The sequence below is a fragment of the Adiantum capillus-veneris genome, chromosome 8 (assembly GCF_014529385.1).
Source record: "Adiantum capillus-veneris isolate H3 chromosome 8, ASM1452938v2, whole genome shotgun sequence".
NCBI classification, from domain to species: domain Eukaryota; kingdom Viridiplantae; phylum Streptophyta; class Polypodiopsida; order Polypodiales; family Pteridaceae; genus Adiantum; species Adiantum capillus-veneris.
The window spans coordinates 52,229,924-52,302,012 of record NC_140938.1 but is presented as its reverse complement, the minus strand read 5'-3'; the positions used below and the strand labels follow the sequence as shown (position 1 = coordinate 52,302,012).

The following is a 72,089-nucleotide window of genomic DNA, read 5'->3' as shown; positions in this document are numbered from 1 at the left end:
CAAGAACCAACTATTGAAGACCCACCGGAGATCGAGGACCAAGAGGAGGTGCTGCAGCCCAAGTCCATTCTCCGACATGAAGACAAGGTACTAAGAGGCGGTAAGACTATCCGACGATATCTTATTAAGTTTAAGAATTATCCTTTTGAAGATGCTAGATGGATGCAAGGCATACAATTAAAGGATAACCTAAACCTTGTCAATGCTTACAATGCTTCCCAAGAGTAAGAAAATGTACAAAAAGTTAAAAATGAACAAAGTTTTTGTCTTATAAGACTCTCTTTTTCTTTATTGTGCACAAAAATGAAGTAGTATGCATGCTTAGATCAAGTTTGCGGAGACGTCATCTCCCAAACACCAAGTAGAGCTTGTCACTCTACCATGGGAGATTGATAGGACTAATGTGCACGCATGCTTGCGGCAACCTTAGGCTCTCAAGCACCAAATGGACTAGTCATGCATTGTGGAATGATGTCGTAGGGTAACATACGGATCCTCTACCCGCTAAGAAAAGGACTCATGAATATGCTTTATCTTCTCTACACCATAGTCGAGGACGACTATGATTTCCAGAGAGAGGTAATGTCATAATAATCAATATCTAATTCTCCTAAATGATTTTCTCATGTTAAACTGATCATTTAATATGGGGAAGTGCCAGAGGAGAAAAAGCTAGAATATTGGTTAAGCTAGCAGACCGGCCACAGTAGGGATCCAAAGGGGGGGCCATCTGCAAAAGAGCCATGTCCAACAATGGACTAAAAAGACCCTAAGGTTCAGCCCATTAAGACTTCCAAAATGCTAAGGTTCCAAAATTCAAAGGTTGTGTCCAAAGGTCAACCATAGGGGAATTGGATGCTTTGTGTGTGTACAAAAAAGTCTTTACAATCCCTACTTAGGAGGGGGCGATCCTTGCATGTAGGGGATGAGAGAGAAAGCCACACACACACACACACACACACACAAGCTCCCTTTACACAAAGGGAATGAGGGACACATGTCAGCTCCCTAGGCCAGATGCCCACAAGGTGTACCCAATTCCTATTGGATGGCCTTGGAGGTGGACCAATGAGAATTAGGCTAGAGTAAATCTAGTTTAATTAATTTAAAAACACTTAATAAAAGAACCAATAAGAATTAAGCTCTCTAGAAGACTATTGGACAGTCTCCTAAGGGGTCCAATGAGCATTCAGCAGCCCAATGGCTTGCCTGATTTCTTTTGGCCAGGAGGCAAAGGGGTCCAATGAGAGTTTAGTTGAATTATTAAATTACCTAAAGCTCTCACAAAAGGGGAAAGGGGGACACATGCCAGAAGGCTATCACTTATGCTGCTTAATTACCATTGGTCCAATGGGAGGACACCAAGAGAAAATAGCAAGGGGGCTCGCCCAAGAGAGAGATGGGGCTGATTTTTGCAAGGCATTATCACACACACACTCACACAATCTCATGTGTGAAGTAAAGAAGACTCTCTCTCCTTCTCAAGCTTTAATGTAAATCTTACCACCTACTCCAAGCTTGTGAGAAGGGAGGCCTACACCAACAACTCTTGGCTTTGTGATGCAAATCCAACCAAGAGCCAAGCTTCAATGCATGCTCATCTCCTCTACCATGCTAATTACTAAGCTAAGCTATGCTAATATGAGTGATTATGTGAGGAGATGTACATCTTTCTTGTAAGATACTCCTTCTTCCTCTCAATCTACTCTCATACCGTGCTAGCTCTCACCATCTTTGAAGGTGTGTGAGGTCTTGGGTCTGAGACCGGGGATAATTGATGTTGTGTTTGCTAAGTGTTTTGCTTAGTACATGAAGCTTTCATCTTCATTGCACTAGCTAGTCTTGAAGGAACACAAAGAATTGTATTGTACAATGTCTCTCTTGATGGGAGAAACCATAATACAAAGCCTTTTGGAGGGGGGACCGGATCCATGCAAATCCGGTCCTCAACTGTTGTCAATAGCTTAATTTCTCTCTCTTTTGAAAGTATTGTTCATGCTATCTAACTAGATGTTATGCGTTTTGTTGCTCTCTCTCCACCCAAGCACTCTTGTAATTCTCATTAGGAATCTATTCTAATGAAATGCCCACTATGTTCATGCTAATTTCCGCTACACACAAGTTTTTAGGCCATTAAATGTTACAGGGAGAACCCCACAAACATGAAAAGACAAAGGAGGAGGTTGTAGCAAACATCATTTTTGGTGTAATATCAATGGCATTTTGAAATGCCACATTTCAGCTCTACTTTCCAGCCCATGGCTATTGCTACACTTTGCATTATGTAGGCTTGGCACCAGTGCATTTTGAGACACTCTCATTTGAACCGCTACGTTTTATAGTGTGTTTTGAAACACTTGCATTGAGGGTCCCACAATTCACCAATGTTTCAAAACACAAGGGAGAAGAGCCCCAATGTCTTGAAATGCTCCTTGATAGAAGGTTTCAAAGGTGGTCTTTTTGTCGGTTTTCTGAAAAGCTCTACCCATCAGCCTCTATAGCCAAGCGCATGCAGGTGGACCTTTCTGCTTCTATGACGACCAGTTTTGACCAGCACAACTATGAAAAGTGACTTGTCTAGTACTCAGTAAGTTGCCTTTGGACTCTCAAAGTCCCTCAAAGCAGAAGAGTCTCTTTTCGTCTTGGGATTGTAAAACCAAAAGCAATTGCAAAAGCTCACAAAAGGATGGAGGCAAAGGCAAGCTTGATGAGGATGGTAGGGACAATCATTCCACCAAGGAAATTAGCATGGCACACGTGGTGGTAGCCATAATAGGCCTTCATTCCAAATTTCTAGCCAGGTGGTTGTTTTTGAAACATGCTTCAACAAGAGTGAGGCATGTGAGTGGCAAAGAGGGGCCAAAGGATCTCCTTATACAGGATTTGGACCCATGTGTCGGAGTTCAAGTTAACGGTGTTTGAACTTGTGTGTCAAAGTTCATGGCACATGCATCTGGCAAGGAACCAACACAGCATATACAAAACACTATGGATGTGCATGCAATTCATTGTTGTTGGCTTAATTCTGGATAGGTTGTGTTCCAAAAGTTCATTGTTTTGGAATGTTGGACATCATGTGTTAAAGTTTACGAATGCAGATTTTTGACATAGTGTGGACTACATTCATTTTTGTATGAGGCAATTGGTGCTCAAGATGGCATTCTTCTCAGGTGACAAGTTGGTGATGCAAATTCAAAGTGTATCAAGTATCTTGACCGGTACTGGGGTGTCCATGGTAGCTTCTTCATCGACTTGGTCTTTTTACATATTTCCACTATGAGCTACAAAGAGGGTGTTAAAGTTAAAGCATCTCAAGTGAACAACCCGAGGTGTTCCTAGTTAATTATTTGTCTTTAGGTATTTACTTGACATATTTGACTTGATTCTGAGTACGAAAAATTGTTGATGGGGATACATAAGCCCTCAAGTTAGTATATAAGTGTACCATGAGTCCCCATTGTATTATCATAAACACATTGCCCAATTGGTTGGTTCAAGAAGCTCTCTCTCTCTCTCTCTCTCTCTCTCTCTCTCTCTCTCTCTCTCTCTCTCTCTCTCTCTCTCTCTCTCTCTCTAACTCTACGCTTCTGTATCATTGACTTTGACAATACCGCACGATACAAATTTGCGACGTAGGCTTGACTCGTGTAGAGCGCCTTATTAGAAACCATTGCTATTGCCATTTTCATTGCCATGGCACCATAACACAATGCATGTGAAACCTAAACTTTGAGCTCAAATGGGAGGGAAAAGAGAGGTCACGGCTAGGGTTGATTTTTTATCGGGTACCCATGCCTTTCAAATTTTCAAGATTTGATGAATTTCTTGACCATGGTAGTGTATTTTTTGAAGAGGCGCTCACATTTTCACCTGTAACAAATGGGCAAATAATTCCACACAGGTAAATTGTGAGGCATAAAGAAATTGTGGTCCGATGCACCGGCACTTACCCTTTTGTTTGCAGAACATCGGCTAGATATGTGCCCCATCATTTATTTTAGGGAAAATTACCAAAATACCCCCCTCTAATTTGAGGAAATTCCCAAAATACCCCTCAAATTTCAAAAATCCCAAAATACCCCCGATATTTTGTCATAAATTCCCAAAATGCCCTTCAAATTTTCCAAAATTCCCAAAATACCCCTGGTTGTGAGAGTAAATTTATCGAAAAATAAAAATTTTTGTGGGTCTTCACAAGAAGAGTGATTGTCTATCGTACAAGATGCTAAAACTACAATTTGAGTTGGTTACGTAGGCTTTGGAGATGAATTGCTTCATTATTTTGAAACATCATTGCCTTTTTTGCGATGGTAACCGGTGACAAATTACATGTGAGCACTCAAAAATGGATCTCAATTGTCAAAAACGAATGAAGATTAGAAAATCTTGAATAATCCAACCAAAAGAGATACAAGGGTATTTTGGGAATTTTTGAAATTTGAGGGGTATTTTGGTAATTTTCCCTTGACTTTAACGGGAAAGGTTGTCATTTTGTGTGAGAAGAAATGAAGATGGAGATTTAATGAAGTCAAAGAAAGAAAAGAGTCATAGGGACCTTAAACTGACGAGAAAGGCTGCCATTTTGTGTGAGAAGAAATGTACGATGGAAAAAAGAGTGCACGAGAAGCAGAAATTTACAGGTAGGCCGTGTCGCCTAAGAGATTCAAACTTTCGCAAGGAAACCCAATTTACTTAGTAGACACACGCCTTAACCACTCAGCCAAAGCGACCTGCGGATGTCAATGCATGCACAAAAACTTTGTACAAAGGCTAAACAAACCCAACTAGCGACAAAAATTTTAAGGGCAGACACAGAGAAACGAAAGGCCAATGCATGTGCGTCAGAGCCACTCAAGGCAGTGCCACTCTTTGCCTCTCATCACAAAGGATTTTTTCATGAGCACATTCTCCTCCTTCCTTTGGTAGAAGCCAACATTCCTTCTCCCTCCACATAGCCCATCAATCCGTGTGTGTGCTCTTCGCATTTGAAACTCTTGTGGTACTTTATAATTAGCCTTTTCTTCAATTTGCATTAGGAGAGAAACGAAAGGCCAATGTGTGTGCGTCAGAGCCACTCAACACAGTGCCACACTTTGCCTCGCATCCCAAAGGAGTTTTTTATGAACACATTCTCCTCCTACCTTTGGTAGAAGCTAGCATTCCTCCTCCCTCCACATAGCCCATCAATCCATGTGTGTGCTCTTTGCAGTTGAATCTCTTGTGGTACTTTATAATTAGCCTTTTCTTCAATTTGCATTAGGAAAAATATGAACTTTGCATGGACCTTAAAAGAATCCCTAATTTTAAAATATTAAGGCTAATTTTGTGTAGACTTTGGGGGACAAGTACATTCAATAGGTTACTTTCGAGTAGGATTCTCTAGGCTTTTTTTTAGGGCCATGTAGGCTATGATTCTCCTAGAAGTTCCTTTCTCTCTCTAGCTCTTTGAAAGAAAGTGAAGGGAAAAACGTGTTGTGGCATTAGCTACCTACTTCCATCCCTTTCTCATGCCACATAACCAAAAACATGCATAAACCAAGATAAAAATTGATTTTTTTTCAAAAATCCCATTTTCATATATTTTCTACTTAAAAGTTACCCTCAACCTATATACGTATCAAAAAAAAGCATTTTTTGACCTTTTTTTACTTACACTCACTAGAAAGTCAATTTTTTTATTTTTCTTTTCCCTCCAAAAATAGTAACACTCTTCCTCTCCTCTCTCCTCTCTCCTCCCCTACCTCTCCCTCTCTCTCTCTCTCTCCTCTTCCTCTTCCCCTCCCTCTCCCCTACCTCCCTCTTCTCCCTTCCATTGCCTTCCACCATTATTGCATCCTGAAGTTTAGCAACCATAGTGCTCAACAATTTCAAAAACCATGTACATTGCACACCACAAGTGTGTATATTTTCTTGCCCATAAAGTTTGCATCAAAAGTGTCACACGTGGGTGACCAAAGGTCATGACAACAATGTCGTGCTATAGATTGTCACCAATGTCAACCATTGAGTGGATAACATTTGTACCCATGCAACCTCCACTCCCATCCTGCTGCTTTAAGAATTATCTCGAAGTTTTTTCAATACGTTGGGAGATGGAAGCCATGCCTCATGAGATTACGTAAGCAATAGCCTATACATGCTAATTTGCTTTCTATTGCTTTTAACCATTTTTCATCAAACGCTCCTTTGTGTATGTGTATGTGTATGTATATATGTATACCCAACACACACACACACACACACATTGTAGTACTTTAGAACTCCTAGCTTATTTTTTAACTCCTTAAGCTTCACTTCAAAAAAAGTCCACACCATGGGACTTAGCCTATCTTAAGGGACTTGTTGGGGTAGGGGTTTTTTCTGCCCGGGTTGAGTATCACACACACACACTTTAAACAACTCCCTATTAAGAAATCCCGAGCTTAATTAACTCTTGGGATTCTACTAAAACTTACCGCCTATGGTCTTCACCATGGGGCATGGCCCTTGTAATAACTTGAGTGCTACATTGTGGTACTACCTCGGGCTAACCCAACCGTGAAAGCACTTGGGTTGCCTCTTCATTACACCTTGCAGGTGGCCTCACCATCTCAGTTGGAGATCTCTCCACTCATGGGAATCTGCGCGCTATGCAGTTATGGCGACCTCCCTCCTTCCTCTATTTAAAGGGTGAGGGCGCATCTATGCCCCTCACTTAGCTTTGTTTGTGCTCTGTTTTTTGCATAAAGAAAGTGACTGCATGTCTATATCTCTACTGCATGGAGGCATGGAGCTCTCAACTCAAGTAACATAGGCCGGCAACTTTTTCATGGGTTTTTTCGCACCTACTTTATGGCATTATGTTTGTGCCGCGTCAGCAGAGGGCATGACACCTTGAGGGGATTTTTACACAATGGGTTATTTTTCTTGCAAGGATTTAATCCCAATATTGGGGTTTTGATCTGTGTTGCGATTATTTTTTTAGAGGATGTCGTATTGGTGGTTCTTTTTGGTATAGCTTACTTACTACTATCGTTGTTTAACCCTGGTTTCTCTATCATAATAGAAACCTTCCTACTAACTATTGTTCAATAGTCTGTCCATTGGTTTGGTTAAGGCTTTTTCTTTGGTAACCGGTACAAACAGACTTTTTTTATGCTTACTAATTTGATTGCAGGTTGGGTGGCTAACTAATGCCTTGTTGCATGGGTTATTGCTCTATGACTGGTTAAACCATAGTTTTTTATTAATGGAGAACTTGAAATGGGAGGGGTGTTGTTCCACCCTCTGCACACTGGGTAATGAATATTTTTTTGGGCCATGTGGCACACTATTGCCATTTCTGAACATATCTTTATAGCCAAGGTAAAGGGCAATACTCTACGTTTTCTAATCAACCACTAGCAGTTGTTGTTTTCTTTGGTACTTGGTATTTGTCTTGGGCTACTACTAACTGCTGCTTAGGTTGGTTTTTTTGAACAGAAAGGGGTTTTATCATTGCACAATGTTGTTTGACATCACTATGGTATGGGAAGTTGCCATGACTGCATTATTACATCTTTTTGTGACGGTTTCCAAATTCTGGTGGATTTACTGCCTTTCGGTATTTACATGGGCATTATCATTTTGTGATTACGATGAAAATAGGGCTTGACCCTACTACATACGGGTGTTAGATGGTTCTTTTTTCCCCTACTTCTTTTGGTTGAATGGCTAAAAATATCATGATAAAAGTACTACAAGGATCTCCTTCTTTCATTCACATAAGGAATTGGTTACTGTATAGTATAAATCTTTTTTTAAACTCATGTTCTTGACTTGAATCAGCAAGGGCTTCTTGCCACCTGGGTTGGCCATAAGAATGTATAAGGTAGGTGACTTGCAAACTGGTGAGTTTGGATAACATGGTGGGCCTAAACTTTACCCAACTTAAAACAAACATTGAACTAGCCTATTGCTGGATCGGAACTATTAAAGGAATTCTTTTATATATACTAAAGAAAACCTATTGCATAAACTTCATATGATGGTGCTTTCATCAATCTAGAAAGATAAACTGTGGTAATAAAAGGGGGGGATTCTGACACTTGGATTAGAAGGGGTGATGGCCTTCTAATTAGAATGATGTAAAATTCTTCTCTAAATTAGAAATTTTTGGGTTCTTTTTTGAAAAAATATTTACTATGGACTTAGCTTGTAAAAGGTTTTAAAAAAAGTTTGTAAGATGGACATGGATAACAACCGGTATAGTCCATTGATACCTGTAAAACACATCCAAGGCTAACATATATATTGTTTTGTTTGGATGGATTCAGGTAAGGACTCTATCTTATCTTGGAAGGTTTTTTTTTACTTTGGCAAGCTGTCCTACATTGGATTACACACTCACTTACTATTCGGGAAGTTCATCTGCTATTTGTGTACTGAAATGAGACCTCATTCTTACAAACATTGTACAAAAATAATTCTAAGACTGAGTTGTTTTTGTACTTATCTTTTTGTTATTCTAAAGCCAAGTGTCTTTTGAATGTAAAAGTTCAATTATGTCTTATTATTTATGGTAAAACAGCTACACACACACACACATGCACTTACTCGCTCATCTCCTTGGATTTCATTGTAATCTTTGCATAAGCTTCTTTTCTTTGATATACTAGAGATTAAACACCATATTCCTCTAAAACAACCTTCTTTGTTATATCTTGTAGGTAGGTTCTTCAAATCCATGCTTGTTGGAGGTGGGTAGTCTCATCATACTGTATATTTTAGCATTGTTTAGTGCAAGTAAATACTTGCAAATTTGTACAGATATACTTAGAAAGTGTGTTTATTATACAACTTGCAAATATAAAACTCATGTGTTTTTTTTCTTTGAGTAGGTCTCTAAACCGTCATTGTACAAGGTGACCTCTTGTCACCTCTTACTATGTTAGTTGAGTGGTGGTCTTTATTACAATGGATCAATCTGTTGGCATAACATGGCTCACTTCCAGCGACACAAAGCTCTCCTCAAGAAATTTTATTGTAAAATTGAATGCAGGTCCAACCACAACAACCATTATGCTAACATGGAGGGATCCTTAGCAGGGAAACAGGAAAGATTTTCTTGAGTACAACATTATTTCCTAATAAGAAACACCCCCACCAAAGATAATTTTATGTAATAGGTTACAATCAATACAATATGTTATGAAATGGATGCAATAACTATGACTACACAACCCCTTGTATAGTCTTCATAACCATATCTTGATCAAGATGAATAAGAAGCAATTTGGTCTCTATTGTTTTTGTTGTTGTGCAAGAGTACCCTATCTCTACCATAGTTTGAGTTTGTCAGTAAACTAAATTAGATTTGTAACATTTTAAGTATAGATTGCTTCTTGCTTTGACTATTGTGTACATAAAAAGGTATAATAGAGCAGAGTCAAATCTCTAAATGACATCTCGTGAAGAAACCTTGGCAGAATCCCCACCATGCAATTGTGCCATCCAAAACTTAACATATATTAATATAATTGTGTTGCTTGAATACAGATCAAGGAGAATTTCCTTGTGTTAGTACTTGATTCCTTTTTAGAGAGCGAGAGAGAGAGAGAGAGAGAGAGAGAGAGAGAGAGAGAGAGATTCAAAGAGAGATCTACAAGCTGGTCTTTATATTGTAGTCTCTTACAAGTTGGTGGACTCTAATAGAATTGAGATTTGGCACATAGGAAGATAGAATGAATTAGAAGCTTTAATGAACTAGTCTTCTCAAAAGTAACCTTGAGGTGAAGCTCTACCCACTTATGTACTCTTTGAAAAAAAGAAGCAAAAACTTGTGCTATGATAAGGTAAGATTCAATCTTTTGATAAGTAATCCGTAAATTTATCATTCTTGGGTGTTTTCAAAGACCTTAGGGGTGACTTGAATTAGTATTCCAATCTTGTGTATGTTGAGTTTTCAAGCTCTTCTAGCATAGACTTCTCGAGGTATGATTTTCAAATCTTCTTCATAAAGGACAAATCTGGATTCAAGTGTTCATTGATTTTGTCCATGAATTCTAGAAAAAAAAAAGAGTCCTAAAACCATGTTAGGGCCCTAGGGACCCTCAAAAATAGTGGCCACAAGGGCGCGCAAAACTGCCAAACAGGACCCCCTATTTGGCAATTTTTGTGTCCTTGTGGCCACTCTTTTTTAGGGTCCCTAGGGCCCTAGTATGGTCTTAGGACTCTTTTTTTAAAATCCAGAAACTTGGCTACCATATCTATCATGAACTTATTGTGGAAAAGAAGTTTTCTTTTTGCTGCGATATTGTAATCTCTTACAGGTTTGTGAATGGTTCTTGAATTGGTTCATGGTGGTTAAAGAAGAATTTTTGTGCTAAAGAATAAAAAAGTGGCCCTAGGAACATGCTAGGGCCCTAGGGACCCTCAAAAAGCGTGGCCACAAGGGCATGCAAAACTACCAAACAGGACTCCCTATTTGGTAGTTTCGCATGCCCTTGTGGCCACTCTCTTGGAGGGTCCCTAAGGCCCTAGCATGGTCCTAAGTCCCTTTTTTTTAAAGCCATGGAAATGGCTCTCCTATCTATCATGAATTTATTGTGTGAAAGAAGATTTTCTTTTTATTGCTATACTATAATATCTTACAAGTTCGTAAATGGTTCTTGAATTGATCCATGGTGGTTAAAGAAGAATTCTTTGTGCTAAAGAAGAAAGCTATGTTCATAGAGATATCTTGCTAAATTAGAGTGCTTTATTTTTACCACAGACTCAATGTGTGTCAATCCTTCATACAGAAGTGAGTATCAAGACACTCCTAATCATATGGTATAGTAGCATCTGCATGAGGAATCAATTGTCCCCCTAGCATTTCAACACCACATTGCCACTTTTTGCATGGTCAAAACTACGAAAAACATCAATTTGCACATTTTTTTCTCCTTATGGCACATGGATAGCCTTTTGTCTTTGTTTTATGAACGGGTGGCATAATGTAACCTTCTGCATCTCAATCACTTTGTTGGGAGGATTCTTATGCAATTTCTGTTCATTGAATATCACATTGCTGCACTACTAATAACCTTATGAGAGACTAGATAGATCCACAAGCGATAACCCATTTCACTACTTTCTCCTTAGCCAATCAATGACTTTGGCTCTAAATTATGGTTAAGCCCCTTGGGTACATACATACAAATTCCTCACAACAAAGACTCGCAAATGATCATATGATGATTTTCTTCCACCCCATGCTTCTTTTAGAATGCCACCATCAAGAGTTTTATTCGTTGATCGATTGATCAAAAGAACTGTAACCTTAAGAGTGTCGTCCCAAAAGTCATCAAACACTTAGCCCTAATAACATGATGTGAATTCTAGGATTGGAATTTGTGATTCCTTCTCTCAGCAACTGCATTATTGTTAGGTGTATGAGGAGAAATAAGCTCTCTCCTTAAGCAATTTGTATCACATGATGCTGAAAATCATTGGAAACATACTCTCTACCATTATCAATCCATGAGTACTTAAGCTTCTTATGTGACTAATTTTGAACAAATGAAATCCAATTTGAATGATACAAAGTGCATCATCTTTATGATTTAACGGATATACCCCAACCTTTTGAGTTGCATCATCTATAAGAGTAAGAAAGTATGTCGCGCTCCCTAGTGATTTGGTAGGCATAGGCCCACACACATATGAATTCATTAGATTGAACTTCTCACGATTTTTCTTATTTAATAAACTAGAATGGGTTGATCTAATGTGTTTTCAAACACACAATGCTCACATGATTTAAAATCTAAAAATTTGAGAACAAGCAAATACCCCAAACGAAACAGAGCATTCGTTCCATTTGGGCTCAAATGGCCTAACCGACTATGCCCGAAAGAATTATTTGGCTACTTGATTGTATTTATGCCATGATTGTGGATTGTGCACATATAATCAGTAAAGAATCCCACACTTGTCTCCTCTAGCCAAAGTCAAACATTCTGTCTAAATCTTCCATGTGACATTGCTAAAGCGTGTATGATAACTATAATCATCTAACAAGCCATTGGAAATTAAACTCTCGGTGAGAGTAGAAACATCTCACATTCTTAAGTACAAATGGAGAAACTTTGACAAGCCTCAAACGTATGTCTTATGCACCAATCATATTACAAACAAAGTTTTCCAAATCTTCTCATTCATGTGAGCTATCATCATAGATATTGAACCCTTTTCTACTAGGAGTAACATAAAAGGGTGCATAGCAATTCTAGATCGTATGCGGTACACATATTGAAAATTAAATGTTGTTGAGAATCTGTACCGCATACTAAAATTACATGTTGTTGAGAATCTTATAAGATTCTCTCTCTCTCATGAGAGATAAAATGATAAAAAAATATGTAAGATTCTCTCTCTCTCTCTCTCTCTCTCTCTCTCTCTCTCTCTCTCTCTCTCTCTCATAATAGGTCTTGAGTTCAACTCTGCTCGTCGGATAGATTTTTAAGGTCTCTTGGGATAGTTTCCTACGACGTTAAAATTCTCTTCTTCTTCCTGCGAGGCGTTGCCTCGAAGAGGCATGCGTTTCTTGCATAATTTCTTGCCTCATCATGGCTAACGAGGCCTTGCCTTCAAAAGAAGCGCCACGCATCCCTTCTCTCTCTCTCTCTCTCTCTCTCTCTCTCTCTCTCTCTCTATATATATATATATATATATATATATATATATATATATATATATATATATATATCTGTGTGTGTGTGTGTTTGCAAGGCCCTAGGTACCAAAGAAGACAGCTTCTTGTGTCGCGCTCTGTCTCTCGTCTTACTACTTGTGTTTCCTGGATCCAAGCGACACTGCGTCTCGCTCTATCTCTATTGTGGCCTTTTGTAATTGTTGATTGATGCCCTGCGCTATGCACCGTCCATCGCTCGATCTCTCCCAAAACCCAAATACTTAGTAACGTTAAGAATCTTTTAGTAAATCAAAGATTTGTTTAATGCTACCAGTATGTATTATATCAAATCTTGGGTGAATGAAGCATCTTTGCTTGCCAAGAAACATGTAGACAAAGAACATAAAAATAGTATATCTCCATCGCAAGTAGGTTTCTAACCTCCATCCCTCATCATGAATAGCAACCTCAAATTGTTGAACTAATCAACCAAACCCGACTGGTTTTGTGCGGAACCTTTTTTTTTTTTAGGAAATAAACTCGTGTTTTGGCCTACGCTCCTCTGCACAACCCTACACTGCATTCAATCGTTTCGGAACCTTGCCTGGAGCCCACCCTTGTCTTGCGATCAGTTGTGTCGGTGATGTCGCTACGATGCAGGCGCTCATTCAACAAACACCCTTTCCTTTTTTGCAACTTCACAATTGGGACCTGTTGAAGATTTGCTTTGTACTTTGTTTTTTGAAAAACGTTGGCACATACTATCAATGATTTTCTTGATCTTATCCTTTGCCTTTATCCTTGTTCTTGCCATCCTCCTGCTAATATTTCTTGTTCTCTTCTTTCCACTTCTCGCAGTTTTTCTTGATGTGATCCTTCTTTCAATAGAAGCATACAATTTCCTTTTTATCTCAAGACTTACTGCAATTTCCACAATACTTGCCAAGCTCACAGGATTTCTCCCTAAAATTAAAGGAAAATGCCTTTTGCTAATACTAAACCAAAGGAAACTTAAAACAATGGATGAAACAGTGGGAGGAAGCTCCTACACTCTTTAAGATCATCAACCTTACAAAATTAGTATGTCATACATTAGAGGCTTGACTTGAGGGACACAGGAGATGAACAACCTTTCATACTTCTTCCATATGGCTTGTTTCTACAAGCCAAGAAAAAACACTCGCGTTCGACCATTCACTACACACATTCTTCCTCGGCAACTCCATCCATCATATCCCATCAACCTTCGCCTGCTACATGCAACCTCGGATTTAGCTTTTAAATCCGAGGTTGCATGTAGCAGGCGAAGGTTGATGGGATATGATGGATGGAGTTGCCGAGGAAGAATGTGTGTAGTGATGGTCAGAGAGAGAGAGAGAGAGAGAGAGAGAGAGAGAGAGAGAGAGAGAGAGAGAGAGAGAGAAGCCATTAATCTATTCAGCTGAATTACTCAATTGCATCCACTAAGGCCCTGAATTATATGCAGTCTAACATCCAAAAGCAGTTGTGTGTGCGTGCTTGCAAAGACACACTTATGTTTGCGTTTGGGGAGAGAGAGAGTTGTAGTGGCATTTTTTGTTCTTCTAATCTAACTGGCTATAAGACTAAGATGTTTGTCTAGACTTGAAAAAAAAGCTTCTCCGAAACTGATTCCAAGGAAAACAAGGCGAATTCTAATAGCAATCGATGCTTTCAACCCATATAGCACAAGTTTCACAGCACAGAAAATGCATCGATGCTACCATTCCAGTTCTTCACATCAAACTCATTACTCCTTGCTATTACATCGAATTCACGACAACCATCAATGGTCCTGGCACGTGCTCAAATCTTGATATTGCAAAGAGTTGACCTTACTCATCATCTTCATCAAACAAGGAAGCCATCCGTAGAGCTAAATTTGCTGCCATCTCTCTCCGCTGAGAATCCGACATCAAGCGAGCACTTTCGCGCACACGAGCCATTTCCATCATTAACTGCTCAAAGTCCTTCACCTCTGCATCCTGGTGGCTTCTATGGACCCTTTCAGAGTCCTCTTCACTTGAAGCAGCATGTCCATTTCCACATCCACCATTTGAAGCAGGCGTATTTGATGATGAAATTGGCATGTGCTGCTCTGCAACCACCCCATTCAGTGGTGCGGAAGCTATTTCTGTCGTAAAATTCAGTGAATCAGACATTGGAGTTGCCTCTCTATGTGATGATGCATCTTCTTGCTGCGAGGACGACTCTATCCCATCTTGTAATGGCTGCTGGCTAGTTGACGTGGACCCTGCCGATGCTCCTTGCTCTCCAGATGAAACAGGTGCACTCTCGTAAAAGGTCCATGGTCCTTCATCACCATCCCAAGGCTCTGTAGAGCCATTGGAAAGGCGCTCATAGTCAATCGAGATCTCAGACTCCTCATCTGTGTCCCTGCCTACAAGAGAAAGAAGCAAGAAAACCATCATATGCCACTAACAGAGCTCTACTATATAAACTACTGAAGTAAAGCAGCACCTTCATCATCTAAGAGACCCAAATTGTCATTAAGCCCTTTCTCCACCTTCAGCCTCAGCCCAGGCCACATGTGCGCAGAAAGAGCACCCAAAATCCGATTCACACCTTGGGAGTCCCCATCAATAGATATACCTGTCATAGCTCAAGGTCCTAGCTTCAGGAATAAAAACATCTTTAGCAATCAGCTAGAGAGTGTAAAATATGCAAGCAAAAAAAGCCTGCAGCTCTTACATTGATCGAATGCACGGTCCAGAGCACATGCCTCTAGGTACTCAATTCCATGTTCAGCGCACCAATCCGCACAAAGACTTCTAAGCCGGTCAGCAGATTCCTCTCTCTCTCCAAGAAGACTGCTACCATCTGTTGGTTGAATACCGAAGTCCCAGAACTCTGGATGCGGATCACTACCGAATTCTCCGCGCTTCTGCAACCTTTTGCGGTACTCCCTATGTGCAAAATGATCTGGCAGTCGATCGGCCTTGTTCCCCACGCACAGCAATATCTCCAGTCGCTGGAGATCCAAGGTTGCAACCCACTCCCGTACTGTGTCAAAGGTTGAAAACTGCAAAGAGAAACAGATTAAGTTGTCTCCTGGGCTTCAAAACTTGAAAAAGAAATGACTTTCAAACAACAAAGCCACCTCTTCGTCAGCTTGCTTAAGGACATTGGGTTTTGACTTTTGCTGACACGCTCGCTACTGCTGCTCGACCCCCCTTGCTGCGCCATCGCTCTCCTCCCCCCCCCCCCCCCCCCCCCCCTCCGCGCTGCCCCCCGCCCCCGCCAGCCCCTGCACGCTGCCACACAGCCCACCCGCTGCCCCCCCTGTTTTCGCGCTGCCCCACAGGCCACCCGCTGCCTCCCTTTCGAGTTGCCATCCCCCCCCCCCCCCCCCCTCCCCCATCTCCCCGCTCGCTGCCGCTTGTGCACCCGCACATTTCCCGACTGTTCCCCCCCCCTTCCTTTTTTCCCCGAAGCCTTCTGCATATTGGCTCGTGCAGCACTGTCTTTTTAGGCAGTGCTCGGCGCTCATCTGTAGATTCTCTCCACCGCCCGTTTTTTCGCCACAGCAGTAGACACATGGAGGCTCCAGCTCCGCCTCAAAGGGACTCGTCCGAAGCCCCCTCGTCCGCCCCGCTGAGCTCACCATTCGACTTGCTCTTTCGCCAATAGAGCAAGCGAGCCTTGCCGCAGAGGTAGAGCGATTGCAGGCGACTTCTGTCATCTACAAGATTCTCGGTACCCGACCTAGCAAAGGAGAGCTGCGTGACCTTCTCCAGGCCCACCTTCTCGCAGAGGTGGGCAAGATCTTGGACGTACAGATACTCAGACAAGGGTACTATCAGATCAAGTTTGAGACCTCCGAGATGGCGTCCAAGGTCATCGCCATGAGTCGACTGACCATCCGAGCAGCACGTGCCCACTTTCGATAGTGGAGACATGGTTTCGACCCTGCTTCGGATGTTCTAGTAGAGGAGGCAGACATCCCCATCTTTGTTTGCTTTCCGGGTTTGCGGAGGGAGTACTTACCACTTTTGTCCAAGATCGGCTCAGCCATTGGGCCTGTCCTGGAGACACCTCGCACGGTAGCCTCAGTAGCTGCCAAGGCGGCCGGCATTCCCTCAGTTCGCGTTTTGGTCAAAGACACTCACACGCTCCCGAAGGTTATTCTTCTGCCTCGGGTGAGTGGGGGTTGGTTTAGACAGAGTATGGAGTATTCGGGCCTCCCGAACCAGTGCTTCATTTGTTGACAGATGGGCCATCTAGCGAAGGCCTATCCACAGAGGAGGCCTCGACCTACACCCCAGCCTCAGCCCCAGCCTGCAAGGGTTGGCCAGCAAACACAGACAAAGACACAGCGCACACATGCAGAGCCACCCTCTGAGCCTGAGGCTCCAGCGGAGGAGGGATGGCAACAGGCCCGTGGTAGACGACGACAGGGGCCACAGCGTCAGCCTGGCACTCAGAGTGGTCCTCAAGCACCTACTCAGCAGTAGTGGATTCCCACGTGAAACTGATTTGGTCCTCTTGAGCAGGATGAGGTCCCTGCTCCAGCCCCCACCCCAACTTCACCCTCGACAGCCCCTCCTCCCCCCACAGAGTTCCCCCCCTCTTCCTCATCCGCCCCCCCGCCTCCTGCTCCCGCCGCCTCTCCCCCCCGCCCCTATACCTCTGCCGCTCCCTCCCGCCCCTCTTCTCCACCGCTCCCCCCAGCTCCTTCTCCCCCCCCCTCCTGCTTCAGTTCCACAGTCGACCCAGGGGGCAGGGCCTTCTCCGACGGCTAGGAGATCTCTTGGCAACGCCTTTGCCACGAGTTGCTTAGCAAGAGAGGGACAGCTTTTCTTGCGACCCCCTTTGCAGGTACAGACATCTTCCCTTGCAGCTATCCCTCGTGGTCTGACGAGCATTGACATCCGGCACCGATGGGACTTCTTCGACTACGACGTCACTCGTTTTCTCGGCGACCCCTCACCAGACCATGAGGCAGCCTGCTTCAGGGTCCATGTTTCTGTTCCTTGCTGCTAGGGGGACAGAGGCCTTGGACTCATCAATTGGCTTCTCCTTCCCCCTTTGCGGCAAGGACCAGAAAGAGTGGACTCTCGACTCAGTGTTGGGATGGTTGCACACACAGGTCCTAGAGTTCTCTCACCACATGGGAGAACTAGGAGTTACCGACATGCTCCAGACTTTGTGGCCATTGGCCAAGTTTGCAGTGACACCTCCAGACTCACCAAGATGTAGACCAGAGTTACTCGGAACGCGAAACGGGAACGGCGACGGGTACCCTCGCAGAACGGGGGAACGGCCAGGGGTCCGGAACGGGAACGGTGCGGAACGGGAGGCATAAAGAACACCCAAATAATGCTTGAGAAGGGAATGGGTGTGAGGGGGTGCATTTTAATTTTTGAGTCCTTGCACACTTAAAAAAACACCTAATGTTCACTACAAATTTGCAAAAAAATGCCTATTTCTCCCCATTTTTGAGACTTGGCCGTTTCGAGCCGTTCCGAGGCCGTTCCGGACCGTTCCGCTCCGTTCTGGAGCCGTTCCGGTATCAAGTGGTCACCCGGAACGGAAAAACGTTCCGGGACATTCCGGCTTGGCAGAGGGGTAGGGAACGGCGTTCCGGCATTCCAAGGCCTATGAAACGCGTTCCCCGGTAACTATGATGTAGACACATTGTAGTTTACTTCTTTGCCGATACACAGTGCTTGCCATGCTATGTATACATTCATGAGGACTCTTGGACAGAGGAGGTTGCTTTACGTACGGCTCGCTCTGCTTGGGCTTGGGCCAGGCACCCGTTGCAGTCACGCCTATCTAGAGGACGCTCGGATGCGGATTACTCCCCATCCAAGCCAGCCTCGAAGATAGCCCGTCTAGCTGCTGCGGCAGCATCTGTTCTCTCGCTCCCCATGAGGATCGTCTCATGGAACGTGCAGGGACTAGGTGGGCCCCAGTTTCAGCGTCGGCGGGGCCGACTGCGTCAGGAGCTTCAGCGCTTCCTTGTGAGAGGAGAGATTGGTCTCCTTATGCTTCAGGAGCACCATCTGTGTGAGAGCCGCATTAGACGTTGTGGTCAGCTCTTGCATGGACGATATGATACTTTTTGGTCAGTTGCTTTTGGACCTGGAGGCATCCAGGGTGGGGTATGTATGACTACTGTGGACTCTTTGCACAGCAGGCCATTGTGGGCAGAGGGATTATTGTGACAGGCAGGGCTCAGTGGATTACTATGCAGGTTCAGGGTGGCCTAGTGGGTTTCCTGAACATCTATGCGCCCAATGTGGCGAGTGCTCGTGCAGAGTTTTGGTCTCAGATAGTTGAGTCTCTGCCGCAGGCAGAACACTGGTGCATAGGAGGGGACTTCAACATGTTGGAGGACCCTTCTGACAGGATTGGTGGTAGCCATGCTACAGTGCATGGAGTTGAGCTGGCAGCTTGGGAGAGGTGTTGTATGACTCTGAGGGTTTCGGATGTTTGGCAGCACTCTGGTTTTGTGAGGCCCCCAGACAGCCTTGCCTTCTCTTGGTCGGACCGCAGAGTGGGAGGAGTGAATCTATCGCGGATAGATCGCTTCTACACTAGTGACTTGGGAGGGATAGTGGGCAGTGGGCATTCTGGCAAGGACCTCCTTCTCGGACCATGCACCAGTGATCCTCACAGTGGCAGACAGGTAGAGGAGTGGGAGCACGATGCTTCGCATCCCAGAGAGGGTCTTGTTGGACTCAGCACTCAGAGAGCGGGTAGAGGCTCTCTGGACAGAGAGCATGGACAGGCAGGATTCTCCTGCTGACAGAGTGGCCTCACGCCTAGCCCAGATTAGCCGCTTTTTTCTCCGGGAGTCTCTGGCTCGCCGGGCTGCAGCAAGAGAGAAGAAGCAGCGTCTCAGACGGGGCATTGCTTCGTTACAGAGGATGCAGGAGCAGCATCCAGACAGTCCTTGCTTGGAGGAGCGGTTACAGCAGACTCGACAAGAGCTTGCTAGCACAGAGGAGAGGCGACATGAGTTTGCTTTTCACCGACAAGCATCTTAGTGGACCCAGGTGGGCGACAGAGTGACTGGTGCTTTCTTTGAGGCAGTGGGACCTCGGCACTCGCATGCCAAGGTCAGTCAGTTGAGGAGGCCAGACGGGTCAGTTGCTTCTGAGCCCGAGGATATGCGTGCAGTTGCTACTGACTTTTACCGCGAGTTACTGTCTACAAAGTCCCAGTCAGAGCGTCGGGATGCATGCAGGCAGCAGGTTTGGGCACAGATGCCTTGTGTTGTGACTGAGGAGATGCGTCAGAGGCTTGAGCTGCCACTTCAGCTTGAGGAGCTGCACACAGCTCTTAGGGCCCTCCCCCGTGGTAGTTGTCCAGGTGAGGATGGGTTGACTCCCAGTTTTTTCTTGGAGTACTTGGACCTGCTTAGCCCAGATCTCTGTAGTGATTTTCAGTACATTTTGCACACAGGAGTGATGCTTGACAGCATGAGTGAGGGCCTGATCTACCTCATTCCCAAGGAGGGTGGCTCCTTGGATGAGATTCGATAGTGGCGCCCCATCACCATCCTCAACTCAGCCTACAGAATTCTTGCCAAGGCTCTGAGTTTGAGGATTCAACCACTTCTAGAGAGCCTTATACATGGGACTCAGACAGGTTTTGTCAAGGAACGCAGTACCCTTGACAACATCTTTACTTTTTGGGAGGCTTCTGCCCTAGCACGGCTCCGTGGTGAGGACCTCGTGATCCTTCTTCTCGATTTTGAGAAGGCATACGACAGAGTTGACTGGGACTTTCTAGAGGGCACTCTATGCAGGATGGGCTTCTCAGATGCTTGGATCAAAGGGGTGTCAGCTCTGTACAGACAGGCTCATAGTCAGGTACTCTTGGCAGGAGGTAGAGGTGATCGCTTCATGCTTACACGCTCGGTCAGACAGGGCTGTCCTCTTTCTCCCTTCCTCTTTCTGTTCTATGCGGAGGCGATGAGCAGGTTTTTGGTGTCGCAACAGGTTGGTCTACGAGGCTTAGCACTCCCTATTCGGGGAGATGAGCTATTGGACGCTGAGTTTGCCGACGACTCAGCCTTGTACTTAGATGGCAAGGAGGCCCACCTTCACAGGTGTGAGCAAGCTCTGGAGACCTGTTGTGCATCGGGCGCACTGATCAACTGGAGAAAGACAGTGGCTTTCTCGGTTGGTAGTGCTCCTGTGCCCGATTGGATGCCAGGAGAGGGTTTTAGGTGGATTCCCCCAGGGACTGCAGTTCGGTACTTGGGTTGTCAGGTGGGTTTGGACTTGTCTCCCAAGCCGCAGATTGCTCCCCTTCTCCTGTCTATCAGGAGAAAGTTGTTACATTGGAGCTCAGCACGACTTTCTTTGGCTGGCAGATTAGTAGTTGCCAACCAGGTGTTGTTGGCGACTATGTGGTACATCACTTCTTGCTGGATCTTCTCGAGTTCTTGTATGAGCCAGGTAGAGAGGCTAATCAGGAACTTCCTTTGGTCAAGACGTGACACTCAGATAGCCCGAGCCAAAGTGGCTTGGCAGGTCATCACTCTTCCTTGTTCACAGGGAGGACTTGGGATCATTGATCCAGCATAGCAGAGCAGAGCCCTCCTTGGGAAGTTCAACATCAGAGGACTTCTTCCAGGTGAGGAGCCCTGGAAGGAGTTCTTGCTACAGCGGCTTCGTGCTAGGGTGCCTCAGGCAGGAGGCCCTTGGCAACCTTCGACCAGATGGATCTTTACAGAGATGCGCAGAGTTGGTTTGAGCAGGAGACTCGAGGACCGCTTTGCTGTGAGCTTGCTTCGATCTTGGGAGCTCTTACGGCGTGGCCTGGATCAGAGACAGCCTACGTGCACGGAGGAGCGCCTACGGCAACCCCTCGTCTGGAACCCCATGGTTAGCACTCAGAGAGGCCACTTGGTTGGTAGTCGGCCTCATGTTTCCTGGGGTCCCATGGCAACGGGTCCAGCGCGCTCTTTAGGTGACTGGCTAGAGTTCACAGGTTTGTCAGAGGAGGTGCAGGGTCTCCAGCTACAGGGCATGAGAGGGGTGCAGAGCATGTGCCAACAATCTCAGAGTCAGTTCCAGCTAAGTGGCTCACGCCTCTCGAGCCAGTAGCACCCCGGTGGAAGGGAGCCTTCACACGATTGGAGGTTCTCATCTCAGTCAGGGCCTGCTCAAAGACTGTTCCATCCCTTTTCTTCGAGCTCCAGGGTGGGGGACGCCTTCAGCGAGTTGCAGTAGAGGCCCCGCAGGTGGCAGAGTGCTGTTTTCAGAGGATCCGAGTAGTGGGCATTTGTGGGAGGACTTGTGTCATAGATCCTGACCCAGCAGCTCTTGAGACTGGACACTGGAGGCTGTGGGCTTGGGAGTGTTGTCCACTGGCACGAGTACAGTGGGATCCTAGTGAGTGGCTATGGAGGGATCCCTTCTCTTCTGCAGACCATCCAGGAGTCCCGTTCTTTCAGTACACTGTTCGTCTGGGACGTCATATACTAGCAGCACGGAGAGAGGCCCGCCCCGCTGCAGCACCTCATTGGCAGGAGGAGGGTCTCACGACTGAGTTCTTGACAGCATTTTGGGAGAGGTTGTGGGACTCCAGACAGCCGAGGCGAGTCACCTTGTTTCAGTGGCTGGTCGCACATAGAGCTACAGCAATTGGGAGCTGGCTAGTGCACAGTGGTCTCTCGGCCGCATGTGCAGCTTGTGACCATCTTGTGGAGAGTCAGCGTCATTGTCTTTGGGATTGTCCCTCGGCCCAGCAGGTGTGGCTACGAGTTCTTCGGCTGATGCCTACTCTCTCCACAGCTCGACAGTACACTTGGGGAGCAACGGCTTGGTCCACCCTCACGGGCCCACCCTCACGGAGTGTTGGGAGCAGCGGCTTGGTGCACCCTCACGGAGTGTTGGGAGCTCATCAGTGGCTTGACACTTTGGTTCATCTGGCGGGCCCGTTGTTTCCGCATCTTTGAGGCTCGCCCTGTGCCACCAGCAGAGACTGTACGCGATTTTTGGCTAGAGCTGATCCACGCTCTCAGAGGACAGCTTGAGGGACTACAGGGCAGCTCCGACCGCATGCGGGAGCGCAGAGAGGCTTTCCTACCACTCTGGCGTCCTGGGCCTTTCTACATCATGGTCCAGGGTGTACTCCGATGGCACTACCGACCACCTGTGTGGCTTTTCCCTCCCCCCATTTCTTGATTTAGCCCCATTGTACATATGCTGGTTTTTTCATTGGGAGAGTCTCCCACCATGGTTGTTGTAGCCCTCTCTTGAAGAGGTGGTTGTAGCCCTATGGGCAGTTTCAGTAACTAATAGAAGGATCTTTTTCTCGGAAAAAAAACAACGAAGCCACCAGAAACTTTGAAAGGGGTGGGGCCCTCCAACAAGTTCAGCCACCTGATATAGATAACAAGGTGAGGTTTCACAACGCCCCGACTCAAAAGATGAAACATACATGAACAATAAACAGATTACGAGACATAGAAGATGCTAAAAATAAATATTTTCAAAAAAAGAGACGATATACTCTGACACTCCAACAAATTAACATTAAGCAAACATAAGAATTCAGATCAGATGAAACGCTTACATTGCTCAGGTCAAAAATCAAGATGAGAGCTTGGCATTGATTTGATAATGCATAAGCTTCAGCATTTTCTCTAGCCTCCATGTCTATTAAAGATGCAGTTGAAATGCACAAATCAGCCGTATAGTATTTCGTATCAATCGTCCAGCTGCTTATAAGAGCATGTAAGTTAAGGTTTACGTGATCAAAAAGCAAACTAAATTGAGAGATAAGAAGCCTCAGAGAATGACATCAGAAGGTAGTGATCCATTACCCATGACTTAGTATTCCTGAAGTAGAAAATGGTGACCCTTTGGCTGTTCCCATTGAAAGCAATCCTGTCAATCACACAAATGATGACAAAACTTCAAAAATTTGCGAACTGTCAATCACACACAAATGCGAAAACTTCAAAACTTTAAAAACTTCTATGTATCTAAGGCCATAGATCTACATTAACCTCATTTATGAGTACCCTGTGGCAGGAGTTTGCTGCACATATGGCCCCATGCCCGGCTATTTAATATGAATGTCTCATGGACCTTGTATAGCCCATTATCCCAGCAACCGCATAGCTGGCAGAGTTTTCCGCAATCTTGAGGCCCATATCTGCAGTTTTACCACGCATCCAAAGGGGGAACCCCCAACCCCCCGGGACACAGTTTTAAGGGAAAAACTTGCGAATCTACGAATCTATATTAAGCGGCCCCGGAGAAGTTTATTGGATAGGAATTTCCAATTCTGGAGCCCTCTTGCATAACTAGTTTGTACACACGTTACAGTTTGGTGGGTATCTAACAAGACGAGCATGTAGATTAAGTCTTGGGGAACGTCCATAGGTCATATTTGAAGTCCAAGGACAATAATGAATCTCTCTCTCTCTCTCTCTCTCTCTCTCTCTCTCTCTCTCTCTCTCTCTCTCTCTCTCTCTCTCTCTCTGTGTGTGTGTGTGTGTGTGTGTGTGTGTGTGTGTGTGTGTGGCTTCAGCTATGCTTTATGATACCTTGGTAGCTTCAACTATACTCTATGAGGTTCCGGTTTGGGGACCCTCTGTGCGTCAAGATGTACTATCAATTGGGGTCGATAACTACAAATGAAGCCTTGGCCTCCTTTTATAAAAGTAACTAGCCACACTGGTAGAGTTCACACTACATCCACCGGGACATTGGACACCCATCCCAACAGTGTCATAGACTAGATCCCTTCTCCAGCATACTTTCCCCCTTAAGAACCATTGATGTCATCATCAATGAAGTGGGGATACTGAGCTTTCAAAGCTCTAATTGATTCCCAAGTAGCAAACTTTTCATATTGACCCTTCCATTTGATCAAGTACCCATCATAAGCACATCGACACGAATGACGGGTACGGTGATCTAAAACGGCCTCTCGTTCTCGAGGAATATCTTCCCATACATTTTCCTCGATAGGCACAACAATGTCAACTTCACCTAGTTTTCTTTAAGGCGGCTGAATGTAACACTGGATGTACACTAACATCCGAAGAAAGAGCCAATTTATAGGCAACTTGGCCAATTTTCTTTGTGATCAAGAATGGACAACAAAATCTAGTTGAAAGCTTATAATGCTTTCCAGTTTGCATGGTCTTGGAAATCTTGGGTATCTTCAGATAGACCCATTGTCCCACATTTAGGGTCCTTGGAGATCTCCTTTGATTAATGTAAGTAGTAACTCGATCATGAGCTGTCCTTATACTATCCTTAGCCAGTTCGAGCATTTCTTGCATATCATACAAGAAATCGGGAGCTTGGCGATCTTTGACTTTCTCTAAGCCAATAGCAATAGGGGATTTAGGCATAAATCCATACATCAACATGAATGGGCTAAATCCAATAGCATAATGCTTGCTACTATTATAGAAAACTCTAATTGTGGAAGGTACTGTTTCCAATCAAATTGCATGTGAGAAACATAAGCTCTCAACATGTCCTCCAACGTTTGATCCATCCTCTCAATTTGTCCGTCGGACTCGAGATGATCGAGGACGACATACTCAACTTTGCTCGAAGGTGAGCAAACACATCTCGCCAAAATCGCCCAGTGAACTTGATATCTCCATCACTAATCATATCCTTAGCCAATTTGAGCATTTCTTGCATATCATACAAGAAATCACGAGCTTGGCGATCCTTGACTTTCTCTAAGCCAATAGCAATAGGGGATTTAGGCAGAAATCCATACATCAACATGAATGGGCTAAATCCAGTAGCATAATGCTTGCTACTATTATAGCAAACTCTAATTGTGGAAGGTACCGTTCTCAATCAAATTGCATATGAGAGACATAAGCTCTCAACATGTCCTCCAACGTTTGATTCATCCTCTCAATTTGTCCATCGGACTCGAGATGATCAGAGAACGACATACTCAACTTCGTTCGAAGGTGAGCAAACACATCTGGCCAAAATCGCCCAGTGAACTTGATATCTCGATCATTGACCATCTCCTCTAGCAAACCATATAGCTTGTAAAGTTGGTCAACAAATAAAACTACCAACTCATAGCTTTCTACTGTCGACTTCATTGGTATAAATTTTGCCATTTTCGTAAGTCAATGGACCACAACCCAAATGGCATCATTGCCACGACTAGTATTTAGCAAACAAACAATAAAATCTGTAGAAATACTCTGCCACTTGGCATCAGAGATTTTCCATGGATGCAGCGGGCTAGCTTTCCTACGGCGCTCCGCCTTGTTGACCCAACACTGAATGCATCTCTTCACATAGCTCTCTATGCAAGAGCGCATCCTTGGCCAATGCTAAAGTTCTTGGATGCCTAGGTGCGCATTCGAACAAAATCCGTTATCGAACCTTATCGATTTCTAGCACACATAACTTTTTTATTTCTAAATAATAGTCCAGCTTTTTAATGGAATATTGTTTCTGTCTCATCTCTCCAGCACGACTCACTTGGGTCTCCGGATCACCCAAACCTGTATGCGAGTCACACCCTACCTCAACCTCGTTCCATATCTTGCCAAAATGGTTATCGGAACGACATAGCCCTCAGGGAGAGAGAGAAATCCGTCAAGATTTCAGCCATAGACAAGACATTAACCTCAGAAACTCGCTCGAGTGCGTCAGCAATCAAGTTGCTGGATCGTTTCCTACAACGAATCTCAAAGTCAAACTCTTGCATAAGTTCAAGCGATCTAGCCTTCTGGCCTCTAAGATCACCCTGATCACAAATATAGCGCAAATAGTGATGATTTGTCCATGCTGTCACAACCCAATCACATGGCAGCCCGTGTACACACACACCTTCCCGTTTGGCATGGATAGTCCCTGGGAAAACAAGATGAAATGATGATGTGGCACTGTTGTACAGTCAACACCCACAAATTGCGGCGGAAATTACGGACAACCACGTGGCAGGCAACGTACAAAAAGCAACAGCGTACGGCAGCTTTTGGGCTTGCTTTATTCTACGCAAGCTTGAGAAAGAGAAAGGGGCTTTATTTTTAAAGTTGCTTTAATTTGTAAGCTTATTTTTGGGGCAGCTTTTGGGGCTATGCTTTTGGCATCCCTTGTAACTCTTTATAAGTGTGGCTTGGGCTCCCACTTCTCAGAGCATTTGGACACAAAGCCTAAGAGTGAGATCCAACCACTCCGTGTACTTTGTGCAACAGATTAATCCAAAAAGAAATACCGAAAGGGGCGCCAATCTTTGGGGCTAATATCTCTAGGCACAGAATTCCGCCGGGCCGTGTCGAATCAATTGTGAACTGTGAATTGTTTTGAAGTGAAATTCCTGTCGTGTCGCGGTAGAATCTTGACTTGGAGTGTCCAAGTTTGTTACAGTGGTATCAGAGTGCGGCCGATTTCTCTTCTACCGGGAAATCCGATCCTTTTTAAGCAGCACTTTTGGATTCAGACAGAGATCAATCGACTTGCTCTGCATCGGAGATGCGAGAAGAGATCACGAAGAAGATTCACGCGAGTACGGCCCGCCTCTGCCTACTCAAGCGGAGCTTGAAGAGATGGATCGTCGATGATTGATTGACGATGCAGCAAAGATGATGTTAAATTTTGCGAAGGACCCGAAATTTGCAAAATTTATGACCCAAACCTCCTTCCACGAGGTGCACGCACAATGGCGGCAAACCATAGAAACACCCCTCAAACCGGCACTCAAGAAACCTCCTACTCCAAGGATGTTTACTGAGCAAGAATTAGAAGAGGTGGTTGATACACTGATTTCTCAGCCTTTTGACGCGCAGAACAAAGTTGAAAAGCACGACAAAAAGCAAAAGAAAGGAACTCACTTCTCGGGTTATTTGGGTCCTCAATCTGCTTTTGCCTCGGCAAGAAAGCAAAAAAAGCATGTCAGATTTGAAGGAGTATTCAGTTCTTCTTCTTCTTCTTCTTCTAACAGTTCTTCCAGCTCTTTTGACTCGAGCGAAGAAGACAAGAAAGGGAAAAAGCGAAGCAAAAAGCAAAGCCGCGGAAAGGGCAAGAAAAAGGCAAAGAAGCCTAGATCTCGCCCAGTTTCTGGTAGAGAAAACTGGACTCGTCTTCGGATAGTTCGGACTCCGATGACAACAGATTTTATGCAAGGAAGAAGAATTTTTACAAAGCCAACCAGTATGACTTTCTGGAAGATAAAAGCAAGAAAGTCCGAGAGTTTAAAGAAGGTGGACAGTCAATTAAATTTGACACGTTTTCTAAATTTCGAGATGCTTCGAAGGCTTTGGCCTTCATACAACAGTTTGACATAGCTTTCTCTAGAGGACATTACTCATAGCACTTCAAGATTCGTAGGGCTGCCTCTTACTTCAAGGGAAATGCTCGAACTTGGTGGTCCACGATTCTATTGAACAAGAAAGCGCCACTTAAATGGCTGAAATTTGAAAGGCTTTTTATTACTTCCTAGTTGACTCGAAAGTACGAACATGACATACAAACTACTTGGAACCATCTTCAGATGACAAAGAAAGATTCATTGGACGCATATTGCGAGAGATTCTGGAGCTCTTTTCTACCAGCCTCTTCATTTAAGAAGATCTCATTCAAAGAACAGATTGAGCGGTTTACCTTGGGACTTCCTACAGAGAATCGAGATCACTGCTTAGAGAAAAAGTCAGATTTTATTTAGGAATAGATGAGTCATGCGAAACGGGGGACGCATATTGCGAGAGATTCTGGAGCTCTTTTCTACCAGCCTCTTCATTTAAGAAGATCTCATTCAAAGAACAAATTGAGCGGTTTACCTTGGGACTTCCTACAGAGAATCGAGATCACTGCTTAGAGAAAAAGTCAGATTTTATTTAGGAATTGATGAGTCATGCGAAACGGGGTTTTGCATTCAATCACGCAGTTTGACCTACCCCACATATGAAATCATGACGCAAAGGACCGAACAGACTTCGAACAATGAAAGTAGAAAGAAGAAGAGCAACCAAGAAAAGAAAGAAAAGGATGCACGACCCAAGCTCACTCTTCGAGAGAGGGCTAACTACATCAAAGAGGGGAAGTGCTTTGGATGCGGGGAAACTAGGCATATCTCCGCGAAGTGCGGTAAAAAGGCACCGAAAGGACAAAACAACAAAGATGACGACAAGCCTGAGGGTTCGAAAGCAGCAAAGGAACGTGGACGAAAATGCAAGATGAAAGCAGGACTGGTTCCAGATTGCATGGGGGTGTGTGAAGCCAGTAGTAGCCTCTGCCAGTCCAGCGTTCAACTCGCCAGTGGAAGGTCCTCTCTTTCTATCAACGCCAGCTTGTATCTTTCGACAGGCTTTCTTTTGGCAGTGCTTTGTTCAGTGTCTGAAATCTCTTTTTCGATACCTTGTGTTTATCAGTAGGTTCTCTCCAAGATTTCTCAGTGCAGGTTTCTGTAGAGTCTTCTGTTGAAGCAAGGACAGATTGTATGTGGTTTTTGCACAGTGATAAAATTTGATAAAACAAAAAAAAAGAAGTGAGTACTCGGCTAGTGTCCTTCAAGCAGTAGACTAGCAGAGGCAGAAGGTGCTGGTTGGTTAATGATGGTAGAAGAAGCTTTATACAAGCGTAGGAAACAGGTCGATCTCTCCTCAATGGATGCTGCAAACATCATCAAAGAGTGTCTGTCGGAGGATTTTTTGGATGCCCGAAATGCCTGGGAGGGTCACCAATCTGAAGTGGTTATTCCGGTTTAGCAGCCTATGGATCTAGTTGCGTAATATGCGTTGAATGCGGTTATTTTGTTTTTCCCTAGCAAGATGCCCTCGACGCAAGACGTGGGTCAATGGGTTGACTTTTTGTTGAAAAGACAAGCAGTTCGAGGGATATATTTTGGTGCCCGTGGCTGTTATGAGGTGTTGTTGGCGGACATGGATGCTCGTATGCAACTATTGGAAATGTCGCCATTGTTCTTCAATATGCAAATGACACATGTATTGCCATAGGCGCTTACTAAAGACTATCAGAGTTTGATAAGACATACGTGTCAAGTTTGGGTGGAAATAGTTGAATTTCCACAGACTTGGAAGCATTTCTTGCCTCTCTTAGCTGCTCAGTTGGGTAAAGTGATATGTCCCCCAAACTTGGATACTAATTCCAATTGATTTTGTGTGTTGTGGGATACGGATCAACCGACGCCTTCAAGAATCACTGTTGATGTTTTACCTGTGGTAAATTTGGCCATATGCAATCTGAATGTCAAGAACATTTGTTGAAATTGCCACTTTCTGTTGTTCTTACATCTGGAACTCATACTGCCTCTCCCTCCTCTTTGTCTATGAAGACAAAGTTGGGGGATTCTAATGGAAACATGCATGCCCAACAAGATAAAGATAAAAGCAAGAATTTGGCTAATGTGCATCTTAGTGCAAAGGTTGATACAAAAGGTAAAGCCAAATTGGGAGATTCCGCTGATGGTTGGCAAACTCCAAAGAAGACTGCTAAGCCTCGTGTTTCACCTGTCTCTAGAAATTATGTACCTCCTTCGGATAGGAGAAGTGGTGCAACTTTCGCATCCATATCTCATGATCATAAGTCGTTGGCTGAAGCATGGGATAGAGTGGTTCACTCATATAAAGATGCTCTGCTTGGTTCCATATCTGTGCTTGAAGCACGTAAAAACTTCCAACTTTGCCTTAAGCCGATACACCCATGCATGCCTGCCTGTGCCATAAAAACTTCGGACTTCGCCTTAAGCGGATACACCCATGCATGATCATAAGTCGTTGGTTGAAGCGTGGGATAGAGTGGTTCACTCATATAAATATGCTCTGCTTGGTTCCACATCTGTGCTTGAAGCACATAAAAACTTCGGACTTTGCCTTAAGCGGATACACCCATGCATGCATGCCTGTGCCTAAAATTCACCCTCGAGGCACGCAGGGAGTCTGCTTTGTTGATTGTTAGTATGGAGGCAGATGTGCCTATGGGCAACTCTTCCTGATGAGTGGGCCCTGTGATTCTCTTGTAAATACTATACAGATGCATTCTCCTCTTAGATGTCTTACGTGTAATGTGCGCGGGTTTGTGCAACCACGATAAGTGGAAGCTAATATGGCATTATGTACATACACATAAAGTAGATATAGTAATATTACAGGAGCATAATCAGTACGAGTTCATTCACTGGTCAATCTTCGTTTTATGCGAGAGTTTGGATTGCTTATGCTGGTACTAGATCTTTTTTGGGGGTTTTAATGATTATGCGACATGAATTGCAGCCGGTTTTAGCCCCAATGACCCGAGGGGGCGTTGGATGGTTGTTCAATGTCTGGTACAAGGAAACATTCTTGGTGTTTATGCTTATACTGCCTCGGCACAAAGAAGTCACCTTTGGAAAGAGTTAGTCAAATATCCCTGGCGTTCACATGCTTTTTGGTGTGGGCTTTTTAATAATACACCTGCAAACACGGACAATACATCTGGTCATTCGCATATGTTGAGTGCTGGGCGTTCTTCTTGGGATGCTATAGTCAGTAATACCAATGCTTTGGATTTGTGGGCCTTTACCCACCCTTCAGAGCGGGGTTATACTTTCACTCGTGATGCTCACTCTAGATATATGGCTCGATTAGATCGTTGGTATGTGTTGGGCACTTTGTAATATGACATGTTTGCATGTGATATGAGGATTGATCGTTCCTTCATCTTATCTGATCATTTTCCTCTTGGCTCTTGGTCCATTTTGAGGCATTGGCTGCAAATTCTCCGCTTCCCCGCAAGCGGTTGTTGCATATTAATAATGCATATCTTTCACTCTAACAAACTGCTGACGTGTCAAAGCCTAAAGAATGGAGCCAACTTGCAGATGCTGGCCGAGGGGCCTAAACCCTAAGAAGAGCAAGTAGCAGAAGAAGAAGTCCTACCAACTTATGGGGACCCCGTCCGATGGGGCCCCAAGTGACATAAAGGATTAAAATAAAGCAAGACCTACACACACACACACACAAACTGATGACGTGGCAGGTTTCCAAAAATTGTGTTGACATGATGACGTGGTAGGCTGTACGGATTTCCGTGTTTTGCGCTGGCTCATGACGTGGCAAGCTGTACGGATTTTCGTAAATTACGCTGCCAGCTTTCTGGCTTTGTTTTTGGACTAGATGCTTTGAGTTTGAAGGCTTTTTACTGTAAATTGCTTTTGGGGCCTTGGGCCTTTAAATATATGCTAAGGGCCCCTTCTCTGGCATGCTTCCTGGAGAAGGTGTAGAGTCTGGAGTACCGGTAAGCTTGTACTGTGTTGATGCAATATAAAGAAATACCGAAAGGGGCGCCAAGGTTTGGGGCCAATACTCTCTGAGATGGAATTCTGCCACTCCGTGTCGCGTGTCGTCTCTCTCTTTCAATTCAATTGTTATTGAAGTGCTAAAAGTCTGTTCACTCTGTTCTTTTCTATTGGCACGTGGTGCCCGCCTTGTGACAGTGGTATCAGAGCATCAGGCGTGTGCTTTTCTGAAAGCATACCGGTCCTACAAAAGAGCAGACAAAGCTATTGAAAGTTTACTTGAGGTATCTTCGCCCTCCAAAGCATACCGGTCCTACAAAAGAGCGAACAGAGCTATTGGAAGTTTACTTGAGGTATCTTCACCCTCCAAGCATACCGGTTCTACAAAAGAGCAGATAGAGCTATTCGAAGTTTACTTGAGGTATCTTCGCCCTCCAAGCATACCGGTCCTACAAAAGAGCAGACAGAGCTATTGGAAGTTTACTTGAGGTATCTTCGCCCTCCAACCTGGACTTATTTGAGTCACCCCCACCCTTACTTCATCGCGCATCGAGCGCCCTCCCGTCTTCACCGCTCATGTCTTATAGGGCATAAGCCATTAAGATCACTTGCAAGAGAAGGATCCAAGATTTGTTTCGAGCTGCTGTTTTTCTCAGAGACCATGCAAATATCTATAGCTACCAAGCCGCACGCTTCCAAGGACTTGGCAAGCTTTCAAGAAAAAAATTTGCCCGAAGTTATATGGTTTCTGACATCTTCCTTCGGAGTGTAACTTTTGGCAGAGTGGGGTATCCTGAAATGCTTGCCATGGAAACCCTAGCAGATTATAACTTGAAATTTCTCAATAGATGTCTCTTCACGAGCAGATGACCTTGGAGATCCAGTGCGATTGCTATCTTGGGACTACCATCGCCGCCAACAAACACTCTGTCCAAGAGCTGATGGACCATGCTGTGCTCGGCTACGACCTCATGGAAGGAACCTAACCCTAATTTTTGGTGCAGATTTTAGGATGGAAAGTCAGCCAACTTTTCGAGCTCGGTTGATGTCGAGATTGCTTTTTAAGTTTGAGTTCTATTTGATCTTGTTTGGTGATCCTGTTTGGAATTTGTTTGAAATGGATGGTATCTGTTTTGAACCTATTTTGGTGCCGATTTGAATTGTTTGACTCTCGTTTGATACTGGTTTCAATGATTGGTGATTTTACTCCCAAGTAGAGAAGTGAGAAATACTGTTTTGGGTATTGTTTGAACCTCGAAACGACGCAGGCCGATGCCTGGGGAGCGTTTCGTTGTATGTTTGAAAACCTCGGAACGACGCAAGCCGATGCTTGGGGAGCGTTCCATTGTATGCTAGAAAACCTTGGAACGACGCAAGCCGATGCCTGGGGAGCGTTTGGTTGTATGCTTGAACCTCCAAGCGAGCAGACTACGGTCTGGGGAGCGTTTGGTTGTACAGTCCTCTGAGCTCATGGCCCGGACCTTTTTAGGTTATTTGCGGGGGGAGTGACGAGGTAGTCGTTGAGTAGCTTCATACCGTAGACCGTTTGTCTCGGGGGAGTGCTCAGCGGCACTGTTTGTTGTGTCTTGTAACATGCATATGTAAGCATTTGTGTTGCATTGTGATGTGCCAATTACTAAATATTCCTAATTGGATGAGATTGCCTGATGAGATTGCCTGGGTATGTAATTTTAGTGCATCAAGACACCCGTGGAAGATCAGTATAGTCTGGGTGTGATGTGTAACAGACTTGGACACTCCAAGTCAAGAATCTACCACGACAGCACCAAATAACCACTTCAAAACAATTCACAGTTCACAATTTAATTCGACATTGGCCGGGCAGAGTTCCGTGCCTAGAGATATTGGCCCTAAAGACTGACGCCCCTTTCGGTATTTCTTTTTGTATTAATATGAGTTCAAAGTACAAGAGTGCGGGTAGGCGCTCACACTTCGACTCTGCGTCTAGATGCTCCGAGTTGTGAGAGGCCTACCCGTGTATTTAAAGGTTAAAAGGGTTGCCAAAAGCAGAGCCCCAAAAGCTGAAAATCAAAAGCTAAAGCAAAAGCTTTCTCTCTCTCTGATAATCTCTCTCTCTCTTGAGAGGCAAATAAAGCAAACAAAGCTTTTCTTTCTCTTGCTTGTAAACATAAAGCAAAAAAGGTTCTCATTCTCTCTTTCAATTAGCGTAGAAAAAGCATGTCAAAAAGCTGCCGTAAACAGCCAGCGCAAATTCCGACGCAGATTTCGGGCGTCCGTACTACTGCCACGTGTCATGCCAAAATTAGGGTTAGGGTTTCTGGCAATAGAATTAGGGTTTCAGCAGTAGGGTTTCTAGCAACAGAATTAGGGTTTCAGCAGTTAGGGTTTCGGGCAGCCACGTCATCACTCTGTGACATACCCCCCTCTTGAAAGCATTGTAATCGCCCTCGTTACGCCTGCAAAACAGACAGAGGCCATAAACTGCCTTAGCAGACATTGACTGTTAGTACCTATGCACTAGGAAGTTACACACATCTAGCACATGTACCAATCGACAATCACATCACAGGACATTACTCGACATCACACGACATCACATGACACTCAATATTCATTCGTATCTTAGACCATGATTTATCGGCAATGTAGCTAGCAATCACATCTAGATCCAGTCGGGACCTCATCGATGCCCGATTGACTAACCCCTATGAACCATGTCTATTCGAGATCAATTAGACCAAAGTGCTGCAATCATTTCGTCTATCAGTTCCTGCACTTACAAACAAGTCAAGAACAAATCAGTTTCATATTCAGGAATTCCATTTCTTAAAGTCATACAGCAGAATACTGTCAGCTCTTAGTATCCCTGAAGCTCAAAGAGACATCAGTGACTAGTATCAAAATCGAGGCATCTGTTGACAAAGGAGCGTAATAACTCCCCTCTTGTGCATCCCACTGCACCAGATCTCCGGCCAAGCTGAATTTTGGGTTCCATTGGAGTAGACTATGCTAAACCAAAAGCTTCGAGGTAAAGTTTCACAATCTGAGAAGTATCTGCTAGGTCCTCCTCCTCCATCCATTTCGCATCCCATGCAAGATAGTTCTTGAATTTAACCAAGAATCGCCTTCGGACTTTGCCTTTATTCTTCGTGTCCTTATGTGCCAAAATCTATTCAGAAACAAAGATCTCCTTGTTCTCTTCCACTTCGGGTTGCTCATCAGGCTCCCCATCATCAGGCACATCACCTTTAAAAGGTTTCAAGGGACTCACATGGAATGCATTGTGAATCCTCCAAGTGTCACGCAGTTTCAGTCGGAAGGAGACGTCATTAATCTTTTCGGATATCTTGAAAGGTCCATAGTATCACATACTAAGCTTTGGAAAAAGCCTCTCCTTTCCCTTTTTCTCTCTCAGGCGTGCCTTCTCAAAACGTAAGAGCACCCAATCATCCTCCTTCAATTTCAAATCGCGACGATGGCGATCCGCTGCCTTTTTCTGTCGTTCTTGAGATTTCTGCAAAGCCTCGTGGACCTTGGCAAAAGCCGTGTCTAAGTTGCGCGTATACTCATCTGCTTCAAAAAGCTTATCTTTCGTGCTTAGGAAGGGAGGAACCTTCGCAGCACCTTCAACAATCTACAAAATGGCGCCTTCTCCGTCGAAGAGTGTATCATGTTATTGTAGGCAAATTCCACCAAAGGTAGGTACTTTTCCCATTGAGTCTTCGGATCTGAGATGTAAGACTTCAATAAATCTAGAACCACTGAATTGGCAATCTCAGATTGTCCGTCGGTCTGCGAGTGGAAAGATGACGAGAACTGCAACCTCGTGCCAATGTTCTCCCAAATTGCCTTCCAAAACAAACTCATAAATCTGGGGTCCCTGTCGGAAACAATCGTCTCAAGCATGCCATATAATCTGAAAATCTGGGCCACAAACAGTCTTGCTAAGTGATCTGGCTTGACTGTTTTCTTCGTTGGAATGAAATGCAGCCTGTTTGCTAAATCTGTCAATAACAGTCCATATACCATCGTGACCACTCTATATTCTCGGGAGATCAAAAATGAAATCCATTGCAATACTTTCCCAGGGGCAGGTGGGTATGGGCAAAGGCTGTAACAATCCCTGTGCTTTATGCCTCTCAAACTTGACCTGTAACAAACTTGGACACTCCAAGTCAAGAATCAACCGCGACAGCACCAAAAAACCACTTCAAAACAATTCACAGATCACAATAGATTTGCACTGGCCCAGCAGAGTTCCGTGCCTAGAGATATTGGCCCCAAAGACTGGCGCCCCTTTCGGTATTTCTTTTTGTATTAATCAATCATCAAAGTACAAGAGAGCGGTTAGGGTTTCACTCTCAAACTCTGCGTCCAGATGCTCTGAGAAGTGAGGCCCTCACCACTAATTTAAAGGTTACAAGGGATGCCCAAAAGCAGAGCCCCAAAAGCTTCAAATCAAAAGCAATTGCTCTCTCTCTCACAGAGAGTCAAAACATGAAAGCAAAAGCATTCTCTCTCTCTTTCTCATTTAAGTAGAGAAAAAGCGAAATTTGCGTCGCTCATCATTTTCCAAAAAATAATAATAATAATAATAATCCGCCTCCGCGATTTCCGGAAATTAGGGTTTTTGGCAGAAATTAGGGTTTGCAAGAATTTTAGGGTTTCTGCTGTCCGCCACGTCATCACTTTGTGACATACCCCCCTCTTGAAAGCATTGTAATCGACCGCGATTACGCCTGCAAAATCGACAAAAGCCATAAACCGTCTTAGCAGACACTAACTGTCAGTACCTACGTACTAGGAACACACATCTAGCACATGTACAAAATCGACAGTCACATCACACGACATCACAGGACATCACCAGACATCACAGGACATCACATGACATTCAACATTCATTCGGATCTTAGACCATGATTTATCGGCAATGTAGCTAGCAATCACATCTAGGTCCAATCGGGACCTCATCGATGTCCGATTGACTAACCCCTATTGCAACCATGTCTATTCGAGATCAAGTAGACCAAAATGCTGCAATCATTTCGTCTACCAGTTCCTGCACTCACAAGAAGTCAAGAACAAATCAGTATCATAATCAGGAATTCCATTTCATAAAGTCATCTAGCAGAATACTGTCAGCTCTCAGTATCCCTGAAGCTCAAAGAGACATCAGTGACTTTAGTATCAAAATCGAGGCATCTGTTGACAAAGGAGCGGAGTAACTCCCCTCTTGTGCATCCCACTGCACCAGATCTTCGGCCAAGCTGAGTTTCTGGGTTCCGTTTGGAGTAGACTATGCTAAACCAAAACATCGAGGTAAAGTTTCACAATCCGAGGAGTATCTGCTAGGTCCTCCTCCTCCATCCACTTCGCATCAAATGCAGGAAAGTTCTTGAACTTAACCAAGAACCACCTTCGGACTTTACCTTTCTTCGTATCATTATGTGCCAAAATCTGTTCAGGAACAAGGATCTCCTCGTTTTCTTCCACTTTGGGTTGCTCATCAGGCTCCCCATCATCAGGCACATCACCCTTAACAGGGTTCAAGAGACTCACATGCAATGCATTGTGAATCCTCCTAGTATCTGGCAGTTTCAATCGGAAGGAGACATCATTTATCTTGTCAGTAATCTGGAAAGGTCCGTAGTATCACATACTAAGCTTTGGAAAAAGCCTCTCCTTTCCCTTTTTCTTTCTTAGGCGTGCCTTCTCAAAAGTAAGAGCACCCAATCATCCTCCTTCAGTTTCCAGTCGCGACGATGGCGATCTGCTGCCTTTTTCTGTCGTTCTTGAGACTCCTGCAAAGTCTCGCGAACCTTGGCAAAAGCCGTATCCAAATCTCGCGAATATTCATCCGCTTCAAATTTCTAATCTTTCGTGCTCAGGAAGGATGGAACCTTCGCAGCAGTTTCAACAATCTCACATGGCATCTTCCCCGTCGAAGAGTGTATCGCGTTATTGTAGGCAAATTCCACCAAAGGTAAGTTCTTTTCCCATTGAGTCTTCTGATGCGAGATACAAGACTTCAATAAATCTAAAATCACTGAATTGGCAATCTCAGATTGCCCGTCAGTCTGCAAGTGGAACGATGACGAGAACTGCAACCACGTGCCAATGTTCTCCCAAATTGCCTTCCAAAACAAACTCATAAATCTGGGGTCTCTGTCGGAGACAATCGTCTCAGGCGTGCCATGTAATCGGAAAATCATCGTGATCATTCTGTATTCTCCGGAGATCAAAAAAAATGAAATCCATTTCAATATTTTTCCAGGGGCGGGTGGGTATGGGTAAAGGCTGTAACAATCCCTGTGCTTTATGCCTGTTAAACTTGACCTTCTGGCATACCAAGTAACTGCGCACAAACTCTTCCACATCTTTCTTGAGTCTCGGCCAAAAGAAATATCTCTCTACCCCTTTCATGGTGGTAGCAATGCCGCGGTGACCCGTAAAAGGTGGACAATGGCATTCAATCATAACCTTTTCCCTCAACGGCTGTGTAACGCACAACATAGTCTTTTTCATCAAGTAGCCTTCCCGAAGGGAGTATCCAGCTACTGTCTCCCCATCCCATATCCGTGTGAAAATATCTGCAAAATCTGTATCTGTGGCACACTGATCGACCATATCCTCGAAGCTCCTATGATGTATCGCGGAAATAGCCAGAACCAACGGTTTCCGAGACAAAGCATCTGCCACCACATTCTTCTGTCCCTGCACATGGACAATCTGGAAGTGGAACTGTGACAAGATGTTCGCCCACCGCATCTGTTTTTCCGAAAGCTGCTTCTGTGACAAGAAGTAGCGCAAACTCTGATGGTCTGTAAAGACAGTAAAATCCGCTCCGAGTAGGTAATGCCGCCACTGAGTAAGAGCATGGATAACCGCCAAAAGCTCTTTCTCATAGATCTGTGCTGTCATCTCTGGCCTAGAGAACAAACGGCTCTCGTAAGCTATGACATGGCCTTCTTGCATCAAGACCGCACCCAGACTACGACCACAAGCATCACAAAATACTTCAAATGACTTCTGCAAGTCCGACAAAGTCAAATCTGGTCCTGTAGTGAATTTCTCTTTCAATGTCCGAAAGGCAGTCACCTTTGTGGGTCCCCACGAAAAAGGTACTCCTTTTTGTGTCAAGGTATGCAAAGGGAAAGCAACCTCTGCAAACTTTCGTATGAACCGCCTGTAGTACGAACACAGTCCCAAGAAGCTTCTAACTTCATGGACATTCCTCAAATCGGGCCAATCACAGATAGTCTCTATCTTGGCCGGGTCCATTTGCACTCCTGCTGTGCTGCTGACACAATGTGTCCCAAAAAGTGTATCTCTGGTAGGAAAATTTCACTTTTCTTAGCATTAATCACTAATGTGTGATCTCGTAATGCCTGAAAGACTTGAAGCAGATGATCTCTGTGTTCTGCCTCATTCTTGGAGAAAACAATGATGTCGTCAAAGAAAGTGCCAACAAATAGCCTGTACTCTCGAAAAATCCTATCCATCATCCGGTTAAATGTCGCAGGAGCATTGGTTAAGCCAAAAGGCATCACCAAAAACTCAAATAACCGAAAAGTCGTCCGAAAAGCTGTCTTGTAGACATCTCCTGGTCCTATCTTGATCTGATGATATCCACTCTTCAAGTCAATCCTGCTAAAGCACGAGGATCCCTGTAACCTGTCAAGTATATCATCGATCCTAGGAATCGGAAATCTGTTCTTGATGGTGATTTCGTTGAGAGTGCTATAATCGATGCACATTCTCCAAGATCCGTCTTTCTTCAAAACCAACAACACTGGAGAGCAATACGGTGAAGTACTAGGCTGGACAAGACCCTTTTCCAAGAGGTCTTTCACTGAGTTCATAATCTTTTCATTCTGTACTCGGCTCACACGATAAGGTGGCCGATTCGGTGGCGTGCTTCCAAGTATCAGATCAATGGTTTGATCTTCAAGCCCTCTGAAAAGCAATCGGCATCAGTGTGGAGAAAAATCTTGGCGTTCTTTTGATCAGGTCAAAACATATTCAACCTTTATCCATCGTTCAGTTCTCCCAAAAGAATGAGTAAGAAAACTGAAGTTCATCAAGTACAATCTCTAAGCCCTTCATTTATCAAAGTCGCTTTCTCGGCCCGGTAGTCAACCACGGCGTAGTTCTTGTGGTACCAAGGGATCCCGAGTAGAACGTCACTCACGTGCCCTCAACACCCCTGTCATTGCAAACGAAGTTTGCCAATGCTCGGTGTAATGGCAACATCCCATCCGGGTGCCAGTCGAACTACCTCCGCCTGTGGCGTCAGTCTGTCGGGCGTAGTTCCAAATCGAGCCGCCAATTCCAAGTGAAAAGAAGTTGGCCTTGGCTCCTTCAAAAGAGCTTCCTGATCCTTCACTTTGCCCCAAAAAAAAGCGGCAAAGTTTGTACTTTCATTCATTTGATTCGGTGCAAGTCCCACGCCATGTGGTACCAGTTCTGCTTTTCTATCTGCCTTTTCTGCCACATTCCTCAGTTGCTCTCGAACTCTCAGACCTGTCGTCGTCTTTATCATTCTGTTCTTTCTGTGCCTTATCAGGGCACTTCGCGGAGATATGTCCATGTTCCCCGCATCCAAAGCACTTCCCCTCCCTGATGTAGCGAGTCCGCTCTTGAGGAGTAAGTCTGGGTCGTGCATCCTTTTTCTCTGGGTTGCTCTTTCTTTTTCTACTTTCATTCCCAGAAGTCTGTCCGGTTCGTTGTGTCGTGACCTCGTCTGTGGGGTAGGTCAGACTGCCAGAGTGAATTGCAAAGCCCCGCTTCGCATGACTCATCAACTCCTGAATAGAAGCTGACTTCTGTTCCAAGCAGTGGTCTCGGATCTCTGTAGGTAGACCCAATGTAAACCGCTCAATCTGTTCTCTGAACGAGATCTTCTTGAATGAAGAGGCAGGTAGAAAAGAGTTCCAAAATCTTTCACAGTAAGAATTCACTGTATCGCTCTTGGTCATCCGGAGATGGTTCCAAGCAGCTCGTATATCTCGCTCAAACTCTTGAGTCAACCAAGAAGAAATAAAAAGCCTCTTGAATTTCAGCCATGTAATTGGCGCAGTCTTGTTTAAAAGAAGCGTGGACCACCAAGTACGAGCATTCCCCTTAAGGTAAGAGGTAGCTCTCCGAATCTTGGAGTGCTCTGAATAGCGTCCTCCCGAGAAAGCGATGTCAAACTGCTGTATAAAAGACCAAGCCTTCGAAGCATCTAAGTATCCTGAAAAGTATCAAACTTGATCGAGTGGCCACCTTCCTTAAACTCTCGGACTTTCTTGCTTTTATCTTCGAGAAAGTCATACTGGTTGGCTTTGTAAAAATTCTTCTTGTTCGCATAAAACTTTCCGTCATCGGAATCTGAGCTGTCTGTAGACGAGTCCTCAGTAGAACTGTCAGTCTTTGGGCAAGATGTAGCCTTCTTTGCCTTTTTCTTGCCCGTTCCGAAGCTTTGTGTCTTGCTTCGCTTTTTGCTTTTCGTGTCTTCTTCGCTCGAGTCCGAGGAGCTAGAAGAACTATCAGAAGAAGAAGAAGAAGAAGAACTGGGTAGGTCTTCAAACTTGACGCGCTTCTTCAATTTCTTTGCCTTGTCAAATGTCGACCGACGACCTAAATATCCCGGGAAGTCAGTGCCTTTCTTCTGCTTTTTGCCGTGCTTTTTGCCTTTCTTTTGCACGTCGAAAAGCTGAGCAATCCGTGCATCAACCACGTTCTCTAGTTCCTTCTCCGTATATTTCTTGGAGGCAGAAGGTTTCTTGAGAGCGGGTTTCGGGAGTGGTGTTGTGGTTCTCTGCCACTCCCTCTGTACCTCTTTCAAAGAGGTCTTGTTCATATATTTTGCCATCTTCGGGTCCTTGGCAAAATTGAGCATCATCTTTGTTGCATCGCCGATCAATTGAAGACGCGTCATCTCTCTTTGCTCCACTTGAGTAGGCCAAGGCGGGCCATACTCTCTGCCAGAATCTTCGTTGTGATCCCAGTCCGCATCTCTAGATGCAGAGGGAGTCGACTGATCATTGCCTGAAGCCATAGGTGCCGCGGAAACAAATTTCGGGGATCGGATTCCCCGTAGAAGAGAAATCGGCCGTGCTCTGATACCACTGTAACAAACTTGGACACTCCAAGTCAAGAATCAACCGCGACAGCACCAAAAAACCACTTCAAAACAATTCACAGATCACAATAGATTTGCACTGGCCCAACGGAGTTCCGTGCCTAGAGATATTGGCCCCAAAGACTGGCGCCCCTTTCGGTATTTCTTTTTGTATTAATCAATCATCAAAGTACAAGAGAGCGGTTAGGGTTTCACTCTCAGACTCTGCGTCCAGATGCTCTGAGAAGTGAGGCCCTCACCACTAATTTAAAGGTTATACAAGGGATGCCCAAAAGCAGAGCCCCAAAAGCTTCAAATCAAAAGCAATTGCTCTCTCTCTCTCACAGAGAGTCAAAACATGAAAGCAAAAGCATTCTCTCTCTCTTTCTCATTTAAGTAGAGAAAAAAGTGAAATTTGCGTCGCTCATCATTTTCCAAAAAAAAAAAAATTTAATAATCCGCCTCTGCGATTTTCGGAAATTAGGGTTTCTGATAGAAATTAGGGTTTGCAAGAATTTTAGGGTTTCTGCTGTCCGCCACGTCATCACTTTGTGACATGACCTTCTGGCATACCAAGCAATTGCGCACGAACTCTTCCACATCCTTCTTGAGTCTCGGCCAAAAGAAGTATCTCTCTACCCCTTTCATGGTGGTAGCAATGCCGCGATGACCCGTAATAGGTGGACAGTGGCATTCGGTCATAACCTTTTCCCTCAACGGCTGTGTAACGCACAACATGGTTTTTCTCAACAAGTAGCCATCCCGAATGGAATATCCGGCTACTATCTCGCCATCCCGTATCCGAGTGAAAACGTCTGCAAAATCTGCAAAATCTGTATCTGTGGCATACTGGTCGACCATATCCTCGAAGCTCCTATGATGTATCGCGGAAATAGCCAGAACCAACAGCTTCCGAGACAAAGCATCTGTCACCACATTCTTCTGTCCCTGAACATGGACAATCTGGAAGTGAAACTGTGACAAGATGTTCGCCCACCGCATCTGCTTTTCCGATAGCTGCTTCTGTGACAAGAAGTAGCGCAAACTCTGATGGTCTGTAAAAACAGTAAAATCGGCTCCGAGTAGCTAATGCCGCCACTGAGTAAGAGCATGGATAACCGCCAAAAGCTCTTTCTCATAAATCTGTGCTGTCTTGAGAACAATCGGCTCTCGTAAGCAATGACATGGCCTTCTTGCATTAAGACCACACCCAAACTACGACCACAAGCATCACAATATACTTCAAAAGACTTCTGCAAGTCCGGTAGAGTCAAAACTGGCCCCGTAGTCAATTTCTCTTTCGAAGTCTAAAAGGCAATCACCTATGTGGGTCCCCACGAGAAAGGGACTCCTTTCTATGTCAAGATATGCAAAGGGGAAGCAACCTGTGCAAACTTTCGAATGAACCGCCTGTAGTACGAACACAGTCCCAAGAAGCTTCTAACTTTATGGACATTCTTCAAATCGGGCCAATCACGGATAGTCTCTATCTTGGCCGGATCCATTTGCACTCCTGCTGCTGACACAATGTGTCCCAAAAAGTGTATCTCTAGTAGGAAAAAATCAATTTTCTTTGCATTAATCACTAACTTGTGATCTCGTAATGCCTGAAAGACCTGAAGCAAATCATCTCTATGTTCTGCCTCATTCTTGGAGAAAACAATGATATCGTCAAAGAAAGTGCCAACAAATAGCCTGTACTCTCAAAAAATCATGTCCATCACCCGGTTAAATGTCGAAGGAGCATTGGTTAAGCCAAAAGGCATCACCAAAAACTCAAATAACCCAAAAGTCGTTCGAAAGGCTGTCTTGTAGACGTCTCCCGGCGCGATTCTGATCTGATGATATCCACTCTTCAAGTCAATCCTACTAAAGCACGAGGATCCCTGTAATCTGTCGAGTATATCATCAATCCTAGGAATCGGAAATCTGTTCTTGATGGTGATTTTGTTGCTCTATAATCGATGCACATTCTCCAAGATCCGTCTTTCTTCAAAACCAACAACACTGGAGAGCAATACCGTGAAGTACTAGGCTGGACAAGACCCTTTTCCAAGAGATCTTTCACTTGGTTCATAATCTCTTCATTCTGTGATCGGCTCAAACGGTAAGGTGGCCGGTTCGGTGGTGTGCTTCCAGGTATCAGATCAATGGTATGATCTTCACGACAAGCAAGTGATAACTCTCCTGGTAGGCCCTCTGAGAAGCAATCGGCATGAGAGTGGAGAAAATCTTGGCATTCTTTATCAAGTTTAGACATATTTGTCCTATCCTCATCACTCAATTCTTTCATAAAGATCGAGTAAACAAACAGACTGGATTTCATTAATTTAGAAATAGCCGAAGCCGATACAATAGGGACAGACTCGCCCTTCGGTTTAATGTCAAGTACAATGGTTCTGCCCTTCTCTGTAGTCAATGTCGCTTTCCTCGCCCGATAGTCGACCACGGCGTTGTTCTTGTGGTACCACGGAATTCCCAAGAGAACATCACAACCTTCCAAAGGCATTATGTAAAAGTCCTCATGCCCCAAATATCCCTGACAATGCAACCGAAGTTTGCCAATGACAGGTGTAATGGCTACGTCCCTACCGGGTGCCGCTAGAACTGCCTCCGCAAGTGGTCCCATACGATCGGGTGTGATCTCGAGCCGCGCCGCCAATTCGGGTGAAATGAAGTTGGCCTTGGCTCCTCCATCAAAGAAGATCAAGGCTTCTTGGTCTTTCACTTTGCCCCAAGCTCGACAAAGTTCTGTACTCTCGTCCATTGTGTTGGGATCGGTACCCACACAATCTGGAACCGGTCTTGTTTTCATCTTGCCTTTTCTTCCACGTTCCTCAGCTGCTCTCGAGCTCTCAGGCCTTTCGTTGTCGTTGTCATTCTCTTCTTTCTGTGCCTTTTTAGGGCACTTCGCGGAGATATGTCCATGTTCCCCGCATCCAACGCACTTCCCCTCCCTGATGAAGCGAGCTCTCTCCTGAGGAGTAAGCTTGGGTCGTGCATCCTTCTTTTCTGGGTTGCTCTTTCTCTTTCTACTTTCATTGCTGACGTCTGTACGGCTCGTTGTGTCATGACCTCATCGGTGGGGTAGGTCAGACTGCCAGAGTGAATGGCAAAACCCCGTTTCGCATGACTCATCAACTCCTAAATAGAAGCTGACTTCTGTGTCAAGCAGTGATCTCGGATCTCTGTAGGTAGACCCAAGGTAAACCACTCAATCTGTTCTCTAAACGAGATCTTCTTGAATGAAGAGGCGGGTAGAAAAGAGCTCCAAAATCTCTTGCAATAAGCGTCCACTGCATCTTTCTTGGTCATCCGAAGATGGTTCCAAGCAGCTCATATATCGCGTTCATACTCTTGAGTCAGCCAAGAAGAAATAAAAGGCTTCTTAAATTTCAGCCATTTAACTGGCACAGTCTTGTTTAAAAGAAGCGTGGACCACCAAGTTCGAGCATTCCCCTTAAAATAAGAGGCAGCTCTCCGAATCTTAGAGTGCTCTGAGTAGCGTCCTCCCGCAAAAGGGATGTCAAACTGCTCTACAAAAGACAAAGCCTTCGAAGCATCTCTATATCCCGAAAACGTATCAAATTTAATTGACTATCCACCTTCCTTAAACTCTCGAACCTTCTTGCTTTTATCTTCCAGAAAGTCATATTGGTTGGCTTTATAAAAATTCTTCTTCTTTGCATAAAAGTTGTTGTCGTCAGAGTCTGAACTGTCTGTAGACGAGTCCTCTGCAGAACTGTCACTCACTGGGCGAGATTTAGACTTCTTTGCCTTTTTCTTGCCCTTTCCGAAGCGTTGTTTCTTGCTTCGCTTTTTGCCTTTGCGGTCTTCTTCGCTCGAGTCAGATGAGCTAGAAGAACTGTCAAAAGAAGAAGAAGAACTGGGTACTTCTTCAAATTGAACACACTTCTTTTGTTTCTTTGCCTTTTCAAATGTCGACTGACGACCCAAATGACCCGGGAAGTCAGTGCCCTTCTTCTACTTTTTGCCGTGCTTTTTAGCTTTGTTTTGTGCGTCAAAAAGCTGAGCAATCAGTGCATCAACCACCTCTTCTAATTCCTTCTCTGAATACTTCTTGTGAGCAGAAGGTTTCTTGAGAGCGAGTTTCAGGGGTGGTGTTGTGGTTTTCTGCCACTGCTCGTGCACTTCCTGAAAAGAAGTCTCGCTCATATATTTTGAAAATTTTGGATCCTTCGCAAAATTGAGCATCATCTTTGTTGCATCGCCGATCAATTGACGACGCCCAATCTCTCGTCGCTCCGCCTGAGTAGGCCGAGGTGGGCCATACTCCTTGCCGGAATCTTCGTTGTGATCCCTTCCCGCATCTCCGGATGCAAAGGGAGTCAATTGATCCTTGCGTGAAGCCATAGGTGCCGCAGGAAAAAATTTGGGATCGGATTTTCCATAGAAGAGAAATTGGCCGTGCTCTGATACCACTGTAACAGACTTGGACACTCCAAGTCAAGAATCTACCGCGACAGCACCAAATAACCACTTCAAAACAGTTCACAGTTCACAATTTAATTCGACACTGGCCCGGCGGAAATCCGTGCGTAGAGATATTGGCCTCAAAGACTGGCGCCCCTTTCGGTATTCTTTTTGTATTAATCTGAGTTCAAAGTACAAGAGTGCGGGCAGGCCGAGGTGGGCCATACTCCTTGCCGGAATCTTCGTTGTGATCCCTTCCCGCATCTCCGGATGCAGAGGGAGTCAATTGATCCTTGCGTGAAGCCATAGGTGCCGCGGGAAAAAATTTGGGATCGGATTTTCCATAGAAGAGAAATCGGCCGTGCTCTGATACCACTGTAACAGACTTGGACACTCCAAGTCAAGAATCTACCGCGACAGCACCAAATAACCACTTCAAAACAGTTCACAATTTAATTCGACACTGGCCCGGCGGAAATCCGTGCGTAGAGATATTGGCCTCAAAGACTGGCGCCCCTTTCGGTATTCTTTTTGTATTAATCTGAGTTCAAAGTACAAGAGTGCGGGCAGGCGCTCACACTCAGACTCTGCATCCAGATGCTCTGAGTTGTGAGAGGCCTACCCGTGTATTTAAAGGTTACAAGGGTTGCCAAAAGCAAAGCCCCAAAAGCTGAAAATCAAAAGCTAAAGCAAAAGCTTTCTCTGTCTCTGATAATCTCTCTCTCTCTTGAGAGGCAAATAAAGCAAACAAAGCTTTTCTCTCTCTTGCTTGTAAACATAAAGCAGAAAAGGTTCTCATTCTCTCTCTTTCAATAAGCGTAGAAAAAGCATGTCAAAAAGCTGTCGTAATCAGCCAACGCAAATTTCGGCGCAGATTCCGGACGTCCGTACTGTTGCCAAGAGCAAACTGATTGTCCCTCGGATGTCCCTCGAAAAATTTTGAGCTAACTTGAGTTGTTTTGCAGATATGTTGTAATCGCGGATGATTACTCTTTTGCAAGAAGGGGAGATGTAACAAACTGCTGACGTGTCAAAGCCTAAAGAATGGAAACCAACTTGCAAATGCTGGCCGAGGGGCCTAAACCCTAAGAAGAACAAGTAGCAAACGAAAAAGAAGTCTTACCAACTTATGGGGACCCCGTCCGATGGGGCCCCAAGTGACATAAAGGATTAAAATAAAGCAAGACCTACACACACACACAAACTGATGACGTGGCAGATTTCCAAAAATTGTGCTGACATGATGACGTGGCAGGCTGTACGGATTTCCGCGTTTTGCGCTAACTGATGACGTGGCAGGTTGTACGGATTTCTGTAAATTACGCTGCCAGCTTTCTAGCTTTGCTTTTGGACCAGATGCTTTGAGTTTGAAGGCTTTTTACTGTAAATTGCTTTTGGGGCCTTGGGCCTTTAAATATATGCTAAGGGCTCATTCTATGGCATGCTTCCTAGAGAAGGTGCAGAGTTTGGAGTACCGGATAGGCTTGTACCGTGTTGATGCAATATAAAGAAATACCGAAAGGGGCGCCAAGGTTTGGGGCTAATACTCTCTAGGGTAGAATTTTGCCACTCCGTGTCGCATGTCGTCTCTCTTTCAATTCAATTGTTATTGAAGTGCTAAAAGTCTGTTCAATCTGTTCTTTTCTATTGGCACGTGGTGCCCACCTCGTGACATTCACACAAAGCATTTCAAAGCTTAATTGAAGTGGTAATTCCTCCTCTTGTCTCTCATATGTTTATTGATGAGGATGTGGCTTTGTATCATTTTGTCATGCGAATCCAAGCAGTCATCAAGGATTATGGCTCGTGGTATATGCATCGACTAAGAGATAAAGTGCATGAAGATAAGGCGACTTGTCAAGTCTTGGAAAGTCTTGCAAATACTAGACCGCTTACTGATTCGGAAACAAGAGGAGTTATGTGCGGTTAAAGCCTCATTGATGCATAATAACAAGAGGAAACTTGAAAAATAGAAGGTTAGATCGAGACAGTATGCTTTCATGGATAAAGGTTGTTCGTCAAAACAGTTCTTTAAGCATTTGCATCACTCGCAGCAATCTGTGACGGTTAAAAGGGTTAAGGACGATATTAGGCAATGGACGGCCAATAAATTTCAGTTGGCAAATTTCATGGTGGATCATTTTCAATGGGTTTTTGCCGCTCTTGAGGCTCCCCCAAGAGAGGTTTTTGCAAGCTAGACAGTTGTTGTCACATGTTCATCCCATATTGACAATAGGTGATGTAGATACTAGATACTCTTGAGGCCAGCTTTACTGAAGCCAAATTGCACAATAGTTTGTCACATCTTGGTCATTGGAAATCACCTGGATGGGATGGTCTTACGGTTGAAATTTTCCTTCGTTTTTGGGAGTCCCTTAAGCATCCTCTACTTTTCATGATAAATCATGCATGGACTACACAATCTTTGCCGCAATCGTGGAAAGAAGGATTGGTGAAATTGTTACCCAAGCAAGCACTATGTGAATCCTTCTCACATTGGCGTCCCATTACGCTTATGCCGGTCATTTACAAATTGTTGTCGAAAATGATAGCTACACGTATTAAGGATCACTTATTCTCAGGCATACATCCGGCTCAGTATGGATTCATTCCTCGTCAACAAATTATGGATAATATTGCCAACGCTTTCATTGGAATTGAGTATGCAAAATATACAAAACAAGATGTACTTGTTATGCAAGTTGATATAGAGAATGCGTTTGACACTACTCATTAGAAATTCATTGCACAGATAATGGGGGCACTGGGCTTTGGGTCCAGAATGCGTCGTGTGGTCTATTTTCTTTATGAACATAGTCAATCTGCCGAAATAATTGATGATAAGCTGACTCAATTATGGGATCTTGATCGTTCGGTCAGGCAAGGATGCCCTTTGAGTGCTATGTTGTATGCTATTGCTACACAACCTCTGTTATTGTATTTGGACTCCTTGACACCATCCGGCCATTTGCATGGATTGGAATTTCTATATCGTACTCATTTTGTGGTGCAAACGTATGCGGATGACTCCATATTTTGGCCTCAAAATCAACCTGAGGATGTTCGATGTATCATGGAAGCTCTACATGTTTATGGATTGGCTGCAGGTTTGCATGTTAACTTTCGAAAATCTAAATTGTTGTCGTTGCATCAAATGGATTGGCACTTTGTATTATGGTCAAGTGAGATTATAAAGCGCCTTATCAAATTGTAAGACACCTTGGATACCCACTGGCTTGGTCGGTGAACAATGCCAAGGTATTGGATTGGGTTGAGAATAAACTTAAGTCTAAATTGCACTATTGGAAATTGTCTACTTGGCTGCTGCATGTAAGACTCAAAATAGTGTAGTCTATTTTGGTGGCATATATACAATTTTTCCCTGCCATTGTTGCATTGGCCACCCCTTCGTCTTCGGGCCTTTAGGTCTCCGATTTTAGAGCACTTTTGGTCTACTTGCTCCAAGAAAAAAGGCCTAAATTCCTTGGGATGGATAAGTTGTGTACTCCCAAGTGTTGTGGTGGTCTCAATATAGTTCTTATGTTACAACAAGGAAGGCCACTTTGCTATTGGTATTGATAGAGCAAAAACAACCCTGGACGCAAATAATGGCATTTCTGTTTTTAGTGCGGTTTCTATACCAACTTTTGGCCATTGGCAGCCTTCATACTGGGATGTGGTCTTTGGTAAATCTGAAGCCAAAATACACGAATGCCCCTTGCTTCCAGTCTTGTGGCTGATTGGAAAATAGTTACGCAGGACTTGCTGTGGCATGGTAGAGATGATGTGAGTGGCAATTCACTTCAATTGGAAAGTCTGCATTGGAGTCGGGTCATCAACGGTCTCCTAGACAAGCTTACTTTCTCTCCAAGAGGTATTGAAAGGATATCAGATGTGCTTGACACGGATGGACAGGTGCTCTTGTTCACATAGGCTGCTATTAATTTGGACTTGGAATGCACTACAAGCACAATTAGGAACTGGTTGATTCTATATCTCCTATTCCGCCGCTCGTTGCAGAGGATCGAATCTTTGATTGGCATTACGTTGGTTCTTCGTTTCACTCTATATCTGCAAAGGTGTATTGCCATTTGCACTCATCCTCCTGGATACAAGAACATTGTAACAAGGTGTGGAACATGACTAAGGACACTACATGGTGGCAAAGTAAAGTTATGAAAGTGTGGGCATGCGAAGCTACCTTTAAAGGAGCAATAGTTTATGTGGAGATACATAATTGGGTGCTCCCAGCGGGCAAATTTCTGAGCTCCAAAAGATTGGCCCTCGCGATGTGTTAGCTGTCGTGTAGGCGTTGAGAATATTCCACATTTATTGTGGTATTGTTCTCGTACGCAACAGTTTGTGGATTGCATCTCTACAGCTCTTCGCACGCGTTTCCCAAGGATACATTTTTGTAGATTTTTTTGGCTCTTTGGAGTTTTTCTGCCATTATTTCAGCCGTATGCATACTTTTTTGGCTGGGTTACATTCTGGGTGCTAGGGACGATGTGGAGAGCACGTAATTTCCTCATGTTTCAGCAGATTCAAGTGGAGTATGTATCCTTCTTCAAAACTTCTCTTCGTCAGTCTCTTCAAGTTGCCTATGACTTGGATGAGCTCCCCTTCAGTCATTACAAGCTCTACTTTGACTGTTTCTGATTTACCGCTTGTAATATTGTCTGTGGGTTTTCCTCGTTTTGAGGTTTCCCATTAGTAATTCAATCTGACATTACTAAAAAAAGTATGTGTGTGTGTGTGTGTGGATCCAGGATAAGCCCAGATTTAAAGAAAAGTCATGGTAATCATACACAAGACGATATAACCATCAGTACCATCATGCATAGTATTGACTAAATACTAAGATAATCCCACTAATGTCATCAATGCCCATTAATGGGTGTAGAACTAGGTACTGATATACAAGGGACGCGTCCCGAGGAGTAGGGACGGGGGACGGGGCTCAAATGGCAAGTGGGGACAGGAAGCCCAAAAATGGGCGTCCCCTGTGACTATGGTTTCTGTCATAACTCTAAAGATGCAAGCCTAGCACTAGCAGAAGCATTAAATAAAAAAGATTAGCACAAAAATAAGGTAGTTGATAGGAGCATATGCACCTCAGAAGATAGACAAAAATAGCACAATATCAAATGGTCGTAACTCCAACCAAAACTTCACAATCTCTGAAGTATGCATGTCTGCTACACAACTAGAAAAATGTACCTAGATAAATCCAAGATAAGCCCAAATTTGCCTTTCAAGGAATGTGCAAGGTATAGACTCATGGTAGTCATCCACGAGACGATATAACCATCAGCTCATCATGCATACTATTGACTAAATACTACGACATCAACACTAACGTCTTCAATGTCCTTTGCGCGCACTGGTGACATCAAGGCAAAGATCACCTATGATAGATCTTCACCTGTGTCAACTTTCTACGGCTAGGGCAAGAGACTGCTTTTATAAGCCCTCTAGAACTATAACCAGAGACCACTTGGGTCTGAATAAAAAGCAACCTTGTGGGAAAGGAGGACACTGTACAAAATCAACCATTGAAACTCTGAGGCCAGGCAAGAAGTTGCTTTTGACCTATAGCCTTTGACTTTGTTGTGATTTTTTCGCTTCCCAGCTGCAATCTCTGTTCTGAACTGGTTTTTTCACTTTTCACCTGCAAATCTCTGTTCCGAACTGTTCGCCTAGCCAGTAAACTCACATCTTCTGCTGTCTGCCTCCAAGTAAGCAATAGTCTGCCACGTTAACAGAATGTCACTCACCTAATGACAGACAGCCATATGGTGTTTTTAAGTGCTTCTCTAGTGAATTTTCCCAACCTACGTAGCAGAAATGTCAATGAAACCCCCTAAGAATAGCTGTCACACTACTGGATGTTTACATGAGATGCATAATTCTAACAACAACCACAAAACTAAGGGCCTCACCATCAATCTTTAGGAAAGAGTGCAGGGGTAGGTGAAACTCCACCAAGCTAGAATATATAATTCTTGCCAGTCTCTTACTTGTTGTTTCTTCTTATAAGAAAGAAAAGCCACATTAATCTTGAAACAAAACACAACCACAACTTGTGTGATATAATTTTGAATGCAAAAATGAAGGTACTTTTTTCTAAAGGTATCGCTCTTGTTACATTCACTTGTTAAGTAAAGTGAAGCTCACGGTAATGACCTACATGTTAACCAGACAAAAAAGTGTACAAAAGTCTTACATTATATCAGGCTTACAAAACATTCCCCAGGGATGAGGCAAGGCCCCTCTTACATTCTCACAATGCCATTTGTCGCAAGCTTATGATATGTTAAATGTAAAAAAGCACACCCACTATAGGAATTGAAGATATTATGCCCACTGTCATCCATTAAGGCAACTTCCAATGTCCTCTGCCCCAAATTGAAATGGTACTCAATCACCAAACCAAACAGGTGCAACACATGAAGAAGCGGATTGACTACCGGTATATATCTTCTTGCCAAGAGAGTTCCGAAACTAAAAAGCTCTGTATTTTTGTACCAAAAACAATGGTGAAATAACTAACAGCAAAATTCCTCTGGTAAAATTCGGATCATCTTGGGAAATTCTGAGTGTAGCTACCTACGTCCAGTGGGTTAACATGAGAAGTCTTCTGAGTAAGACCACTGGCAAGAGTCCATTTGCAGAAATTTAACATGAAGAAACAAGGCATGTTTAAATTATTGCACATTTCGAATACGTAAATAAGGAAGCGTACTTTGGAGAACAGATCGTTTCCCGACATTAGGAGGGCCAACCAGCAGAATGCGCGGCCAGTCTTCTCTTACAACCGCCTGCTCCTCGCCATGCACCGGCATCTCCATGCCCATTCTCAGGAGTGAGAGAGAGAGAGAGAGAGAGTTGAGAGAAAAAGTTTAAATCCTATAAGTAAATTTTCAAATAATTTTCTCCGTGAATCTTTAAACAAGTTTTTTCCATGTTTTCTTGATATACCTACAATAACACCTAAAATTTTGGTTTCTAGCTTCATTAAACTAGAGTGCTTCGTTAGCATGCATGACTTCAAGTGGATAACACTCCGAACTCTGGCGCTACTATTGTTGTGCACATCCCCAATCAGTGCATTCCGAGAGGCGACATTCCAGACAAGAAGCTCCTCAAGCACTTTTTGTGCTTTTTGAAGTGCGCCACATTTGGCATACATATCGACCAAGACAATGCCAAGCACAACATCTTTCTCAAGCGCACCAAATTTGGCATACATATCAACCAAGATAGTGCCAAGCATGACAACTTTTTCCAATAGACTCTGACAAACAACATAATTGATTTTTGTGACCATATCAGCATAACATCTTTTTGTGTCCATATCAGCATCTTGTGCCACATGCCTTCAAGATGCATGCATAGGTGATTTCATCTATAGAGAGGCCCTTGCTTTGCATCTGCTGGAAACAATTTTTGGCCTACTCTTGTTGTGCGTATCCCACGACCAATGCATTCCATCTGTTGAAAGCATTCCAATGCTTTCCATCGATTGAAAGCAGCCTAGAGCTTTCTGGCTTTGCTCTTGTTATGCACGTCCGTATTCAATGCATTCCAAGAGGCAAAATTTCAGGCAGGAAGCTCCTCAAACAGTTTTTGTGCTTTCTCAAGCGCACCACATTTGGCATACGACCAAAGAACTGCCAAGCACAATATCTCCGCTCAATAGCCCCTTGGGCTGGAAATCTCATCATGAATTTGTGTGTCAATGTCAAAATTTTGGGTGATGTCGTAGGCCTTCAAGATGCAAAGAGTAAGTAACGGCATCAGCAAAGAAGCCATCACTTAGCATCTGCTCATAGGAGTGGAGAGCTAAGGTGAAACTCCTACTGATTGTCGCAATCGTTGTTTGAATCTGCGAGTGCATAGAGAATCGCAACAATTGCTATATAAATCTGCACTGAGATTCACTGCAATTTAAAAAGTTGCGCGATGATAAATAAAGGGAGATAGCCGTTTTAAAGCTCTACCACGTGGGTTACCGAGTCTTGCTTGGTGGGCATTGCTATAGAACATAACTGAACATACCCAGATTCACATCAAAGTGTCTATGAGAAAAGAAAAGAAAAGAAGTGTGTATCTATTGATATATATATATATAGATATGATGATTGAGATTGAGTATGTACTAATGAGAACTACTGAAGAAAACATGTAGCTAAACTAAACTTAAGCAAGCTCAAAAATTACAAAAAGAATCAGCAAACTATAAAAATTAAATTACAGTATTACCGACCTGATAATCGCATACGAGTGTCATCCAATTGTCCAAGTCGGAGGATAATGTTTGTGTCAAGCTACATAAAACCAATGTGAATAGTTAATCATTTCGTGTTGCAATGAAGCATCACAAAGTGAAAATGCTAATTATACAGTGCACATCATGCAAAAGTGCCATACAAAAGTATGGTGGAGAGTTGGCACTATGGTCTCTCCAAAAATTATAAGAAACGAAAGTCGTGCCCTGCCCCGTAGCATTTATGTGTTGCGCCAAGCAAACGCATAGACATGGGAATGAAAAATCAATCTCTCTCTCTCTCTCTCTCTCTCTCTCTCTCTCTCTCTCTCTCTCTCTCTCTCTCTCTCTCTCTCTCTCTCTCTCTCTCTCTCTCTCTCTCACTTAGTTTCCAATATTTTGTTCGATCTCAATTCAATGCGATCACTAGCTGATCTGCTGCAGGCTGAGAGCAGACAGGCTAAGAGCAGGCGATTGCACCCAAAGAGCAGCCAAATCACCTAACACCCTTGCATCTTTATTGTTGCCACTCTCTGCATTTTAGATCATCCACATTGATGCTTGCTGCAGATCTGACACGAAAGGAGCATCCAAGGACCCCTTTCGGTAGTAGCCAAGAGGAACCTTAGTCTCATCCAGATTTCAACCAGCTTTTGGAGCTCAAAACAGAGCTAGATGTGCCTATAGATCACCCGCTCCATTCCCAGGAGGAGCCTCTCCCCAAAGGGCAGTTGTCAGAGCCTAGAATTGACCATTTGATTAGAGTCTTCCTGTACAGAATGTCGACTCTTGGAGCGCATTGATCCCGGAATATACGGAACAGCAGAAGGGCCAAGAAGCTATAGGCTGCTTTCAGCAGATGCAAGGTGAGGGCATCTCTTCGGATGAAATCACCTATGCTTTGGTCTCAAAGGCTATCTTGATAGTAAATACTCTCTCTCTCTAGTCGTACCCTCACAAAAGCACAAACATACCATGTGGGCATTCTCTTCGAGATGTCCTTTATTGGAACATGTTGATTGCATAGTATTGCCGGCATGGACATGGCAAGGAAGCTTCGGATTGTTTCCAGGAGCTGCAAAGTGAGGGTTTCTCGCTGGAAGAACTATCTTGGAGTGCTCATGCAGACAAATATGCATGGACTTTCTCCAAATGCATTCACCCATGCTTTCGCGTGGAAGGCACGTGGCCTTACGCCAAGATCTGTATTTTCAGTCCATCATTCCTCTCACATCTAGTGCGCATTTCAGCCGTCAATATCCGTCGGCAATCCCCCATCGAGAAGGATTCAAAGATGCATCAAATATGTCCCGATGGTGCTTCATATCTAAGTTACCGCGGGGACATTCCCCATTTGAGTTGCTATTAGAGTTTTCCATGCTCTGCAGATCCTCCCATCAATGGAGTTAGAGAGTGGTAGGTATTGTGTTACCTGGGCACTTTAATGCAAGGACAACAACTTGTCAAGCTACCTTCTTTGATACATCAGCACAGGAATTCCATGAGGATGACGAGGTGGATCTTTGCATGGTCGACTTCTGGAGCAGATTTCAGCTGGTATAAAATAGGAAAGGTCTCCTAGCGTTTTCAGACAGAGAAGGGGCGTTAGAATGAGTAGCTAGCCAGCGTTTTTTTCAACAGAATAGCCAATGTTTTTTCATTGCCTTGCTCGTGTTGTGCTGGCCATTGCAGATCAGCCCTGGTGCTTGGCAATTGCAGAATATTAGCCTAGTGTTTTTTCTTCAAATCAGTTTTTCTTGCAGCAGTGGTATCAGAGCCTCTGGCTTGAGGAAATCGACAATCGATTTTCAATTTTTGCGAAGGCTTTTTGAATCGACAGCATTGGATTTGCCAATCAAGCTCAAGACCGTCGAAACTGGGTATGTGCATTATTTAAATTCAAGAAATTACTAAATTTATGGATCTATAAAGATAAATGGGTGAGGAATCGAGAAGAAAGAGATGTTGAAGAACTTTTGAGGAATTTCATGGTCCGAAAATCGGCATCAGATTCCATTGAAAGAGACTCATATTAGCATAGCTTAGCTTAGTAACTAGCATGGTAGAGGAGATGAGCATGCATTGAAGCTTGGCTCTTGGTTGGATTTGCATCACAAAGCCAAGAGTTGTTGGTGTAGGCCTTCCTTCTCACAAGCTTGGAATAGGTGATAAGCTTTCCATTAAAGCTTGAGAAGGAGAGAGAGTCTTCTTTACTTCACACATGAGATAGCGTGAGTGTGTGTGTCAATAATGCCTTGCAAAAATCAGCCCCCTCTCTCTCTTGGTCGACCCCCTTTGCTAATTACTCATGCTAGCATCCTATTGGACCTCCCAGGCTTAACCAATGACAATTAAGCAGCATAAGTGATAGCCTCATGACATGTGTCCCCCTTTCCCCTTTTGTGAGAGCTTTAGGTAATTTAATAATACAACTAAACTCTCATTGGACCCCTTTGCCTCCTGGCCAATAGGAATCATGCAAGCCATTGGGTTGCCGAATGCTCATTGGTCCCCTTGGGACACTGTCCAATAGTCCTCTAGAGAGCTTAATTCTTATTGGTTCTTTTATTAAGTGTTTTTAAATTAATTAAACTAGATTTACTCTAGCCTAATTCTCATTGGTCCACCTCCAAGGCCATCCTATAGGATTTGAGTACACCTTGTGGGCATCTGGGCTAGGGAGCTGACATGTGTCCCTCTTTCCCCTTGTGTACAAAGGGAGCTTGTGTGTGTGTATGAGTTTCTCTCTCATCCCCTACTTCTTGGGCTCGCCCCCTCTTATGTAGGGTTTGACAAAGACCTTTGGGACACACACAAAGCATCCAATTTTCCCTAAAGTTGACCTTTGGACACAACCTTTGAATTTTGGAACCTTAGCATTTTGGAAGTCTTAATGGGCTTAACCTTAAGGTCTTTTAAGCCCATTGTTGCACATAGCTCTTTTGCAGATGCCCCCCCCTTTGGATCCCTATTTTCCCTCCTTTGGATCCCTACTATGGCCAGTCTGCTAACTTAACCAATATTCTAGCTTTTTCTCCCCTGGCACTTTCCCATATTAAATGATCAGTTTAACATGAGAAAATAATTTAAGAGAATTAGATATTGATTATTATGACATTACCTCTCTCTTGAAATCATAGTCATCCTCGACTATGGTGTAGAGAAGATAAAGCATATTCATATGTCCTTTTTCTTAGCGGGTAGAGGATCCCTATGTTACCCTACGACATCGTTCCAGATTGGATGACTAGTCCATTTGGCACTTGAGAGCCTGAGGCTGCCGCAAGCATGTCTGTTCATTAGTCCTATCAATCTTTCATAGTAGAGTGACAAGCTCTACTTGGTGTTCGGGAGACGTCGTCTCCGCAAACTTGATCTAAGCATGCATACTACTTCATTTTTGTGCACAATAAAGAAAAAGAGAGTCTTATAAGACAAAAACTTTGTTCATTTTTAACATATGTACATTTGCTTAATCTAGGGAAGCATTGTAAGCATTGACAAGGTTTAGGTTATCCTTTAATTGTATGCCTTGCATCCATCTAGCATCTTCAAAAGGATAATTCTTAGACTTAATAAGATATCGTCGGATAGTCTTACCGCCTCTTAGTACCTTGTCTTCATGTCGGAGAATGGACTCGAGCTGCAGCACCTCTTCTTGGTCCTCGATCTCCAGTGGGTCTTCAATAGTTGGTTCTTGAGGTGGCTCTCCTTTGTAAGGCTTTAGTAGGCTCACATGGAAAGCATTGTGTATGAGCCAATGGTTGGGCAACTTGAGTTGATAGGCCATCTCATTGATTGGCCTAAGAATCTGGAAGGGCCCATAGTACCTTTTTGCTAACTTAGCATAGTACTTTTGGTGTCCCGTAGGATTCTTGCCCGTCGTGTGCCTGAATCGAGCCTTGGGAAGTTTGAGTAAGACCCAATCATTTTCTTTAAAGGCTTGGGGCTCTTCTGTGCTTGTTAGCAATAGCCTTTTTCCTTTGCTGTGAGATAGAGATAGCATCCTTAATCTTTTGGAAAGATTCTTGTAGGTCTTGGCTATACTCATCTGCAGCAAAGATCTTCCCGTGTACCTTAAGTAGCAAGGGACTTTTTGATCTTCCCTCAATTACCTCAAAAGGTGCTTTTCCCGTGGAAGTATGTACAATGTTATTGTAGGAATACTCCACTAAGGGTAAGTACTTCTCCCATTGGGATCTTTGATCTACTTCCGTTACATAGGCTTTTAGTAGATCAAGAATTGTTAGGTTAGCTATTTCACTTTGGCCATCCGTTTGCAGGTAATAGGCCGAAGAGAATTTTAACCTTATTCCTAAATTCTCAAAGAGACCCTTCCAGAAGTTACTGGTCATTCTAGGATCTCTATCCGACACTATGGACATTGGCAAGCCATGGTACTTGAAGATTTGTGAAATGAAGAGGGTTGCCATTTGATGGGCTTTGATAGTCTTTTTGACAGGTATAAAATGAGCTTGTTTACTGAACCTGTCTACTATCGAACATATTCCCGTATTCCCATGGATAGACTTAGGCAATCCAAAGATAAAATCCATGGATATGCTCTCCCATGGTGAATTAGGGATTGGCAAAGGTTGAAGCAATCCAAGTTGCTTCCCTCTATCAAACTTCGTCTTTTGGCATACCACACATTTAGAAACATACTCTGGTATGTTTCCTTTCATGGTAGGCCAATAGAAATATGTTTCAATCCCCTTTAGGGTAGACTGAATCCCTCTATTGCCTGCATAAGGAGGAGCATGAGATTCATACATTACTTTCTCACGTAGTGCGCTAGTAACACATAGTCTATTGCCATAGAGAAGATAACCATCTTGTAAAGTAAATGGTTCCTCTTTCTTCCCTAGTGTAAGGGCTGAAATCACATCTCTAAAATCGGGATCAATAGCATACTCATCTATCATAGAAGATAGATCATTGTGAGTTGCTATGGAAATCGCATTCACTCTCGGCCGTCTTGAGAGTGCATCGGCTACTTGATTATGCTTGCCAGCAATGTGAGCAATATGAAAATGAAATTTAAAGAAAATTTACCCACCTCATTTTTTTGTCAGAGAGCTTGGTCTGCGTCATGAAGTACTTAAGACTTTGGTGATCGTTTGCAGAATGAAAGGAGTCCCCAATAAATAGTGCTTCCATGAGTCTAAGGCATGTAAAACTGCAAGGAGTTCCTTTTCATATATGCCTAGACCTTGCTCAACAGGGTCGAGCCTTCGACTTTCATAGCCTATGGCGTGCCCTTCTTGAAGCAAAACAGCTCCAAGGCAATCACCACAAGCATCACATTGGACCTCAAATGGCTTTGAGAGATCCAGTAGTGTAAGCACAGGTTGAGAGATAAGCTTTTCGAAAGCATTGTTCTCTTTGGTAGACCATGTGTACCTAACGTTTTTCTTTGTTAGGTCATGTAATGGTCCTGCTATTAGTGAGAACTTTTCTATGAAGCGTCTATAGTATACGCACATACCTATAAAGCTTCTAACTCATGAGATTCCTTGGTTTAGGCCATCCTTTTATTACCTCTAACTTTGATGGATCCATTTGGATGCCATCTTGAGAGATAATGTGACCTAAATATTGAATCTCTTGTAAGAAAAATTAACTTTTCTTTTGATTAACATAAAGTTTATTCTCTCTTAGAACTTGAAATATTACCTGGAGGTGTCGCTTGTGTTCATCTAATGAATTAGAGTAGATGATGATATCATCAAAGAACACTCTAGTAAAGGTTCAGTGAGGCATGAATAGCTTCTCCATCAAGTGGTTGAATGTGGCTGGTGCATTGGTCAAGCCAAAAGGCATGACAATGTATTCATAAAGACCAAACGTAGTGCGAAATGCGGTCTTTACAAAGTCTTGATCAACTATCCTTATTTGATGATAGCCACATTTTAAGTCAATCCTACTGAAGTAGGTGGACCCTTAGCTTGTAGCTTATCAAATAGGTCTTCTACCCGTGGAACGGGAAACCTATTCTTGATAGTGATCCTATTTAGTGCTCTATAGTTGACACACATACGATATGTGCCGTCTTTATTTTGCACTAATAGCATAGGACAACAAAATGGAGATGAGATAGGCCTAACCATGCCCTTCTCAACTAACTCATGCACTTGCCGCATAATCTCCTCTTGTTGAGCTTGAGAAACTCTATAAGGAGGTTTGTTAGGCGGTGAACTTCCTGGAAGAAGTTCAATTGCATGGTCATCATTACCTCGTTTATGAGGTAGCTCACAAGGGATGTCGTCAATAAAGACATCTTGAAACCCCTTGAGAAAACTGGATAACTCTAATTCCTTTTGGTTGTGTATATTTTCTTTTGCTAAAACATTAGGTTCATCTTGAGAATCTTTCACAAAAATTATGTACACGGAAATAGAGCTCTTTGTTGACTTGTTGAAAGCTTGAGTATGTACAATGGGTATAGTGTTACCCATTTCCTTAGCATCTATATACATATCTTTTCCCTGAGCTTAAAGGAGATTCTCCTTTCAGGGAATTTAACATTGGCAGCCATGCGATCAAACCATGGAGCCCCTAGGATTACATCCTCATGCTTGAGAGGAGAGATAAAGAAGTCCTCTTTGTCCACATAGCTTTGGACATGGAGCCTCAATTTCCCGATTAAGGGAGTGACCGAAGCTTCTTGACCCTTGAAAGCACCATCTGCGGGTAGGACATCTCCCATCTCGTAGGCTTGTATGCCTAGCTTGGTGGCCAACTCCATAGATATACAATTGTGAGTAGAACCGGGGTCAAAGAGAATAAAAGCATCATGTTCTCTTACCTTTCCCCAAGCATGGCATAGAGGAGATCCTTTGTGGTGAGTTTCCTCCTCTTGGATTTCGACCAAGGTAGCTCTAGGAGGATCATGGCGGTTGTTCTTTTGGGAACAAGCGCGGTACGCATGCCCTTGTTCGCCGCACTTGAAACATCGGTTATCCTTGCGATAACGCTCAAGCTCTTCAGGAGAGAGTTTATTTTTGCCTTTATAAACTCCCTTCTCTTTAGCTTTGTTGGAGTTGCCCTTAGGAGACTTTTGGACATTGTCCTTCCCCTTAGGCTCATTGGAACCCTTGTTTTCAGGGGGCTTAGAATTCCTCTTAGCCCGTGTTTGGAATTTGATTCGAGAGGCCACCATAGTCTGATGTATTACCGCCGATATGGTGCGTGGCCTTTGGGAGTTGACATACTCCGCCATTTCTTCGGTTAATCCCGCACATAATTGTTGCTTTTGCTCTCCAAAATCCAAATTTTTGAAGACAGTGGCTTTGAGTTGTAGGTCCCAAAACTTGTCTACATATTTGTGGATAGATTCATAGTGAGAGAGGTTTAAGCTTCACCATTCAGTGAGTACTTTGACTTTGGCATCGGTGGCCAAAAACTGCTTCATAATGGAAGCTCATTAAGCTTTCCATGTTCGTGGAGCTTCACCGTTGGCCCATAGGCTAGACTACCATTGTCTGGCGAACTTTTGCATAGCTACATGGCATAGCTTAGAGAACTCCGTGAAGCTTTCATCTCCACACGCCGCATCGAATTGTTGGATAAAGGCCAAGACTTTGTCCGTAGCACCAAAGGTGCCATCGTAGGTAAGGAAAGAGATGCTCTTTCCTCCCTCTTTGAACTACTTGAGCTTGGATGACCTCTTCCACGTGGCATACGATTTCCTATGGCCTCTTCTTTTTTATGGTTCAAAGGTTGCACCATCACTTTTTTCAGAAGATGAAGAATTTGAGGAAGATGGAGAAGAGGGTGACCTCTTTCTCGCCTTTTTCTTGCGTTGATCTTCGTTGTCTTGACCACCACTTTCATAAGAGGAAGAGGATGAAGAAGATGGAGAAGAGCGTGTCCTCTTTCTCGCCTTTTTCTTCTCTTGCTTTTTGTCATCCCTCTTTGAAGTATGGTGTGGAGATGTATGAGATGGTCTTCTCTGTTTTGGAGGTGATGGAGAGCGATTAGCCCGCCGTCTTCGTGGAGCCATCTCCGTCGAGGTGGTGGGAGACTCACTTCTTTCTCGTTCCTTTGGTGGAAGCTCTTGAATTCTCCTTTGAGAAGGAGATGCATCATCAAGGAGCAAATTTCTGCGCCCTTCATAGGGATCCTCTTCTTCTTCCCGAATCGGAGAGAGACCTCTTTTGGAAGTCTCGCAAGGAGGCTTCCTAGGTGTTCTCTCATCATGATGGGGAGCTTGGAGAATCCCATGAGCAAAAATCTGCCGTTGCACTTCACTTTGGAGGGATGGATTGACCATGGTTTGTTGAAGCCTAGAAACAAGATAGTTAACAAGCATCGGGGCATCATTAGTAGCTTGCTCATTAGCAAAATCAAAGTTATCAACATTAATTTCACTCTATTTACTATTGTCAGCCATTCTAACAACTTTTAGGTGTACTTTGGCACTTCAAGCCCTAGTTGCTACTCCTCTTTACCCCTTTAGAAAAAGCACTCAAGCTACTGTACCCGTGGCTCGAATACCATTAATTGCAAGGAATAGAAGAGAGGGTCGTTCAACACCAAAACAACACCGGCTCCTGTCAAGCTTCTAATAGCTCAATAGTGGTTAAGCAGTAGGCAAGCCCCATAGGACTCCACTATTAAGACCATAGCTCTCGACGGTGATGCCCCGTTAAAACTGCACAAAGGCAGGCGCACTGCAAGGCTGAAAATTCCCTATTCTACTTACTCACACGCAATTAATAGTACCAACAATTTATAGCTAGCTTGAGACCTCCCTTCTTGAGCAAGAAAAGAGAAACCTTGTGCTCTGATACCAATGTAACATTTAATGGCCTAGTAACTTGTGTGTAGCGGAAAATAGCATGAAAATAGTGAGCATTTTATTAGAATAGATTCCTAATGAGATTAACAAGAGTGCTTGGGTGGAGAAAGCAACAAAAATCATAACACCTAGTTAGATAGCAGAACAATACTTCAAAAGAGAGAGAAATTAATCAATTGACAACAGTTGAGGACTGGATTTTCATGGAGCCTGTCCCCCCTCCCAAAGGCTTTGTATTATGGTTTCTCCCATCGAGAGACACATTTTACAATACAATTTCTTGTGTTCCTTCAATACTAGCTAGTTCAATGAAGATGGAAGCTTCATGCAGTAAGCAAAACACTTATCAAACGCAACATCAATTCCCTCACGGTCTCAGACCCAAGACCGCACACACCTTCAAAGATGGTGAGAGCTAGAGGGGTACGAGAGTAGATTGAGAGGAAGAAGGAGTATTCTTACGAGAAAGATCTCCTCACATAATCACTCATATTAGCATAGCTTAGCTTAGTAATTAGCATGGTAGAGGAGATGAGCATGCATTGAAGCTTGGCTCTTGGTTGGATTTGCATCACAAAGCCAAGAGTTGTTGGTGTAGGCCTTCCTTCTCACAAGCTTGGAGTAGGTGATAATCTTTCCATTAAAGCTTGAGAAGGAGAAAGAGTCTTCTTTACTTCACACATGAGATAGTGTGAGTGTGTGTGTCAATAATGCCTTGCAGAAATCAGCCCCCTCTCTCTTTTGGTCGACCCCCCTTGCTAATTACTCATGCTAGCATCCTATTGGACCTCCTAGGCTTAGCCAATGAAAATTAAGCAGCATAAGTGATAGCCTCATGACATGTGTCCCCCTTTCCCCTTTTGTGAGAGCTTTAGGTAATTTAATAATACAACTAAACTCTCATTGGACCCCTTTGCCTTCTGGCCAATAGGAATCAGGCAAGCCATTGGGTTGCTAAATGCTCATTGGTCCCCTTGGGAGACTGTCCAATAGTCTTCTAGAGAGCTTAATTCTTATTGGTTCTTTTATTAAGTGTTTTTAAATTAATTAAACTAGATTTACTCTAGCCTAATTCTCATTGGTCCACCTCCAAGGCCATCCAATAGGATTTGAGTACACCTTGTGGGCATCTGGGCTAGGGAGCTAACATGTGTCCCTCTTTCCCCTTGTGTACAAAGGGAGCTTGTGTGTGTGTGTATGAGTTTCTCTCTCATCCCTTACTTCTTGGGCTCGCCCCCTCTTATGTAGGGTTTGACAAAGACTTTTGGGACACACACAAAGCATCCAATTTTCCCTAAAGTTGACCTTTGGACACAACGTTTGAATTTTGGAACCTTAGCATTTTGGAAGTCTTAATGGGCTGAACCTTAAGGTCTTTTAAGCCCATTGTTGCACATAGCTCTTTTGCAGATGCCCCCCCGCTTTGGATCCCTATTTTCCCTCCTTTGGATCCCTACTGTGGCCGGTCTGCTAACTTAACCAATATTCTAGCTTTTTCTCCCCTGGCACTTCCCCATATTAAATGATCAGTAACATGAGAAAATCATATAGGAGAATTAGATATTGATTATTATGACATAAATTTTGTGGAGAATTGAGAGAGATGGCCAACCAATAAGAAGAGATGGAGAGTTGAGGAAAGGCAGAAGAAGCGGATTAGGAAACTCTGGATACCAAGCTTTGCAAGAATTGAAGCCCTTCAAATTGTGCCGGCCAGCACCATGGGAATTGGCTCTTGCATGCAAGAAGCTCAACTTTGTCAACCCCGACCAAATCCTACAGAATCTACATCACAAGGGGCACCTTAGTTTGTGGAGCAAATTTCTCTCCAGCCCGTCGTGGCCTGAAAAAGGCCCTGCAAGTTGCCATCACCTTCTTTCTTGTACATTGTTGGCTTAGCTCTGCTCGTTGCCTCATGCCTTTTTTTGTTTATTTCATGCATTTCACATCTAATAACTTAAGGTTTTTAAAAAAAGAGCTTTTTGAAGTTATGGTCGGCCGCCCTCTAAACATTAGAGCCACCAATTTTAACTCCCAATTCATCCATATCTTGCAGCCAACATGTTGCATATGTTGACATTCCAAAGAGAATGCCAATCAAGAACTTTTCATCTTTCATGCTTTTGTGACAGTACCACATTTGGCATACATATCAACCAGGCACTGCTAAGCATGACATCTTCACCAATAGCGCCAGACCAGGTATCTTCTTGTTAATTTTCTAACCCATGTCAACAGCTTGCATAAGGCCACTCACCTTCAAGGTGCAAGCTTAGGTGAATGCATTTAGAGAAAAGCCTTCCATTTGCATTAGCTACCCTGTCACAATGAAGTTGGGCATATCCAACAATCAATGCACTCGAGGTGATGACATTCCGGAGGGAAAGCCCATCAAGAGCTTTTTTTGCTATCGTGGCACTCGAAGAGACTTTGTTTGGTGAGGACCCCTCACTTCAAAACTGGTAAAAGTAAACCATATCTTTTTTGCCATATCCATGTTGTGGATATCTTGCAGTCAATAGCCCGTGACTAGCAATCACATCATGAATTCTGATACCCATGTGCCAAGCACATCATCTTTTTTCAACAAACTCTAACTAACAATATAATTGTGAATTTTGTGCCCATATCAATATTTCGCATAGAGTTCAAGATGCATGCTTAGGTGATTGCATTTGCTGAAAACAGACTAGAGCCTTCTCTTGTGGGGAAAATCTTGCAATCAATGCATTACAATGCTTTGCATCCGCTAAAAACAACCTAGAGCTTTTTGCCCCTGCTCTTGTTGTGAACATCCCGCAATCAGTGCATTCAAAAAGGTGACATTCCGGGCAAGAATTTCCTCAAGCACTTTTTGTGCTTTCTCAAGCGCACCACGTATGGCATACATATCAACCAAGGCATTACGAAGCACAACATTTTTTTCATCAACAGCCCCTAACTAACAATATCAGCCTGAATTTTTGTGTCCATATCAACATCTTGTGTAGAGCCACATGCCTTCAAGATGCATGCATACGTGATTGCATCTGTTGGAACAGACTAGAGCTTTCTCCTATCGCAACTCTTGCAATCAATGCATTCCAAGCGTCCACACTCCCAATAGGAAGTTGAAAACAGCCTAGAACTTTCTGGCCCTGCTCCTATTGTGCGTATCCCGTAACCAATGCTTTGCATCCGCTGAAAACAGCCTAGAGCTTTTTGGTGCTGCTCTTCTTGCTCACATCCTGCAATCAATGCATTCCAAGAGACAGCATTCCAAGAGACAACATTCTGAACAGGAAGCTCGTCAAACACTTTTTGTGCTTTCTCAAGTGCACCACATTTGGCATACAAGGCATTGCCAAGCACGATGTCTTTTTTCAACAGCCTCTCACTAACAATACAATTGTGAAATTTTGTGCCCATATCAGTATCTTGTGCAGAGCCACATGCCTTCAAGATGCATGCATAGGTGATTGCATCTGGAGAGAGGCCCTCGCTTTGCATCTGTTGAAAACAAACTAGAGATTTTTGGCCCTGCCCCCGTGGGACAAATCTTGCAATCAGTTCATTCCAAGAGTCCACACTCCAGACAAGACGCTCCTCAAGCACTTGCGTAGAGCCACGTGCCTTCAAGGCAAAAGTATAGGTGACTGAATTTGGATAAATACAATTGCCTTGCATCCGGTGAAAACATCCTAGAGCTTTTTGGCCTTGCCCCTGTTGTATGTATCCCACGACGAGTGCATTCCAAGAGACGCCATTCCAAGTGATCTTTGCATGAGGATATAGGGAGAGCTGGCTTTGCATCCGCTAGAAAAAGCCTAGGTCTTTCTAGCCTTGCTCCGGACATCAATGCGTATCCCGCAATCGGTGCATTCCAAGAGACGACATTCCGAACTGAAGCTCCTCAAGCACTTTTTGTGCTTCTCAAGCATACCACATTTGAGATACATATCGACCAAGATAGTGCTGCCAAGCACGACATCTTTCTTCAAGAGCCTCTGACTCATAATATATTGCAATTGAGAGACACATTTGATCCCAAGAGGAGACATTAGAGACAGGAAGCTCCTCAAGCACTTTTTGAGATTTCTCATGCGCACCACAGTTAGCATACATATCGACCATGACATTCCGAACATAACACCTAATAGGGAGCATGATAGTTTTGAAATTCGTCAAAGCTCATGATCGACGTGCAATTAAAAAAGATTGTGACATGTGATGCTTGGATAGGTGATTGCATCTATGCTTGCATAGGTGATTGCATCTAGAGAGAGGCCTTCACTTCCCATCTGGATTCTGCCTGCCACAATTAAAAAAGCGAGACAGCGCCGCATGCCTTCAAGATGCCTACATGGGTGATTGCATCTAGAGAGAGGTCCTCGCTTTGCATATGCTGAAAACAGACTAGAGATTTTTACCCTTGTCCCTATTGGGAAAATCTTGCAATCAGTGCATTCCAAGAGTCCACGCTCCAGCCCTACTCCCTGTGCGTATCGTTGTCCCAGGTGCATCGATAAAACGATGGAGCCCATTTGAAAGTTTGCCACGTGGGTTACTGAGAGGCCAGGGATTTGAAATTGGCTCCTATGCTAACGAAGTAACAAGTTCGCAAACTTGGAAAACCCGACGCTTTAGTTTCCCAATGACACAATGTCCAATCATAGAACTGGAGTTAATAGAAACCAAAGGTTGATCCTCATCTATAAAAAATTTTGTAGTCTTACAGGTAAGTTTGAAACCACCTTTTATGTTGATCTTAAGCTTAAATTTTCAAATTTGGCAAAAGTATTGAAAGGGTCGTATTGAGCGCTAATTGGCAACAAGCCACGAAAATAATTTTTTTACCTCTGTTTTCTCTCTCTTGTTTATATGAAAAGAAGATCGTCACCTCGTAAACCTAATGTGGTTTGATGGTTTCTTGAGCCCAAAGATGATCGCTTGGCATGATCTAGGCCATTGCCCTTGAAAAAAATTGTATGGCCAAGGATCTAGCATGAGCCTCACCCCAGGATTTACCGGGAGCCTCACGCTTTTCGGTGACGCTAGGTTGAAAGCTTTAGAGCATAGCCAAGGATTTACCAAGAGACGTGTAGTTTTGCGGAAACAATGGGTTGAAAGCTTTAAAGCGCAGCATAGCAGCATCTGCTTCACTTTAGAGAGCTTGTTTTAAAGATATGCACACTAAAGTTGGAAGCCAACATCATTTGTTCTTACAAGTATTGGCAGAGTTCATCATCGACCTCGCCTTTATGAGTGAGAAGCAAGAAACATTTGTTGAAAGCCTCAAAGAGAACGTCATTGAGGTTCTTGAGTAATTTTGCTCACCAATATTCATCTTCTTCTTTCCCCTTAAAGCGAGACTGGAGACAAGGAGAAACACAAAAGTAAGCATTGAGATTCGGCCTTCCCTGAGCTTACTATCTCTAATGATAGAGGGAGAATTGAAGGTTTGCAAAAGGAGCTTGAGCATGAGGTTAAATTGAAAGAAGAGAAACAACAAAAAAGCCTTGGTGATTGTAAACGTGATAACATAATGTCGGGGCTCTAATTCACAATGTCTCCATTATGAACGCAATCGTCCATGATGGCAGAAGTCATAGAAGAGATTATGATGGAGATCGTGGTGCACATGATCGACATGAGAGAAGGTATGAAAGGCAAAGAGATCATGACAGAGATAATGAATATAGAAGGGATCACAAGGTTGGTGCAACATCCAGAAATGCGGGTGCTTGCAAAATACATAGAATAGCATAATACAAGCAATGAAACCATTAGATCTACATACCTCGAGAATCATACTTGCACATAATTGAAACTATATACGATCAGTCAGAGAGAGAGAGAGAGAGAGAGAGAGAGAGAGAGAGAGAGAGAGAGAGAGAGAGAGAGAGAGAGAGAGTAATGGAAATGGCCTATAAACTTTGAGAGAAGCGGAATTAGGAAATTAGATAAAGCACTTTTGTGAGATTACTTTGTGAGCATAGCGGATGAACTTAATTGATGGTAGCAACATAAACATAATAATTAGTTAACTTGTCATGAACAATACTTTTGCAAGAGAGAGAGAGAGAGTTTAGAGAACATGACAACAATTGAGGACCGGATTCATACGGAGCCGACGGCCCCCCCCCAATAGGAATTTGTATTATAGTTTCTCCCATCAAGAGAGACTTGGTACAATACAAGCTTTGTGTTCCTTGTGACCTTGGTGATGCAAGCATAACATAAACTTTGTAGAAAGCATTAACTATCTCAAAGACTCAGTCCCAGGGCCTCAAACACCTTCGAAGGTGGGGAGAGCTAGCAAGGAATGAGGGTAGGGAAGAGGAAGAAGAAACATTTCATAGGAGAAAGAAATAGTTCCTCACTTATCATCACTCTTCTTGATAGCCTACATAATAGCATAGTAATGAAGATGGAAAGCTTAAGCATTGAAGCATGGCTCTTGGTTGGATTTGCATTCCATAGCCAAGAGTGTTGGTGTAGGCTCTCACTTCTCAACAAGCTTGGAGAAGGAGGTGGAATTCCTCTACTTTCACAAGTGAGAATACCTTAAAAAATGAGTGTGTGTGTATGGTGTATACCCCCAGCACACCCTTTGATTGCTTGGGGTGAGTTTTACCTTTTTCTGATACCTCAAGCTCATTGGACCCCTCTCCTCCTAGCCAATCACATGCAGCATGCATTTCAAGTATCGGTAATCTTTGGACAAGTGTCCTCCTTACCCCTTAGAGAGAGAGCTTGAAAATATCTAGATATTTGTTGGATGAAACTAGAAGCTTATTGGACCCCTCTTTAGCCCAACCAATAGCAGTCAAGCACACCATGTGGCTAAGCATAGGGAGAGTCTGACATGTGTCCCATGTGCCCCTTGAGAAAAGGGGTACCCTTTGCGTGAGTGGGAGGTTAAGTCAAAGATTCCCTAACTTTGGGGCTTTCCTCCTCCTTTATAGGGTCTCTTTTTGACTCAAGCACCTTACCTCCCATGCATGGGAAGCTTCTCAAGAGCCTTCCTCATTAAACATGACAAGCACCTCAAGCACCTTAGTCATCAAGCATGACAAGTACCTCAAGCACCTTAGTCATCAATCACGACAAGCACCTCAAGCTTAGGTCGGGTTCCCACCTCAAGCTCATCACTAGCTTACCTAAGGTCAAAGGACTTTTAACACTAACCATTGGAGGTCTTTAATGAAGCTATCCCTAAGGTATTTTAAGCTCCATAAGTTAGCCTTGCTTTTTGACAGACCATCTCTCAGTTGGACCCCTTTACCATTGGCCCCGTGTTGAGATAGATCCGTAAGCACATGTCTATATTCTAACCCTTGTTCCCGTTTATTATCCCACATTAAATGATCAGTTTATTATGAGAAAATCATTTGGGTTGGTTAGATATTAAAGTTTATGACATTACCTCTCTCTTGAAATCATAGTCGTCCTCGACTTTGAGGTAAAAGAGATAAAGACATAGTCATTAGTCAATTTGTCTTAGCGAGTACAAGATCCCTTTTTACCCTACAACATCATTCCAAGATGGATGACTAATCCATTTGGCGCATGGGAGACATAGCTGCCGCAAGCATGTCTTCTCTTTAGTCCATTTCATCCTCTCAAGTAGAGTGACAAATTCTACTTGGTGTTTGAGAGACGTCGTCATCACAAACATGATTCTTAGTATGCATACTACTTAATTAAACTTGTGCACAATAAAAAAAAGAATTAGTCTTATAAGACAAAAACATCGATCATTTAAAAGAAACATGTATATTTGCTTACTCTAATGTAGCATTGTAAGCATTGACAAGGTTCATACTATCCTTAAGTTGGATTCCTTGCATCCATCTAGCATCTTCAAAGGATAATTTTTGAACTTAATAAGATACCGTCGGCTAATCTAACCATGTCATAGTACCTTGTCTTCATGCCAAAGGATAGCTTCGGGTTGGAGCACCTCTTCTTGGTCTTCGATTTCGGGAGGGTATTCAATAATTGGTTCATTTGGAGGCTCTCCTTTGTAGGGCTTAAGTAGGTTCACATGAAAAGCATTGTGTATGAGCCAATGGTTGGGCAACTTGAGTTAATAAGCCACCTTATTGATTGGCTTCAAAATTTGAAAAGGACCATAGTACCTTTTTGCTAGTTTAGCATATACTTTTGATGGCCCGTAGGATTTTTTCACGTCGTTTGTCTCAATCGAGCCTTAGAGAACTTAAGTAAGACCCAATCATTTTCTTTGAACATTAAGGCCTTTCTATGCTTGTCAACATCAGTTTTTTGCGATTGTTGAGAGATAGATATAGCTTCCTTAATCTTTTGAAAAGATTCTTGTAGGTCACGACTATACTCATCGGCAACAAAGATCTTCCCGTGTACTTTAAGTAGCAAGGGACTTTTAGGCCTTCCCTCTATGATTTCAAAAGGTGCTTTTCCCATAGAAGTATGGATAGTATTATTATATGCATACTCTACAAGGGATAAGAACTTTTCCCATTGTGAGCATTGATCTACTTCTGTACCATAGGTATTTAGTAGATTAAGAATCATAAGATTGGCTATCTCACTTTGGCTATCCGTTTGTGGGTGATAGGCCGAAGAGAAATTCAATCTTGTACCTAGATTTTCG

General features: G+C 43.7%; 1 protein-coding gene across 1 annotated transcript; it reads right to left on the bottom strand.

Moving 5' to 3' along the window:
• Nucleotides 1-14,284: 14,284 nt before the first annotated feature.
• LOC147452136 (GTP binding protein) lies at nt 14,285-53,301 on the bottom strand. Its single transcript, XM_086517936.1, has 6 exons — nt 53,146-53,301; nt 23,463-23,526; nt 23,213-23,357; nt 15,365-15,695; nt 15,134-15,265; nt 14,285-15,053 (listed from the first exon to the last, which is right to left on the bottom strand). The coding sequence occupies exons 1-6, from the start codon at nt 53,255-53,257 to the stop codon at nt 14,488-14,490; spliced, it is 1,350 nt and encodes a 449-aa protein (XP_086374062.1). The 5' UTR covers nt 53,258-53,301; the 3' UTR covers nt 14,285-14,487.
• Nucleotides 53,302-72,089: the final 18,788 nt, after the last annotated feature.

What these genes read in the sequence shown, in the direction of transcription:
- LOC147452136 (XM_086517936.1), bottom strand. Translation starts at nt 53,257, where the DNA reads ATGGGCATGGAGATGCCGGTGCATGGCGAGGAGCAGGCGGTTGTAAGA. An exon ending in GAAACGATCTGTTCTCCAAA is followed by an intron (nt 23,527 to 53,145) that starts GTACGCTTCCTT and finishes TGTGATTGACAG; the next exon opens with GATTGCTTTCAATGGGAACA. An exon ending in GGACCGTGCATTCGATCAAT is followed by an intron (nt 15,266 to 15,364) that starts GTAAGAGCTGCA and finishes GAGCTATGACAG; the next exon opens with GTATATCTATTGATGGGGAC.